Source organism: Sus scrofa, chromosome 1 (genome assembly GCF_054392235.1).
Source record: "Sus scrofa isolate SSC_HxYL_T2T_F1_AM1 chromosome 1, Sscrofa_HxYL_maternal_Yorkshire_Landrace_v2.0, whole genome shotgun sequence".
Lineage (NCBI taxonomy): Eukaryota > Metazoa > Chordata > Mammalia > Artiodactyla > Suidae > Sus > Sus scrofa.
The window spans coordinates 243,462,663-243,534,751 of record NC_139383.1 but is presented as its reverse complement, the minus strand read 5'-3'; positions in this window follow the sequence as shown (position 1 = coordinate 243,534,751).

Sequence of the window (72,089 nt, the reverse complement as noted above, 5' to 3'; positions counted from 1 at the left end):
GAATCCAACTAGGAACCATGAGGTTGTGGATTTGGTTCCTGGCCTCACTCAGTGGGTTAAGGACCCGGCGTTGCTGTGTGCTGTGGCGTAGGTTGCAGACATGGCTCGAACCTGGTGTCCCTGTGGTTGTAGCATAGGCTAGCAGGTGTAGCTCCGATTCGACCCCTAGCCTGGGAACCTCCATATGTCACATGTGCAGCCCTTAAAAGCAAAAAATAAATTAATTAATTAATTAATTAAATTAAAAACTAAAAATTAAAAAAAAAATAAAGTGGTTGCAACAGTGCTCGGTGCCAGACTAATACCTAATAGTGTTGGTTATTATTGCTTTTCCATTAGCAAAATTCATTTACTGGATCAGAAGCAAATTTGCCTTGAGGTCAATGAGTTCTAAGTTTCAAGGAATTTCTTTTTTTTTTTTTTAATTTTAATTTTTTTTTTGTCTTTTTTTTTTTTTTTTTTTTTTTTCGCTATTTCTTGGGCCGCTCCCGTGGCATATGGAAGTTCCCAGGCTAGGGGTCGAATCGGAGCTGTAGCCACCAGCCTACCCCAGAGCCACAGCAACGCAGGATCTGAGCCGCGTCTGCAACCTACACCACAGCTCACGGCAACGCCAGATCGTTAACCCACTGAGCAAGGGCAGGGACCGAAACCGCAACCTCATGGTTCCCAGTCGGATTCGTTAACCACTGCTCCACGACAGGAACTCCCCTCAAGGCATTTCTTATACTCAAACCTGAGAGCGACAAAAGTCACCAGGAGCTGTAGCACATTCTAGGTGGCAGGGGAAGCCAGTCTCTAAGAGGAAGCATTTCTGTGAAGTCATTTCTGGTCAACTGCTTACAAGGACATGAAAAGCCAAGAGCCCTAATTTCTGAGGCACTAAACATGTGTTGCAATTTCTCTTCTAAGTTTAAATAAATAATCACATTCTTACCTATTTTTATCTGGAATTCTGTATCATTTGTCTTAAACACAGTCTACCAAACTGTATAAACTTCAGACCAGGGATTACCCAGGTCACATTTCCCGAACATAATCTGGTCCAGAAATTTGGTTCTTACAAATTATTTCATGAACAGAAAGTTTTGTTGCCAAGGAGTAATGACTTTAAGACCTTATCAGTGTCAGGAGTTCCCATTGTGGTGCAGCGGAAATGAATCCAACTAGTATCCAAGAGGATGCGGGTTCGATCCCTAACCTCACCAGTGGGTCAAGGATCCAGCCTTGCTGTGAACTCTGGCTGCAGCTGCAGCTAGGACCTGGTGTTACTGTGGCTGTGGCTCAGGCCAGCAACTGTAGCTCCAATTGGACCCCTAGCCTGGGAACTTCCATATGCCACAGGTGCAGCTCTAAAAAGAAAAAGAAAAAAAGACTTTATCAGCGTCCAACAAGAAAATTCATATAACTGCAAAAGGAACATGACTCAGAAGGCTTCAGCTTTTCAGAGAACAGTGTTGGTAAGAGGAACACCGACCAAAGCCACAGAGTGGTGTGAGAACTTGTCCTGGAAGAGGCTGTGGGCACCGGCAGGGGCCACCAAGAGAAAGTGAGAATTTATATTGCCAAATACAAATTCCTCTTGTGTTGAAAACCTTAGTTTAAAGGAAGATATAAGCTCTTGTGGGCAACCTGAATATGTCTGGAACAGCATAAGCCTTGTCAGGCTAGTTCCTGAAAATATCTAAATACTCCTACTTGCCTATTTATAATTCACTTTTTCATCACACTCTGATCACGACAGTGCTGACAGTCAATAGCATTTTGCAATTTCTAATTTCACAAGTGAATCAGAGACAAGGAAAGGTAATGTGATGTTATTGAAGAGTTAACAGATACAGTGAAATTTTTAACTCATTTTCCTCCTCTGCTTCACTTCCCACACACATTAAGTAAGTAAAGGCAACCATTCATTTTCAAAAATATTGTAAACCTGTCAAACTTTCAGTTAGTCATTTATTCTGTATGCATGTCCTACCATATTGATTTCTTTGTGTTGCTTTATCCTTAGCTTTTAAAAAATAATAGTGATGAAGAAAACGATGTTATTTATTTCCAAATAAATACTCAAACATATGCATATACTTCAAAAATAATGGACATATGTGTTTAAATTAAAATGAGATGTGGGGAGGGGGGAGTCCATGAAAATACACAGACTAGCAGGCACTGTAAGGTCTATCTCGTTATGTTTGCCAAACTTTGAAGTCTGGGCGAGCTTCCCATTTCTGTGCCCGCTGGAAATTCTGTAAGTAGCTGATTCATGAGACGATGCCAAGTTATCCAAAAATGGAGGAAGGAGATTAGGTTCTGTGTAACACAAATACCATGATCCCATCAATATGATCTAGCTGCAGTCCCTCTGTTTGTATGTCTAGCATATGATTAATACTGTATTTCAAATCTGAAAGAGGAGGAGATAACAGTAACATACACATTTTAAAAAGCTATTAAAAAGAGGAGTAGGAAATCCAAGATTTGCTAATTAATCATCTGGAAAGACAAGACACTGTCTCCTTGCATCTGTGCTAGTCTTCCTATTCAGTTGTGTAGTTTCAAACAATTATCTGTTGATGAGATGAGGTATACGCAGAAGATCCAGAAGGAATCCTCTCTGACGTCTTTAAAGGCATGGCTCCTTTCTTAATTTAGGAGAAGAAACTGTTTCAACTAAACTGCAACTGGAGGTAATATAAATTAAGCATACCCAGCTGTCTTTACTTTTTACAAAGAGAATGCAATTTGAAAAATGATAGACTTGCCTGTCTACATTTTATTTCCAACTTACAGATCTGTAGTGAGCTACTGGTTTAGCATCACACTTTTCTCTCATATTTGTCACTAACAATGGGTAATAAATCTAGTGGTCCAGTATTCTCTTGCAACGTAACAAATCTGGCGACATAAACCAACAACCATTTTATTGTGCTAATGGATCCTGTGTTCTATGAATTGGGCAGGGCACAGTGGAGTAATTTCTCTGTTCTATGATGTTGGGGCCTCATCTGGCAAGATTCAAGCAGCTTCAGGTGACTGAAACAGCTGGGCTAGAATCCTATGCAGGCTTCTTCATTTACAAGTCTGCTGCCTGAAGAGGGATGATTCAAGGCTGGGCATAGATAGGACTGTCCCGTGGAGTGCCTACAGGTGGCCTGTTCATGAGGCCTGGGCCTTTTCACGGCATGGAAGCATCAGGGTAGTTGCTTTTTACCAGGTGGCTCAGGGCCCCAAGAGTAAATGCTTCAGCAAACACAACTTCCCACGACCTAGTCTCAGAAGTCACATAGCATCGTTTCTGTTGTACTCTGCTGGTTGAAGCATTACAAGCCCAGCTAGATTCAAAAAGAGTAGACATGGATGCCACCTCTTGATCTAAGTGTCAAAGAATTTGCAGTCATGTTTTAAAACTGACACATTCATGCAATGTGCTATACCTACTCTAAATGTAGATAGAGTAAGGGAAAAATCATATTTATTAAATATCTGTTACCTGCCACACACTATTAGGAGTTTTAAATTCATATTTACTCTTTATAACAGCTCTATGAAGAAATTATTAATAGCCCCACTTGACGAGTAAGGCAACTAAAACTGAAGAGTTTTATAGCCTTTCTGGGAAAACATAGCATTGTACAATGTCTTGGTCTGTGTAATTTCAAGGTCTGATACTTTCTCCCTATTCTTACTTTTGTTTTTTTAACAATTATTTTCCTAATGAAAAACAACCTTGGTTTTTTTGACATGACACCAAAATCTCAGACACCAAAAACTACATAATTTCAATATACTTAAGATACTTATAAACAAAAAGGCTGTTTGTTTCCTATATTGCTATAACACATTACTACAAATGTAATGGCTCAAAACAATACATTTATTATATTACAGTTTTGGAGGTCAGAAGTCCAAAATAGGAGTCTCTGGGCTAAAATCAAGGTGTTGGCAGACTAAATCCCTTTCAAGGGCTCTGGAGGAATATCTGTTTCCCTGCCTTTTCCAGCTCCTAGAGGCTGTACACATTCCTTGGCTCACGGCCTTTTCCTCCATAGTCAAAACCAACAATGGCATCACTTCAAGCTCTGCTTTTGTTCCTAGGTCTTCTTCTCTGACTCTGACCCTCCTGGCTCCCTCTTTCTTTTATAAATACTCATGATGACATTTGGCCCATATGGATAATCCAAAACATTGTCTCATCTCCATACTCTTAAATTAATCACATGCAAACTCCCTTGTGCCATATAGGTAACATATTCACAGGTTCTAGGGATTAGGATATGAATGTGGGGGTGGGGAGGAGGTATTCTGTCTACCATGAAGACACAAATACAGTGTAAGTACACATTTCACCTATATTCTCCAATGAACAGCTCTATATTCTGTCCTCCCTCCCCTGAATGTGTTGTGTCTTCCAATTATCAGGCTGTTAATTACAACATTTCCTCTCTTACATCCAAATTAACTATCTCATCAAGCTCACTAAAGCCATTCATTCAGCATCCTGGAAGCTGCAGGCAATCTCTCCCAGCTCCACACTTTGAGCACCATCACAAAGAACAGTGCATTTGCTCTGCTGAGTGCAGTATCTCCACTGTCCCTCCCTCTCAGATCTCTGCATGGACAGACACACCTGTATACCCAAGCAAACTTAACAACTCATGACATTCAACTTAGATTTGCAGAGGTGAAGTCACACTTCCTGAGGGGTAAAACATATCTGATTTTGCCCAAGAGTCAGTGAGGAAAGGCGAAAGAAATTTCAGATGGGGTGTCGTGTCTGAACAGGACTGGTAAGTTTGTGCCCTCCTCCACATTCACCACCATCTCTTGTCAGGTTGTTGTTTTCACTCCTACCCCCAGCTCTAATAAGGATTAAAAACATGGTGAGAAGTCATAAGGGTGAATCGTCAAGTCCCAATTTTCAAGCCAACATTCTCATTTGTTCAAGCTTAGCATTTAACTGCAGGCCATGACTGGAATTTATTAACTTACTAAAACTGATGTTCTGAGGTCTTCAGCCATTGTATGGTGACTGTTTGCTTAATTATCCATGTCTAAAGAGTGGCTTTGGCTGATTTGTGATTCTTTCAGCTTTCTAGGCCTGTGCAGCCCTCTGTTCAGCAAAAGCACAGGTCATTGAGTACTTACTGAGAAGTGTCCTCCAGAAAAACCTGAAGGACTCACCAGCACAAGCCTGGTACATCCTACTCTCACAAAATGTGTGGCTGCTGGGGCAAAACCAAGAATTCACTCTGTGAGGGCAGTGAAGGGCTCAGAAACCCCGGCAAACATAAGAGAGAAACAGGGTAATTTTATTCCAATTATACTCTTAGTGCCATGATGTCACAGCATAAATTTGTACTTTTGCATGCAGCTCATGCTGGTGTGATGACAGCTCTTAAAATATTGAGTGATTGTGGGCCCGTCAGCATAAAATTATTCTAACATGGTGCCTTTATTAGTGCTTCAATAAATGCCATTCTTCTTGTGTTCCGAGGTGGCATTTGCAAATGAGCTAATTTCTCTGCAGTAAAATAATTGTGTTGCATTTATTTTGCGGGGGAAAAAACAGTGCTATTACATAAAGGGGGCTCTTTTTCCATCAAAGCCACATACGCTGTAGTTAGCCAAGTTTAAAAAAGAATGCATTAACTAAATGACTAGGTAATTATTTAAATGAACTTGCTGCTTTAAAAAGCTGTAGATGGGATAAACACCTTAAAAATCCCTTGTTATTTCAAAAAGATATGGCAAATTAGTCAGAGGAGTATCCATGCACCAAGTCCAGAGGAAGGTGTTTGCTGATCACTGACAAGCATCTTGGGGTTGGATATGGGTCACTTGATCTCATGCTACACTGCCTTCATTCTCCAGAAATAGTGGAATGGGGAGAAGAGGGGAAAATAGGTATCAGTTGAATCTGACCCTATGCATCTTGCTGTCTGCATCCTCTGGCCCAGAATCCTAGGATCCTATCATCACACTAGGGAAATGACCCATTCATGTGCATCACTGATGGACGCTGCCCACCCATACTAAGCAAGCAGTGAGCGCTACACTCAGGGAGGTCTCCTGCAAATCAAGCATCAAACCCCTTCCCTTAATTTAGGAGACTGCATCAAAATTAAGAAATAATTCAATACATGTGCTAAGTTCTAATGAACCAACAATAGACACTCTGATGTTACTTTTCTACCAACTAGCAAAATTTTTAAAAAGGGAAAGAAGGAAAGAAAGGTGAGAGATAGAGGAGGGGAATGATCAAGAGCAAGAACAATAAAAATAATAAGAAAAAAAGATAAATAGGAGGTGAAAAAATACAGAAAAATAACCTGAGAAAATTTTCTCAGAGAAATGACTGAGAAATAGGAAGTTGGATTTTGAGCTAAAAACCATGCAAATCCCACTGTAAGGACTAAAACTTACTAAATGAAGTAATGAGGTTTCTCACTTCCACACTACTGTTAAGACCTCTGAAGTTCTTTTCATTCTTTCCTACATTACACCTTGTTCCTCCTTTGGCCGGGCCTGTGAACTAAACAAAAGAATAGGGCATTTGGCTTTCAGAACAATTTATTTTATTTAAAGGAAATCCATAAATCATAAAAATTTTAAATGGGAATTAAATAATGCTAGGTATCTGCCATATAACCAGGCACCAGGTTAGATGATTTGCACTTATCCGTTCATTTACCCATCCTACCACCTTACAAAGTAGTTCTCAATAGCTCTGCTGAGATTTCTATAGCCCTAAAGAACATTTTCTTACAACTTGAATTTGCAACCAGTTAAGAGGTCACACTCAGACCAAAATATCAGCTTTTCAAGTGGCCTGGAAAGCATGGCTCATATGTGAACCTTCAGCACATTTCCTAACTCTTCACCCCAAGTCATACCTGGTCACCAGCAGGATAACCAGAGGCCCCCATGGCAGGGGCAGCTGAGGGCAGAGAAACTGGCAAGGAAGCAGATGTAAAGAGAGAAAGAGCTTGAGGCTGGACACACTCAGTTCCACTACCAAATTGACCAAGCCTCCAAACCTCTTTCTCATCCCTGAGGAGGAAAGAGTGAGGGGTAGGGAAAAGTGAGAAGTACTCGTTTCATAAGCTGACAATTTCCTCTTTCTGAGAAGTAGAGTGGGAATCCCTTTTATAGAAGCATGAGGAGAAGAGAAGGCATTGTCCCATTAAAAAATTCCCATTTTGCAAATATGAAAACTGAGATGTATAAGAATTAATTTTGCCCAAGCTTGTATAGCCAGTAAATAGAGAGATGAAATTAGTCTGAGCCACTTCTGACACTAAAGACTATGCTATTATCCACTACAGTGTGTTATATTTTTAAAAGCAGAAATAATATTTATAGGACAATGGGAATAAGTCAACCTTCTTCACAACTGAGAAAAAAAAAATGCTTCTACTTTCAACATCTCCATTTCAGGCACTCATAGGCTTTAACGGTCTAGAGATACAGTGTCCAAACATCATCAGGGATGACTTCCCGTTCCTAAGAGGCAAAAAGCTGCTTACATAATCACTTCAAGCAGAATTTAACTTTTGTGTCAACCATACTTCTCACGAATTATTTGGCAATGTCTGGAGACAAACCTCCCACAACAAAAAGTTATCTGGCCAAAAAGATTAACAGTTCTGAAGCTGAAAAAACTTGGAAGTAGAGAAAGCAGGTGGACAACTATAAGGCATGATTTGGAGAAGCAGGAGGCATTTAAATCAATCTTCTCCAATGGCTGACCAGTATAAAAATTCCACAATTAGAGAATGTTTGGGTTTGAGCTATGAAATCTTGAAAAATCTTTACTTAAATTCTCTCTAGGAATAAATGCAAGCATATATATTGTTTTTAATGTGAAAGCCAGCTGAGAGAAAATGAGATACCAAAAAGGAGGGAGGAAAGGAGGAAGAAGCTGTGGCAAGCCCAGACAGAAGCTGCTTTGAGTCTTTGGAGAAATAGCACAAGGACCCTACTTCTGGAGGAACAGGAAGAACAAGTGAAAGATGAGAAAAATGTGCCTAACATTATTTTTCTCAGGGCTGATCCTCACTCCAACAACAAAAACAGTAACCCCAACTTCCCACTCACCACAAAAAAATAAATAAAAAATCAATATAAGGGGTTTTCAGAGGACTAAGTTGTATTTACCTATGAGCTGGGAAACAGAATATGATGTTTTGAAACCTGGTTCATCTGATTTTGAATCTTAGTACTGCCATTTTTTTTTTCCTGTTTGATTCTGGGAATGTTATTCAAACTACACAGGCCCTAGTTTTCTTATCTCCATATTTATAGTCTCAATACCACTAAATGAAATTATTGTACAGACTCGACAAGATACTTTGAGTCCCTGGCCCAAAGCAGAGGCTAGCAATTGTTTTTATTCTACTGCTCTGACAAGATAGTCAAATTCTAGAGCAATTAAGATCCCTGCTTAAATCTTCTGTGGAATCACAGAAGGTACAGATAAGGTTAATAGGCCAAGTGAAGCTAACCCTGGGCAAGTGTCAGACTTAAAAACACAAAGACATGTGGATTTTTATCAGCTATTTTCCTCAAAGCCCCCTGAGACAGGAGGGTAGCATTGCAAATAGCCCCAATACGGGGTATAGCTCAGGATTAGACCATTTGACTGCAAATAGCCTCAATTAAAAAAGATTTTTAAGACAGAGTTGAAACTCTACCTAATGATTTGTAAATTGTGTTGCTAAACAGGAAAAAAAAAAATCTCAAAGTAACAGGCAATTGTAACAGATTCTAGACTGACAGGACTGAATCCATGTCTGTAACACATATGGTAATCCTGAGAGCGAGGTTTTCCCTAGTAGTCTGACCAACATAATACTTCTCAGAGTGTTAATTTCAGAGGAGTAGAGGGACTTGAGATGAAACTTACTTTACACTCCAAGTATATCACATAACATATTGAACAGGCTTAAATTAAGTCATCTTTCTTCCTTATGCTTCATTTTACTTTACTGAAAGAAGAATAAAATCTCATGAAGATGTCATATGGATTAATGAGAGTCCCCTTTGAATAATGTGAAAGTTATGTCATTTTTTTATCTGTTTTTTTGACATCTCACTATAGACATAGGGACCTACCATGGCCTCATTGTTCTTATTTGTAAAATGAAGGCACTGGCTTGAAGAATTCCAAAGTATTGTGATCCAGGAATCTGAAGCATCCCCAGGGAGTTTGTAAAAAAGGCAGCAATTCAGGACCCATCCAGAACTACAGAATCAGAATCTTTACCAAGATCCCAGATCAAATCATATGCAATCTCAAGTTTGAGAATGACTATTCTAAGGCCCATTCCAGCCTTGTAATTGTATTAATCCATGAGTTATAAAAATTAAACAAAACAAAAAATTACCAAATATGGGGCCAAACACTGGCCACCATAAAAAAGCTAAAACATATTCCATCTCTCCCTTGACCTCACTTCTAGGATTTCCTTGATGCCTTTTACCTGACACTCCGCTAGGAGTTAAGGATCCTGATGGTGGCTGAGTCAGCAGGGATAAGAAAGTTAAGAAATATTTAAGTTGTTCCTTTTACTCTTCTGTACCCAACATTATACAAATGTGGCTGTAAAATACTCTGTTATATGGGCCCATCATGCCCATGCTGAGAGAGGCAGCACAGCAGAGGAATAAAAAGGGCTGACCACCAGTCCGATGATCTGCTTGAATTCCAGTTCTACCACTGACAAGCTGTGTGACTCAGAGTTATTAGAGCATCTCAGTCTGCTCATCTGAAAAATGGAAATAATAAGGGCCCATTTAATAACTAATGAAATACATCAAATTTTAGAAAATCCTCTACCAGATTCTGGCCCATGTTAAGCACTACATAAATCATCCTTGGTTAAATAAAACCCACCAACGTATAAGAAATGTTTCCATTTTCTTTTCTTCTTTTTGCCTTTTTTTTTTTTTGTTTTAAGGGCCACACCCACAGCATATGAAGGTTCCCAGACTAGGAGTCAAATCAGAGCTCTAGCTGCCGGCCTACACCACAGCCACAGCAATGCAGGATCTGAGCGGCATCTGTGACCTACACAAGCTCACGGCAATGCAAGACCCTTAACCCAGAGTGAGGCCAGGGATCGAACCCACAATCTCACGGTTTCTAGTCAGATTCATTTCTGCTGCACCATGACAGGAACTCCTGTTTCCATTCTGTTGTGTTGCTTTTAACAACAGGGAAACCAAGTTTAGCCAACACTATCTTGTGGTAAACTTCTTGATCAAGGCATAGGTCTGTTCTTAGCATTTTGACAAGAAACTGATGATTTTGCTAATTTTCTCTTCAGATATAACATACAAATAATGGAAATGGCTTACAATAGTATGTGTGCACTTATTTAATAAGCACAACCTTATGAGATAGACAGATATGATTAGCATCCCAATGTTACAGATGAGAAAAATGAATCTGTTACTCACTTAAGGCCACATGTGGAGAGTGGAGAATTTGAAATCAGGCAGTCTGGCTTCAGAATCTGTGTTCTTAGAGACTATTCTATACACTATATATGAAACACTGTACCATGCTGCCTTTTCATCCCTTCTGGTTTTAATATTTACAACAGTGATATCTGTCTTAAATTGATCCTAAATACCATATTCCTTAGGGAAAGAGATGGTTTCCCTACTTTTCTCTGTGTAAAACCAAATGAAACATGGCCATTAGTTAATAGCTTACTAAATTCCTAGTAATAACAATGACATAATATATTACCAAATTCTAATGAAATCACAGAAAAGACAACATTGAAAACATCCCATCCCTCCGAAGTTCTCTTGAATGTGACTGCTGCATTTATGCTACATTTTTTTAATGAAATATTTACATTAGGTGTGCAACATATTTGAAAATCCACTTGGATAAATTATCCCAAAAGCTAGTAAATAACTCTTTTATGCTTCTTTGAAAAGATCAGAGCCAGTGGCCAATCTTTACTGTCCTAGAGAGAAAAGGAAAACAACAAAATGATGCTGAAATGGCACATGGGGGCTCTAAAGTTACAATAGAGATGTTTCTGATCTTGTTATTCATACTATGTCATAGGCAAACGGCTTAAAAACAGGCAAGGGAGCATTCGGGCATCTTGCAAACACAGGTGGATCTAGACTCCATCAAGGATGGCTGCAGATGGGAAACTGGGGAGGAGGAGGGCAGCGGATGTTCAGGGCGCATGCGCCACAGGGCACGCGTCCGAAACCTGGGTGCACCTGGTTGGAGAATTTGTGGTACCTCCCTCATGACTTCAGGCCCTAACTCCCAGTCCTGGATGCCTTCTCTGTGGTATATTACCCCTCTCAACACACTTAGCATTGGGAGCCTGAATTCCCACTTGCTCTAAACACAGTCCAAAGATGCTGTCCATTATCTCCTCTTGTGGGAGGCAATAGAGCCTTTTTTTTTTTTTTCCACTTTTGCTTTTTGGGGCTGAATTTGTAGTATATGGAAGTTCCCAGGCTGGGGGTCATTCGGAGATACAGCTTCCAGTCTAAGCCACAGGCACGGCAACGCCAGATCCGAGTTGCGTCTGCGACCTACACCACAGCTCACAGCAAAGCTGGATCCTTAACCTCCTGAGCAAGGCCAAGGATTGAACCCGAGTCCTCATGGATCCTAGTTGGGTTCATTACTGATGAGCCACGATGGGAACTCCAATAGAGCCTATTTAAAACGCAGCCTGGAGACACATGTTCAGGTTCTAGACCTGCCACTTGCTACCTATATGACAGTGAGAAGCTCCTTGACTTTTTTAAGCCTCTGTTTCCCTATTGGTAGAAGGAAAATAATAGTTTCCAAATCATAGGGTGACTGTGAGGATCATCCCAGCTAATGTGCATAAAGTGCTAAGTGAAGTGCCTGGGGTGTGGTAAGCACTGGGTAAATGTGAATTATTCCTGCCTAATTAGTAGTACATCCCTCCCCTTGTACTTCTTTTTCTCCAACGCAGCCACACAGAGCAGAGCAATTTGCATAACGTAGGTGCTCAGAAAATTTTAGAAAGACACACTGGCACATTTTTTTCAGGCCTTTTTCTCGGACTCATGATTTGCAAATAATTGTCACAGATCCAAGGATCAGCCTCATTCCAATCACTTGGGAAGCTTTTTAAAAATACAGATTCTTACTTACCCTTCTAATTCCCCTCCCCCAAACACAAGATTCTAATATTGAATGTCTGAGGGTAGTCACAGGAAAAAAACCCTTAAAGCAAAACCAACCAACAACCAAGCAAATTCCCCATGTATCTGAACTCTGGGCCCAGATGCTCCTCTCAGCAGAGTTGTATTCTTTCCCATCTTATATAACAAGATGCTAACTTGCAGCCTAACTCTGAGAAGTAGCTGTGAGGGCTGGAAATGTAGGAGGAGGTAGGATAATAAGGGATAAAGAGTTGGGGAAGTGGGGAGAGCAGGAAGGAGAAATCTTCCATCCCACCAGTGTCACCAAAAGCACTTCTCATACCAGAGGTGCCCATGCCCTATCTGAACCCTACGGTGACACTCCTCCTAGTCAGAATTGGTCCTGAGGGCCACACTTGGTGAAGAGTAGAGGTAAGGATTCCATCAGATCTTAAAGAGTGCAGCTTTACCAGACAATAGTAGGGACCCTCCCCCAGAAAAACCCTGAATGAATACAAACATAAAAGAAATTCTGGGTGCAGTTCCCAAGTATAACTGGCTCTGACTTTCTTCTGCAACTCTGGCTCTGGATTCTGCTCTATCCCCATTCCCCACAGGCTGAAGGGTCCTAAACTGGCAAAAATGACACCTGGTACTGTCCTTTACCCTTCATCTAGGCACAAAAATTTCAAGCTATGCTTCATGCTTATGTCTGACAGAATACTTCTCAACTTTCAATCCTTCACAAGCTAAAGCATTCCTTGGCATGAGGGAACTGCTAACCAAAAACAGTATAAAGCATATAAAAAAGTAGTTCAAAAGTAAGGGATCACCATGAGAATTCAGAGCAATGTCTTCCCATAAAATAATAAATTTATTTCGAGTAACAAGAAAGTGCTTTAGAATTTCTATATGTGTTTACAATAGGAGTCAAAAGGACCTGTTTCTAAGAAACTATATCAGACACGGAGGTAAAAACCACAAACAACAAAAGCAACGACAAGTTACTTTTTTCGGAAATTCAAATTTTAGAGTAGTAGGCAAACTCTAGATTCAGGGAAAGCATAAAAAGAGATTTAAATGGTTAGAGAAATATAAGAGATATGGAAGACAGGGAAGAAAGGGGAGTCACTTAAGTTGAAAAGAGCATCTAAGAAGACTAAAATATGGAGACGGCATTGAGGCTTAAAGGAATTGAACCATTAATGGAATAATGGAAGACAACTATTTTACCTAAAAGCACTGCTTTTGAAGATTGAAATGTTTTGCCAAAAAAGAGAAAATTTAATAAGATACCATGCCTAGACATACATCAACATTTTTTTCCACTTAACATATTCCTCATTCAGCCTGTGTGCACACGGATACATGGGAACAGTTACCACACATAAACACACATACATGTAGAAATAAGCAAAAATCAGGCATTTGCTTTCTCTGTAATACTAAAGAAAAAAGATAGCAAAGCAAAGAATATTCAATTTTGAGAGATGGTGACTTCAACTCAAGTTTGTTTGTTTGTTTTTCTTTTCAGGGCCACACCTATGGCATATGGAAGTTTCTAGGCTAGGAGTTGAATTGGAGCTTCAGCAATGCCAAAGCCAAGCCACATCTGTGACCTAGGCCACAGTTTGCAGCAATGACATATCCTGAACCCAGTGAGCGAGGCCAAGGATCGAACCCGCATCTTTATGGACAATGTATCGGGTTCTTAACCCGCTGAGACACAATGGGAACTCCAATACAAGTGTCTTATCAAGTCTAAAGGAAACAAAAAGAAAAGACAAATATGCAAGAGATTAGATAACAGACCACTATACACGGTTAATGAAAGCAGTACTCAAACACATATTCTAGCTTCAATAGATGAATTAAAGTAAGTCTTACAATTTTACTAGAGTAATTCTAGTACTAGCTCCAGATACTTTCAGTTTTTCTGACTATAAAGTTCCCATGAACCTTGATGTCATTTCAGGACTCTCAAATATCTGTATCCTAATAATAACAAAAATACAAATTAAAGTGCTAGACACATTATATTCATTATAGTAAATCTTCACCCAAATGCTGAGGTAGATTCTATTTGCTAACTTGCAGAGGTTTTTGTTTGTTTTTTTTTTTAAATCAATCCTTAAGAAAATTAAATAACTTCCTAGATGTACTCTGTTAATAAGCAAAAGGGCCTGTATTTAATTACAAGTGCTCTTGCTTCCAAAGCCAAGCATTTTCTACTATCCTGTTCTAGCTGGTCCTGCATGTGCAAGCCTGGAAGTTTGGAGTGGGGATGCCTGTGATTCAGCCTTGGGTAGACAGAATGTCTATAACTAGGTGTCGACTACTACAACAAGAATAAGTAGGCTATGTATTATAGGGCTGAATTAACCATACTTCTGGCCTCTGTAAACTTGATGCATTAACATCTTTTGTAGGTTCAGATTCATGAGTTGGATATAACTTTTTCTGGACAACCCAATAATATGCCTAAACCACCCTGCCCTAGCCTCCTGTCTCCTTCCCTATCTCCCTTAGAATGAGTCTTTCCTGGGGTGGGTGGGGGAAGAGGGGGGTATGCTTTTCAAATACAAACCAATCAATCCACAGTCTACTTTCTTGTCTGACTCTCACAGCCTGGGCCACTATATACCTGCTGAAATCACTCTAAGGGCAAGTCCCAGGCAATGAGGGATGGCCCCTATGTCCCAGAGTCCACTGAAATTATTCAAACTAGGCAATCCCAAGTTACCATTTGACTGCATTAATCTTTTACAGTTATATTTTTATAAACTAGAAAAAGTATATGATTCCCACCTGCTAGCTGTATCATGTCCAGGGTATTTAATCAGAAGTAAGGTATTTTCTCTTTGCAGTTTCACATTCACAATTAGATCTATGGCATGAATATTAATGAACCAAATACTGGATGTTACTCTCCCAATTTTACCTTGGTACAATGCACATATAAGAGGCATTAAAGTTAAAACTAGGTCATGAGCAATTCCTCAAAATGATTGGGAAATTATTGCATCGGTATATCAATCTGTGACTGACTGTCCCTTATCCAAGGAACAGTAAAACTAAAGGGAAAATGTGCATGACCCAAACCGGAAAAGATAAAGTGTGTCCCTCTACTGAATCAAACTGGTGGTCTCAGAAACCAGAATGAGAGAGGAAAGGTAAGGAAACTGTGTCTGGGCTGCTTTCTTTTCACACTCCTGGAGCCTTGAGTCTTATTGGTCTCAGCCTGAGTGTTACAAAATGTCCAGGAAAGGAGAGATGCTTTGCGGAACCAGGACTTGGAGCAGTTGATTCCTTTAAGCCTCTGATAGGCCCCAGGAAAGACCATGCACTCGACTAAGTCAAACATTGATCCATAAGCTCTAAGAGCTGTTTCAGTGCAACTTTCGCCACTTTCTTATTCCAGGAGTCTAGACATTTTTGTATTGTGTTGTATGTATTGTATTGTATTGTATTGTATTGTAGTTGAGAGTCTCCTATAAATTTGAGGTATTTTTTAATAAAAAGAAAATATTTGAATACCAACACTGTTGCATCATTCTAGTTCCAGTTAGCAAAACAGAAAAAAAAAATCATTTTAACAAAAAGAACTTAACATAAGAAATTATAAGCAGAAAAAAGTATAAAAGCAACACTAGAATATCATAGAAGTAGTCATTTTTGGAGAGTGAAAATCAGCTCCATATTTCATTAGTTTTGAGACACTGGGTATGTTACTTAGCATCCTAAAAAGGCCTGATAATATACCCAGAATTAGCCAAACTGTGAAGTTTGAAGGGAAAGTCCCTACCACAGCCCTCCCTTCTGACACCAACTAAAAGTTTAGGAGGCTTCCAAAACTACCCTCATTGACTGACCACATGGTTGAACTCTGTCTCTAGGTCAACTGATACCCAGTTACCCAAAGTCTCCACCCTAAATGCATAGTTTGTCTTTCTGATGTGGCCAGCCCCACCCTACAACTCTCAGGTGTGGTCATCTCCATCCTAAGATCCAGTATGGCCAAAATCTGGACTAAGCAAAGACATTCCCATCAGCTATCACACAGATTACATTCTAGAAGTCAAGACAAAGGCCAGACCTGTCTTTAAACAGTCAAATTCTGTACTATACGTAATACCTGGTAGACAGAGTGATTATGTATATTGGTTTCCCCAGGATGGTCCCAGTTTATTCCTAATGTCCTGGAGTCATATCCTTAAAAATGGAAAACTATTTCACTCTTAAAAGTGTTTCAATTTGGACAACAAACTATGAGGCCATCTTACTCAATGGCATAGGTAATATTAAAAATATTTATCAACTTGTACAGTTCGAACATTAACCAAACAGAACAGATACTGGCAGCAAACAAGATGCTATAATAAAATTACACACTGGTGAATATCATAGCTTGCTCATCAGGGTGTTATGAGAATTAAGTAAACATGTGCCCATAAAATTTAAAAACAGTGTAACTAGCAGACCTCTTTTAGAGTGAATAATATTTAATGCCTACCAAGCATCCATTTCCCATTTCCAGTTTCTTAACAAAGCCCTAATTTTAGTTCGAATCCATGACCCTTTTACACTCAGGACTTTTGAGCCAGCAGAAGTTGTCCAATCTCCAGCTCAATGGATAAATTCTAATAAGTATAGGCCCATGCTTTTCAAACCGTCTTGCCATTAAAACCTCCTGAGAGCACTTAAAAAATCCTGATATCCAGGCCCCACACACAGAGATTCTGACTTTTTTGGCCTGAGAAGGGCCCAAGTATTAGTATTTTGAAAAAGCTTCCCTTGTGATACTGAGCCTTGAGGGCTGAGAACCAACAATGTAGCCCAATCAGAGACATTCCATGCCCCTTGCTGGGGGGTGGTATGGGAATGGGCGTGTGACACAGCTGCAGGCCAATAAGACAGGTGTGACAGAGTCTTCCTCCTGCTTCTAGAGGAATTTCCTATAATGTCTGTAGATAGGAATTAGCAGTACTGGGACCTAACTGCTTCTGAGTATCATCCTAAAACCATAAACAAATGCACCCTTAGGATAAAGTTGATGGTTTGGACATACAAGCAGAAAGAAAGAAGCTGGGCCCTAGACGGCATGGTTAAGCCACTAAATCAGTTAATTCAGAATCCCTCCTTCCTTTGACCCACAGTCACAGAAGCCAAAATATTTCCTTGCTGAGTCTGGTTTGCTGATTCAGCTCCCTACTTCTCTTGTGTTTTAATTCATTCATTTGCAATTATTCTCTAATCACTCCAATAACAATATAGGCAGATTAACATGATGTCTACAGAACATACTTTATTCTATTTGATAATAATCCATGCTTTAAGTTTTTTCCAAATTTTATCCAACAGCATAGGGTACACTATTTAGAATTCCTAATGTACTTATAAGGCAGAGACCAGAAATAATTAGTTCATAAGTAACAAGCAATATGGGAAATTACTAATACTTTTGTGTTCATTTAATAAATGAGGAGTTCCCATCATGGCTCAGTGGAAACGAATCTGACTAGGAACCATGACGTTGCGGCCTCGCTCAGTGGGTCAAGGATCCAGCATTGCCATGAGCTGTGATATGGGTCGCAGATGCAGCTCGGATCAGGTGTTGCTGTGGCTGTGGTGTAGGCTGGTGGCTACAGCTCCAATTAGACCCCTACCCTGAGAACCTCCCTATGCCGTGGATGCAGCCCTAAAAAGACAAAAAGACAAAAATTAAAAAAAAGTTTTATCCAGTGCAATAAGCCAAGAAAAGGAAATAAATAGATCAGAAAGAAAGAAAGAAAACTTCCCTTAAGTGCAAATGACTGATTGCCAACATGGAAAAACTCCAAATTCTCTACAAAAAAAAAAAAAACAACGAGGAGATGGAGGCTTACAGCAGGAATTGCCTAGGTCACATAGCTACTGATTTGCAAAACTTGGACTATACCTAAAATCTATTGATGTACTTCTTGGTATATTTCTGCTCGCTCTCTCCATAATTCTCTTTTCAACAGTATGTGTATAACTTTCTTCAGACATTTGATAACAACGTAGTGGTTAAGATTGTGGGTTCACAGAGTTCCCATCATGGCTTGGCGGTAACCAACCCAGCTAGTATCCATAAGGATGCAGGTTCAATCCCTGGCCTTGCTTGTCAGGTTAAGGATCCTTGTGGCATTGCCACAAAGCGTGGCATAGATCGCAGATGCAGCTTAGATGGCATTTCTGTGGTGGAGGCCAGCAGGTGCAGCTCTGATTTCACCCCTAGCCTGGGAACTTCCATATGTTGTAGATGTGGCCCTAAAAAAAGAAAATGTAGGTTCTCATTCAGGGCTTAACTATCCACATATAAATCCTAGTTTCACCACTAACTAGCTGTACATCCTGGAGATGGTCACTTAACCTCTCTGTTTTTAAATTTAAAAACCTTCATCTGGAGTTCCCATTGTGGTTCAGCAGGCTAAGAACCTGACAGTGTCCTGGAGGATGTGAGTTCTACCCCTGGCCTCACTCAGTGGATGAAAGATCCGGTGTTGCCACAAGCTATAGTATAGGTTGCAGATGTAGCTCGGATATGGTGTTGCCATGGCTATGGCATAAGTCAGAGGCTATGGCTCCAATTCTACCCCTAGCCCAGGAACTTCCATATGCCACAGATGTGGCCCTAAAAAGAAAAGTAAGTAAATAGAAGAAAAGAAAAACCTTCACCTGTAAAATGATAAAACATATTTCACAGGCATGCTGAGGGTCAAAAGAATTTATATGAGTCAAGGACCTAGAAAAGTGCTAGTCATATGTGTATTAGCTTTTTATTTTTATTTTTTTTTAAGGTCCACACCCAAGGCTTATGGAGGTTCCCAGGCTAGGGGTAGAATCAGAGTTACAGCTGCTGGGCTATGGCACAGCCACAGCAACGTGGGATCCAAACTGTGTCTGCAAACTATACCACGGGTCATGGCAATGTCGGATCCCCCACCCACTGAACAAGGCCAGGGATTGAGCCTGCAACCTCATGGACACTAGTCAGATTTGTTTCCACTGCACCACAATGGGAACTCCCATATGTGTATTGGCTATGTGTTGTCATTATTTTTACTCTTAATCCAAGGGATGCATTTAACAGAAAATATGTAATTGCAAATATTATAAAGAAGTTTTGTTACCTATCTCCCTCAGCCTTTACTTCTTACCTCAAGAGAGGAATCTTGAAGTCTTGTATCTTCCAGAAAAGCCAGGCATATTACAAGATGTCTTACAGCCATATTCTCCCTTGCCCACATTTTTCAATAAAGAAAAAAAATCAAAGTATAAAATAATAAGAATAGGAAATGTGAACAGGAAAGTGATTTACAGGTATTTGACTCAGAGTGGATACATAGTACATTAATCCCTTGCTACCACCCTGATTCCACTTATATTTTCCTGCATGGTGCTTGGTATGCTTTTCAGAGAACTTTCTCTCTGGTCATTTGATTATTATTGAGCCTGAAGCTACTGAAGCCAGAAGTCAACCTTCCTCATGTGGAAACTCAAAATACGTGAGTTCTGACAATGACGGTAAGGGCTATCCTCCACCAAAGTATCATTCATTTGGGCTAAGACACTGGGTCATGAGGAACCCTAGGAATTTGCAAAACCCCTGTCCGGTCAGCAAATTTAACACTTGTCAACAATTAACACCGTGTATGAATTAGTGTATTTTCCCTACACTAAAACTTTTTCCCTAAGGCTTCTACCTTAGTGTCCTGGGAATGGGACAAAGTATAATGTGAGAGAATACAAAGGATCATAATTCCACTAGAATAAGGGGAAAAAAAAACTATATAACTCTAGAATATGTACAAGGGATGTCTGAGTAAGGCTGGATGCAGGAGGGAAAGCCAGAGGGGAGGGGACAGTGCCTACAAAAACTAAGAGTGGAAAAGGAAACAGCACACATTTCAATGATCTCTCAATATAACTGAGGGAAAAAAGAAAAAAGAAACATCTCTCATTTAAGCAATTTGTCCAGGACCTCAGGGACAGTCCCTAGTCACAGAGGCAGCCAATATCTATCAGTGAGTGAACACACTCCACGAGCAGGTCTCCACGAACTGGGAGAACTCCCACAAATCCTTGTGGAAGGGCTGCTCCAGCTCCTCGGAGTCTCATTTAAGGCTCATGTAATCATTTTTCTAATGCTCCCTGGGTTTTTTCTAGCCCACATTGCTGTCCTTCACTGTAAAAGCTTGGCTCTAGTGCTCATCTTCATGCCGAAGCCTTCATGATTCAGTTATTTTCTTTTCATTGCTCTTTGAGCCTTGTCCCCAGGGAACTATGCCCTGGAATGGACAGGCCTTTCTTACTCATCATCTTGCAACAATCTTATGTATCAGTAAGTAGGCAGGCTGCCCCTTCGCTGAGCTGGGCTGATGATCTAGTGACAAAATTAAAACACACTCCCTGCACTTGATTTCTTTCTTCACAGAGAGTAGTGACATCTGCCAAGAATGCATCTTGCATTTAAAATGGTTTCCTAACTAGTCCTTCCATTCAACTTTGCCCATCGAGAGAAGGCACTAGGTTTGGAGACAGACCTGAGCTCCCTTATGAAATCCAACACTAGCCCTCTCCCCTCAGGAAAGCCACAGACCCTCAGACCCTCCATCTATAAAATGGGTGTAATTGCACCTACACCTCAGTGTCATTGTGAGGATTCGATGAGATCATGTTTATAACACAATTTGGGGGACTCGTTTCCATTTGACACATATACAAAATGAAAACATTTTAGCCAACATGGAGGTCAGTTTTGCACCCACCGAGACCAGCAACTCCCATTGAGTAAACAGCACCATCCCCACCAGCTGGTTGGAGCAGGGATGGTTTCTTTCCAGTTGGGCAAATCATATTATAAATCACATTTTCTCTGCCAGGAATTGGAAAGCAGAACCAATTCATTTAGTTATAGGAAGCTGTGCTAAAAGGTCATAAAAATATGGGCACGGAGGCCACTATCATGGACTAACAGATGAGTGACCAGAAAAAGCAGCAGATAGGCAATCAAAAGAGAAAGAGAGACAAAAGCTGAAGTAAACAATACACATAAAAAAGAAGAGAAAGAAATTGGGGAGCCCACCACCTCTATGACCTAAATCAGTATTAATAAATATATTTTAAGCTTCTTTAAGAACATTTCTATCGCAATCATACAAACTCCAAAACACATTTCCATGCCAGGCAGACTAGTATTAACTTTGCCACAAAAGATAAGACATATCAGTGTTGCCCTATGGGCTAGGGGAGAAGAAATCAAATTGGGTAGTGAAGGAAAGTGGGCTATTTTGGGATTGTACCCCAAAAGCAAAAACAGGAACCACAGCGAAGACCCACAGGCATTACAGTTCAAAAACATCACACATAATTCCCCTCCTCACAGTCACTGCTCTCCAAAGAGCCTTGGGTTCAAAGTCTCAGCTTCTCACACAGACATGGACTAGTTTTGAGGGCCGTGGTGGGGAAAATATCAATCAAGCCATTCTTTGGTAAATGTGAGGGACATTAAGATGTTGGCGAAGCCAGTGGTTTGTTATTACCATCAGTACTAATGTATGCGTCTACAGGATTCCTCAGATTAGGGGAATTTTATAAAAATAACACTATATTATTATATATTATAATGAGAAAGAAAACGTGTGGGGGAAGCAATTTTTAGAAAGTATTCTTATGGGATGTCAAAAGGAACAAAACTGATCAAAAATTGATGAAAGAAGGATAGCCATGAAGTTAGGGTTCTAGGCTCTGCCATTTACTAGCTTGGTGACCACAAGCAAGTTACTTTATTACTCTGTGCCTTGTTTTCCTCATGGGTAAAATGGGGATAATACTAATAAACTACTTACCTCATAGGGTTGTTTAAGCAATTAGATGAGAACTATATAGTAGCTGGCACCTAGCGCGCCCTCACCACCCTCAGTACATTTAGCTGCGATAGCAATCTTTAGCTGGGGTTTCCCTGAAAGTGACAATGAGATGAGGATTTTCACTTATCTGAGAAGTGATCTCAGAAAGTACCAATCAAGGACTGTGGAAGTGAGATAGAAAAAGTAAGGAAGCTAATACAGGGTACATTCATGAGCAGTTAACACTGTGGGCAACTGTGGTTCAATCATAGAAATAGGTAAACTGCCCCTCCACCACAGCACTTCAGACAAAGGGAAGGAGAAGATACTTAGGGGACATTGGAGCCATCTTATTATCCAAGAAATGTCACTATAGGGCATAGTCCAACCTTCCTTTGATTAATTCTGGCCAGCATTCGTGTTGGGAGAAAGAAATATTGAAAACTATAGCTTTGGGGTTAGAAAACATAACTAATAAAAATTCCAAGCAACCCAGTTGTTTCAACAAAGCATGTCCAATCCAATGGGAAATAAATCACTAAATGAATTTCCAGAGGGAAATTATTATCCCTTAACTTTCTAAACACATTCAAGTAAGGCCTCCTCAATGTAACTTGGTTTTTACCCAGGCTTTGACAACAATGGGGTCATCCTAATATTTAATGACCTTTATTTCACTGGTCTTTCATCTCTCCTTTCAAAGTTTTGTCCTGTTTTTCCATCCCTTTATTTCTGGGTGGGAGGTCTCGTACTTGTTTCTGAATCTGTCAGTTGACAACTCATACCTGCTGCAGAGCACCTCCCTGATGATCTCCTGGCCCTTTTCCACGGGAAAAACAGTGATATCTCTCCCAAAGTGTCTCTGGATATCTCCAAAAGTCCTTATCTCTAGGCTCCAGTGCAGATGAGAACTACATTCCCCAGAATCCCCTTTTCTGTGCACTTCTTCATTAACATTTGCCAAGGAGAGGAATTTGAGCAAGATTTCAAAGCAGAATCAACTATTCTTGGGAAGTTGTGAGAGTCAAACTGGGCAACTTTCACAGACCCACTTAGTTCTACTCTGAGAGCTAATCTTGTGCTAGTTCTTGAATTTTGCTTTGAACTCTGGCTTTTCCAGGTAAAAAATCAGTGACTGTTTCTCCAATTCCCAGCCTGAAGCTTTCCAGACCCTAACTCTCCAACTCTGCCCACATTCACTTAACTCCCTATTCCTGCAATACTTGTTTGCCAGTTTTCCTGCTGGGGAAAGCAAGGAATATGCCACCTATCAGAAGTAGTCCCCAGTCATTCTCTCTGTCTCACCTAATTTCTCCTCAGCATGTCTCACTGGCATTTCCCTTGTTCATGGATTTGTTTGCTTTTGCCCATGGATGCCCCACCCCTTCACCACAAGAACACAAATGGGAACTTTTGGCTGTTTTTCTCACTGTTATACCTCCATTGCATGGCTTATAAGTCCTACCTGTGAGTAGAAGTTCTAATAACATTGTAACTGTAAAACTGGTAAGATATATAAGAATAGGAAGGATACTGCTACCTGAAAATCCCACTAAATATATTCACATATAGAACAAAAACCAGTATGATTTTTACTTCCTTTGCAAAGGAAGTATATGTGTTTTCTGAGCATTTGCTACAGACATACCAGGAACTGTGCTAGCCACTTTTACAGAAATTGCCTCTTTTGTTTTTGCCTATAAAATAAAGTTTCTGCATCATGTGTGCCTAGTTTAATGGAACAGTCAATTCCATTCAGCAAATTCAGACCAGATATCCTATCTTGAATTTCAAGGTCTTTTTTATTTTATTTTATTGGTTGCCGTACCCGCGGCATATGGAGATTCCCAGGCTAGGGATCCAATCAGAGCTGCTGGTCTACACCACAGCCACAGCAATGCCAGATCCAAGCCACATCTGTGACCTACACCACAGCTCATGGCAACGCCAGATTCTTAACCCACTGAGCAAGGCCAGGGATCAAACCCGCAACCTCATGGTTCCTAGTTGGATCCACTTCCCCAGCTCCACAATGGGAACTCAAGGTTTTATTTGGCCTTGGCCCTGTTATCTGTAGCCAGGACACAACTGCAGACTCATAGAAGGAAAAACGGACTATCAGAATCTCCTGGTGGAAGTAGAGGATCACAGTTTAACATTCTCAGAGTTGAAACTCAGAAGCTTGGAGTTGAATACTTATAGTTAGCATCTGTGTCTATCCTGATGATCTTAAAACCCAGAATTTTTGGTTGGCTACTAACCACAACAAGAATGAAATAATACTAAAACACTATTGTGACAAAGTACCTGAGGTAAGCAATAAAGGTTCACCTAATTTGTAAGTGACCTCCTTTTGATGAGCTCCTTTGCATATTTCATTACTGATTTCCAAAGAACTGTGGTTAGTTAAAGAGTGCAATGTTTACCTATTCGTGGCTTCTCTGCTTCTCCCTAGACACCTAGGACTACATTTTCCTGGATTCTTGAAGGTAAATGCAGTCACATGACTGGTTGATGAATGAGAATGACTTATACCCCTTCTGGTCAAGGCACTTAAAAGCAGGTGTGCTTTTCTCTGTCCCTCCCTCAGGGAGATCCTGGAAGGAAACCATGTTTTTGAAATGGCAGCAACAGAAGACGGTCAAGCTCCTTCATCTTATTTTATTTATTTATTTTCCTTTTTTAGCCACACCCCTGGCATACAGAAGTCTCCAGGCCAGGATTAAATCTGAGCCACAACTGCGACCTACACCTGGGGCAATGCTGGATCCTTAAATTGTTGCGCCAGGCCAAGGATCGAACCAGCAATGCCACAGAGACAAGCCAGATCATTAATCCACTGCACCTGTGCAGGAACTCTGACAAAGCTCCTTCAGCCTGGATCTGAGTAGGAGTTCAGAGCAAAGCCTTCCACTGTAGATGCATGTAGGATATCCATGTAGGATATATGGAATGAATGAAAATTAAATCCATTTTTAATTTTTAAATATTTAAATAACTTAATATTATTTAATTAATAAGCAACTAAGCTGTAGAGACTAATCTGTTATTATAGCATAACCTAACTTGTCCTGACTAACATCTACCCCAAAATGCTCTTTCCTCACGACAATTTCTACTGACAAGGGGATAATGCTTAGTGAAATTCCAGGTAATGATTTGGAAGGATAATGCACTTTTCTCTCAGGTGTTCCAAAGCACTTCATATGGATTGTCTCTTTTATGCATATGGCATTTCTGTGATAAAAGCTGGAATGATCATTTCCACATGAAAACTAAGGTAAAAAGAAGTGAATTGATTAACCATGGATAACCACAATTCTTTGGAAAGAGCTAAAAAGAAAAATCCATATGGACTTATTCCCAACGTCAGGACTTTTTCATTCACAAAACAATCTCTTGGGCTTTTCTTCTGGGCTAGCATCCATTTATTGCCTCTCATAAAGCCCCTTACCAGAATACCACAGTGCTAAAAGAATGGGGGAAAAAGTATAATAGCTTTTTGGATATAAAACCTGAAGTAATCATATTGTATGGCATGTCTGTGGCCTTAATGTAAATTATTTTTTTCTTTTGATTCCTTCCCCTTCTGCTAATAGCATGCCCTCCAGAGTAATCAAGTTACCCAGCCAACTAAGCTCTTGCATTACTAAAAAGTATTACTCAAAAACAGCATGCAACCACTAAAGCTTTTTCCCCCTTCCTGTGAAAAATGTAACACTGGCTCAAAAGGAAAGCCATTCTTGGAACCAGTTTGGAGTTTGTTGAGTTTTTCCTTCCCCTCAGCTCATACTAACAATTTAAAGGTTGAATAAGAGTCAAGAATTATACTCAATTCATTGTCAATACTCACTATTCAACTTCTTATGACCCTTTAGAAAAAAACATATATATGAATTATGAACATATGTCTATATTCAGATATAAACTCAGATGTATATATATGCTTTTCTTTAAATTTTCCAATAGAAGCCTATTTTAAAAAATAAAATCACATCAATTTTTTAAAGTTTTATGCTTTTCTTTAAATTTTCCAATAGAAGCCTATTTTAAAAAATAAAATCACATCAATTTTTTAAAGTTTGAATAAAAGTAAATAATAGGCTCTTACATGGAGCTGTTAACTTGAGTTCTAGCCAGTGGAGCATGGGTCAATCCTGGATGGAGTGGCCAGATACAGAGATCTGGTGAACTTCAAGAACCTGGAGGATGGTGAAGCCTTTATGCTGGAAGCAGCCTGAGTTCCTGAGCTGCCACGTGGAAAAAAAGCTACCTGTCAGATCCATCTAAGCACAGATATCTGTGTTGGGCTGTTTCAGTTATTAAAACACTAATGCTGGGTTAAACAGAACCAGAACTCACAGAACCTTCCAGAGTCTGTGGAACAATCCCTGAATAAAACAGAGCAACAACACACAGAACCTTCTGGAGTCCACAGAGCATACACTGAGTAAAAAGGAACCAGAATTCACAGAACCTTCCATAGTCCACAGAGCAAACTCTGAATTAAACAGAACCAGAACACACAGAACCTTCCCAAGTCTGCTGCACAAAGTCTAAATTTAACAAAGGCAGAACCTTTGTTCTGAGTCCATGGAACAAATTCTGAATTAAATGCAACCAAATGCAGAGAACCTTACAAGACCAATGAACAAACTGAATTAAATGGAACCAGAATGCACAAAACCTTCCAGTGTCCATGAAACAAACTCTAAATTAAATGGAACCAGAACTCACAGAACATTCAGGAGTCTGTGGAACAAACTCTAAATTAAACAGAACCAAAACACACAGAACCTCTAGGAGTCCACTAAACAAACTCTGAATTATATAGAACCAGAACTCACCAGAAGGCTGTGGGCTCATAGAACCTTTAGGAGTCCGCCATGAATGTTTGGAGCTCATGGCTGGTCACCGCCGCTGTGATGGGCTGTCCTTGCCTGTCCTCACAGCCCAGCTGCTCTGAGCCCCTGACAGTGCTAAGGCTGCTGACCAAATGCCTCCACTGTTTTGTGTTACTGCCTCTCACTGTAGAGGAGGGGTGGAGCCAAATCCTCCTCCTCCTCCTCATGGACCACCTGAGACCCACTGGCATCACCTGGATCTTGTTAAGTGCAAAATCCTAGGTCTCAGAGAGTGAACTGTTAGAGAATCTGCATTTGACAAGGTTCCTCAATTATCCAAAGCTAACATAAAAATTACTCCAAAACATAGATGCTAAAAAAAATAAACATTTATGATCTTGCACCATTTCTGAGGGTCAGGGAGCAGCTCTGGGGATGGTTCCAGATCAGTCCTTCCTAAGGCTGCAGTAAGATTTAGCCAAGGCTTGCCTGGGGATGGAGGGGCCCACTCACACCCTGGCCAGTTAACTGGTGTAGCCTGAGGCAATAGTACAGCATGGGGCCTCGCTACCCACAGGACAATTCAAGTATCCCTACAGTGTGGCAGCTGGGGCCCCACAGTAAGTGCCCCAAAAGAAGCAAGAAGTCCCAGTGCCTCCAAAGTCACCTGTGTCATTACCTAAGTTGGCCCCACTCAAACTGGGAGGGAAGATCAGGGCCATGACTGCCAGGGGAAGGCTGTAGACTATACCCATTACAGTTGGAGGAGGACTAGCTTCTCCCCCAAGCTCACATCCCTGACACATGGGGGATGGGGAGATTTTTGAGATGTGCTGGTGGCATGGTGCCTCCTTCAGGGCCATGGGCTGCTCACACTGGCAAGTTCCTGGAAGGCCTCACTCATCCCCCACTGCAGAAGACACTTAGGTAAACAGACCCCAACTCACAGACCCACAGACACCAGAGGTCTTTGAACAGCGTGGTGGCCAGTGAGCAGCACTGTCTTCCAAGGGAGTTGAGACAACTTGGCCTCCCACCCATGTCTCCCATTCCTCCATAACCCATCAACACTTGGTTTTGTCCAATTTCTATTTTTACCCATTTGGTAGGTGTAAAATGGATCTCATTTTTTCATGTGAATTTCCAAGATTACTAATAAGGCTTATTAGCCATTTAGATTTCCTTATGTGAAATGCCCCTTTTTCTACTACATTGTTTCTTTCTTAACCACCAGCATCCTTCATATATTTTGAATATTAATCCTTTGCAGTTACATGTGTTACAAATTTTTAAAAATGCTAATGCTGGGTAAAACCACCCGATGCTAAGGGAGAAGCAAATTGCTGATTAACTCTCCCCCCATGAGCATTCAAGTCCTGAATAATGATTACTTGGCCTCACTCAATAGCTATAGTCTTGGAACAGACTTTTCTTTATGAAAAATTAGTATGAGAATGAGGTGCCACTTCTACTGTATAGCCAAGAACAGCCCCTTCAGGGATACTAATTCATGGTAGAAAAGGATTTAAAAGATCTGCTAAGCTGCGAAAATTTAAGGCAAATAGGCAATCCTGGCCAGTGAAAGTTTGTGTGCAGGTTGTACATATGAAAATGGGTATGTTTGTTGCTTAATTACATCTGCCTTTCCTCTCTATGTGCAACGAGGAGACCCTTGTTGAGATGTGCCAAGGTGGTCCTATGCAGGGGAGCAAACCAGGCTCCCTGGGGAAGAATTATTCCTGCACCTCAGGAGGTTGAGCTGGGCTTTTCTCCAGTGTGGCCCACTGACACTGTGCTAAGCATGATGGGGAAAAGGCTTGTGCATGTGAGTGTGATCTAAAAGAGCAGTGTCCTCAGAGCTCAGGGGAACACTCTGGGGTGATGGGAAGAAAAGAGCTAAATCAAGAGTATCATAGCAACCACAAATAAATGTCCTGCCATCACAACGTGCAGGGCCAGCTGTAACCTCACGTGGCAGAGACCCAAGCCACGGCATTAGTGGACTGGTCACATTTCCTGGTTTTCTCTCACTTCCTGGCTTTGTCTAGCAGGACTAATCTTCTTCGAACTAAGTTTCCTAATATTCCTGCCCAAGTAGGGTGTTTGTAGGAGGCTTTGGGAAACAACATGACTTACTGTCACTGAGGGTAGGTGAGTGCTTGAGCAATAAACTGAATAAATAAAAGTGAGGTGATTGTGTTTCTATTTCAAGCTAGTAACATAGACCATTCCAGATACATTATTGTCATTGATTTCTATCGAATGGGTCATTTGTCTTATTGTCTTTCTCCAAATGGTTTAAATGTATTCCCACAACACCTGCAGGTTAAGCCCGAGATTTCTGGGAATATAGGAAGCAAAGCACACTGCCTATCTCTGATAAAAATGGACCAAGAAAATAATAATGAGAGCTCGGAGAGCAAGAAATCTGCATGTGCTAGTCTAGTTCTTTATGCTTCTTACTTATATCCCAGCATGCTGCCTGTTTGAAGCCCTCTCACAGGACATTTGCAGGATCCACTACATTGGTTGTTCCACAAAAGCGAGAGTTCTGCATTGCTTAATGATCTAAAAGAGTTCAGTAAATATTTACTGAACAAACAAATGAATCTAGTGAGCAAATGGACATGAAGATATCTAAACACTACTATAGGGTTAAAGATTGATGAGGATTAATTTCTGTCCATTGAAAACACTACTGGGGAAGGAGAAGTTTCCTCAGAGAGGACTGGTGAAAGGAAGGAACACATTCATACAAATACAGGGGGGAAAAAGTTTGTGTGATGGAGGGCTTCAGTATAGGTCCCTATGAGCTAAATTCCAGCAGATTAAAGACACCAAGGAGACAACACCTTAAGACCTACTCCAGATTGTATATTTCCCCCCCTTTGTGGGTTATCCAGCATTGAGTAACACGTGTCCAGGAAGTAACACAGATCATGGGGAAAGATGTTTTCTGCTATTTTCTCCATAAGTTTAGGAGTCACACTGTCAATGAGGCTTGAGGTCTAAGTTTTATTATGACGTCTAGAGTATGTGAGAAGAAATACAGCTATTCCAGTGATGTAACTTATCCAAGGATGCTTGTAGCTGAACTTGTAATAATGGTTTAATTTCTTCCAGAGTGACTGAAAGGTCAGGGTAGGCTCTACTTACTAGGAAAGAGGAATATTTTATCTTTGATGTTTTTTTTATTTTTTGCCCTATCATTGAAGTTTTCAGGACTTTATCATTTTTTATGCTAATGTTGAGAATGATCTAGTAAATCATCTATGTCTTGCTACTCGTAGTATGGGAAGAGTTTTGAAAATTTTTCAATTTTTGAAAGAATTTTGAAAAGGCACAGGGTTTCTCTGGTCTGAAAAGTTTATAACTAATTCAGACAAAAAAATGGGAATGCTTTCTACAAAAGTGACAATTTCAAAGGACAGGCGTTTGAAAAACTGAAAGAGCTACAGGCTCCAGAAATCTTGAGTGGGAAAACAAACACATTTAGAAGATTCACCCGGCAGGGCTAGATTCTCACTACTGTAAAAGTAGAGGTAAAAGTTAGTAGGCAACAAAGTTTTACAATTTTTATGCATTTCCTTGTTAGCCAAACACCATTTAAATGTGTGAAAAGCAATCTTGCCAAAGAATAAACTGGTAGTGATATTATTTTCCACAATTAGCATTACTGATATTAAGAAAACTAAGTAGAATAAAGTCAACTATATTATTTTTAAAGAAAATAATAATTGAAAGATTAAATCACATAACAAATTTTATTTTTTTTAATAATAGTCCTACTCCATCCACGAATTTTGTTTTGTTTTTTTGGCCTTTCTCACAGCATGCAGAAGTTCCCAGACCAGGCATCGAACCTGTGCCACAGCAGTAACAAGACCAGATCCTTAACACACTGAACCACCAAAGAATTCCATCCAAAGCTTTTTTGACTCATATGGAATGGATTTATCCAAACAATAATAAATAGGACTGACATTTTAAGAAATTATTAACTATTATTTCCTCTTAGTATTTGTCCACTCTAACCAATCCAACTCAAGAAGCAGAGTAGGCAAGAGAGAAGCCCCCATGAAAGGTTAGGTGGAATTCCTATACCTTATCAAAGTATGAAGCATACAGCTGGACCTCAGTAAAATGAGCCATTTGATGCCATGACTGTCATTTCTGTAATTAGTATGGACTTTCATCTCACAGATGATTCTGTTCCCTTCTGTCTGTCTCAATTTTACATTTTCCCATCTTCTGACTTGGGTTTCATCTCCACTTTCTGAACTCAAGTTTGGTTTGTAACTCGATGACTGTGGTTGGCATATTTTGTTTCTTTCTTTTGCTTCCAGTTTTTGTTTGCTCTCAGCTCATATCCATTTGCTTTCCATCCCCTGCTATGTTCCCTTTCCAAGTTTCCTTGACAAATGACTTTTGCCAAGGCCCAGCAAGGTAGACTTTGGTTGGAGATTAAAGATGGGATAGAGGAGAAGCCAGGTAGTCTCAATGTCTCTTTCTGTCTCTCTCTGTCTCTGTCTCTCTCTGCCCTACTTTGGACAATTTCTAAAAGGGGCTTCATCTCTTTGGTGAGTCCAGTTCCTACAGTTCCCATATTATTTCCTAGAACTTTTATTATTTTAGCTTTCCTATTTAGACCTATCATTGGATAGGTCTAAAAAACATTTTTTTTTCCCTGCAGGAAAAATACCTATAGAACGAGATTCTATATCTTAATATATATATTTTATTGACTCAGTACCATTTATTGAAAGGACCACTGAAAGGTCCAAAAAGTGACCTTATATAGGTAGGTCACTTTTTGGACTCTATTCGGGTTCATTAATCAGTCTATCTTTATATCATTATCACACTATCTTAGTTATAACAGGTTTGTGATAAATCTTAATCTGTGCTTATTTAGTCCTAAAATTTTGCTCTACTTCTTTGAGATCAATTGCTCTTCTTACCCCTTTGCATTTTCATATACATTTTAGAATCAGCATGACATTTTCTGTGATGGGTGGGAAAGATAGATAATAGATTAACAAACAAATCTGAAATTACATTGAATCCATAAATCCATATGGGGAGGACTAAGGTCTTTTTAATATTGAGACTTACATATATGAACATGCTTTATCCTTTTATTATTTTTGGTCTTCTTCAGTGTCTTTCAATAAAGTTAGTTTTCAGTGTAGAGGATTCCCACATCTTCCAATAGATTTATTATAATTATTTGATATAATATTTTTATCTCCTAATTTTTTTGCTAACATATAGAAAAATAACTGATATATTTGTGACATTTTACCCAGTATTTTGCTAAATTCACTTTTTAAAAACTTTCTGTCAGGAGTTCCCATCGTGGTGCAGTGGAAACGAATCTGACTAGGAACCATGAGGCTGTGGGTTTGACCCCTAGCCTTCCTCAGTGGGTTAAGGATCCGGCATTGCCATGAGCTGTGGTTCAGGTTGCAGATGTGGCTTGGATCTGGCATTGCTGTGGCTGTGGCATAGGTCCCTAGCCTGGGAACCTCCATATGCCACATAGGCAGCCCTAAAAAAACCAAAGACGAAAAATAAATAAATAAATTTCAATTATTTCCAAATGTTAAGTTAATGTTGTATTTTTGGAATAAACAACTTAGTGATGTATTAGCTTTTCCATAGGTCACTGAACTTATGAAATGTTTCTGCTTAGGGTTTCTGCATTTATGATTTATAATTTTTATGTTTTGTTTTCTTTTGTCCAATTAGGTATCGATATTGTATGCTGGCCGCATGAAAACTATAGGGAAGTTTTCTCTTTTCAATTTTTGGACAAGTTTGTCTAAAACTGATGTTATTACCTTCTTAAATATTTGAAAGGATTTGGAAGTGAAGCCATCTAGACCTGGAGACTTATTTGTGAAAATGTTTGACTGTGGATTCAATTATTTTTTAGGTGGATTCAATTTTTTTAATTGGCATAAAACTTTTCAAATATTCTATCTTTTCTTAAATCAGTTTTGGGAAGTTGCAGATTCCTACAAATTTATCTATTTAACTTGAATTTTTGTATACACTGGGATAACCTGTCATAATACCCTATTAAGCGTTTTAATGACTTTATGATCAGTCACGATGTACACTTTTTGACTCCTAACATTGGTAATTCATGTTGCTCTCTTTTTTCTTTATCAAGTCTTGCCACAGGATTATGATTTTTTTGTTTTCTTTAAAGAGCCAAATTTGATTTTGTTGACCTTTTATTATACATAAGTTGTTTATTTTATTAATTTCCTCTATCACTTTTTTACTTCCTCCTTTAAACCATCTTTGGTTTTAATGCACAGACTGAAAGCTATAATTTCCTTCCTAAATATGGCTTTAGCTGCATCCCTCAAGTTTCAATATGTGATGCTTTTCTTAATAATTAGTTCAAAATATTTTCTAATTTTATTGTGATTATTTTTCTAACCTTTTGGGGATTTCAAAAGAGAACTGATTAATTTCCAAATATTTGGATATTTTTAAGGTATCTTTTTATTATTCATTTCTAGCTTCATTCTACTGTGATCAGAGAACATACTCTTAATTTCAACCCTTTGATAGTTTTTGAGACTTACTTTATGGCCCAGGATATAGTCAATTAGGATACTGTTCCATATGTACCTCTTTCTAAATATATTAATATCAGTATCTGGATCACCTGGCAATTTTTCTTGAATACCAGACATAACATATTTTTTTTAAAAAGGTAGAAAGGAAGAAGTCTGAAATGATTCCTTCAGAGATAGTTTACTTTTTACTTTTTTCCAGTCAGGCAACTGGGTGAGGGGGTAGATCATCTTATTCCAATCAGGGATTTAGATGATTTGAGATTTGGTGTCTGTTTTTAAAAGATCAAGTCTATTTTGAGTATATCCTTACACCCAAGGTTTAGCCCTTTTGGAGACATAATTTAAAACCCGGGGCACTTATCAGAAGTCCTCATGTAGAAGAGCTATGAACTTAAATTCTTGTCTTCTGAGCACCATGAAGATGTCAAAAGCTCAATGCCTCTTCTTGAATGTATAGTTTATCCATACCTTCAGAAAGAATTTGTGTTTGTTTGTATTCTGGCATGAGCCTGGCAACACTTACAAATTGGAATTTCTCTAACTGATGAGTTTTTCTGGTCATATTAGTGATTGTGCTTTTTTTTTTTTTTTTTTTTTGGATTTGGTGGGGGTTTTTTTCCAAACACTGAAAAGACTCAGGTTTCTTTTCTTTTTGATTTTTCTTGCCAAAGATAAAACAAGCATGTTTCCCTATGAAGGACAGATTTTTTTCTTAAGTTAGCAAATGAAGGTGCTAACTTCAGCTTTACATAGAAGATGATCACCTGCGATCCAATTCTTCTTAAGTCACAAGTGTGGTCTCCTATTTCCACATATGGACCTTTAAAACCTAGGGTCTAGCTTACAGGATTCAGCAGATGCCCTCAAGGCAAAAACCATCTCCAGTTCTTCCCTACCTCCATTCCTTTTCATTGACTCTGAGTTCCAGTTATTTCCTATACTTTAACCTCAACTCAGTTTGTTTTGTTTTGTTTTGTTTTTTGCTTCTTAGGGCTGCACTTATGGCATACGGAAGTTCCCAAGCTAGGAGTCGGTCTGAGCTGCAGCTGCCAGCCTATAGCACAGCCACAGCAATGCCAGATATGAGCCACACCAATGACTTACACCACAGCTCATGGCAATGCCGGATCCTTAACCCACTAAGCACGGCCAAGGATCAACTAGTTGGGTTTGTTTCCACTTAGCCGCAACAGGAACTCCCAGTAAATCTTTCCCTAAAAAAAAATTTTTTTTAGAGTTCCCACTGTGGCTCAGCAGTAACAAGCCAGACTAGTATCAATGAGGATGCAGGTTCAATCCCTGGCCTCAGTAGGTTGGGGATCTGGCATTGCTGTGGGTCACAGATGTGGCTCAGATCCTGGTTGCTGTGGCTGTGGCATATGCTGACAGCTGCAGCTCCAATTAGACCCATAGCTGGGGAACTTCCATATGCCATGAGTGCAGCCCTAAAAAGAAAAAATTTTAAAAAGATATAAATAAAATAACAATTAATAAATAAATAAGGATTTTGTAAAAGCACATAGTATTTTTTGCATTCTCTACTATGGAATAGAATTACACCCATCAGCTATTCATAACGGTTATGGGAAAGGGAAGAGAAGGAGAGTAGAGAAAAAAATTACTGAGTATTTATGTTACTTGGTATTTTTCATATACATTTTATAAATTTGGGAGAGAGGAAAAGGATCAAGATGGCAGAGGAGTAAGACGTTGTGCTCACCTTCTCCCACAAACACATAAAAAAAAAACCACATCTACATGTAAAACGATTTGGACAGAACATCTACTAAACACTGGCAGAAGAAACTAAACCTCCAAAAAGGGCAAGAAACTCTCAACTTTCTTGGGTAGAACAAAAGAAAAATAGAAAAAGAGAGAGAAAAGGAATCAGGATGGGACTAGCATTCCTGAGAGGGAGCTGTCAAAGAGAAAAGGAGCCCACCTCCTGGGAAGCCACCTAACCAACGTGGATATCAGCCAAGACAGAGGGACCTCAAAGTCGCCAAAAAAAGCACAGCAGCTGGCCTGAGGAGGGCAAGGTAAAGAGAGAGCTGCACAGATCATCTGCACCACCACCCATGGACACCACAGCCTGAGTAGCTTGGGCAGGGGCTGGGCACTGAGACTGAGGCTCCAGAGGTCAGTTCCAGGGACATACTAAGGGGCTAAGGAGTGATGTGCCACAGGTGGGGGAGAAGTGTGCTATGGGCTGGGGAGTGGAATGCCACTGCAGATGGAATCCGGGAGGAGGTCTACGCCCACAGGAGAATCAAGGTGCCACTACTGGGGAGGGTGAGAGGATGAGAAGTGGACTGCCATAGCAATCTCCCTACGCACACACAGGCTCTCAGAGGGCGGGGTGCCTCTGGCACAGGCTACGGGTGGCAAAAAGCCACTTGCTCGGGCTATGTGAAACCAGGTGCTTCTTGTGCATGCTATGGGTGGCCAGGCACCTCTTGTGAAGGCTAAGGGCAGCTGGGGGCTAAGAGTGATGTTGTGCCTCTTGCGTGATCTACAGGCAGTAGAGATGGACCGTGGGGCTTGTCTTGGAGGCCAGACAGAGGCATGGCCTACCACCACTGGGGGCCTATGAGTGGGTTCCACCTGTGGCCCCAGTCTACTCAGGGGTCTTCAGAAAAAACAGGACAGTGCAACTGAGCACCACCCATTGTTCCTCTCACTCCCTTGGGAACATACCCGCCCTGCTGCTGCCACTGCCAAATGATCTGGGAAATACCCAGACACTCAATCACCATCAGTTCCCAAGACCCTGTGACTAGGAGCAGCCTGTGCAGGACCTCCAGCATGGGCTAAGCAAGACAGGGTGTTTCTTGCATGGTCTATTGGTAAGGGGTGCAAACTACTGCAGTTATCTCTTACTCCAGAGGTGGGCATGGCCCACCACCACTAGGGGTCCCTGAACAGACACCACTTGAGGCCCCAATCACCTCAGAGGAGACCACAGAAGCATGCATTGTGATCGAACATCACCTACTGTTGCTCTCACTCTCCTGGGAGTATACCCGCCCTGCTGCTGCCACTGCCAAATGCTTTGGGCAGTGCCCACATGCTTGATCACTGTCCCTTCCCAGGATCCTAGGAGCAGCCTATGCAGCACTTCATGTGTGGGTTAAGAGGAACGGGGTGCTTCTTGAGTGGTCTACGGATGGTGGGAGCAAACAACCACAGTTAGCACTGACTCCAGAGGTGGGCAGGGCCCATTACCACTAGGGGTCCCTGAACAGGCACCACTTGTAGCCCCAGTCACCTCAGAGGAGGGCACTGTGATTGAATACTACCTGTTGTTGCTCTCACTCCCCTGAGAACTCATGCACCCTGACGCTGCTACTGCCAAATGCTGTGGGCACCTCGTAAGTCTTCCTAAGGCTCATTACCACTTCCCAGGGCCCTGCAACTGGGAGTAGTCTACACCACCTTCCTGCATGTCCTTGCTGATGTTAAGAATCCAGCAACCAGGCACTGACTACTGACTACTAGCCCTACCCATTGCCTCCTTCTCTCTGTAAACACACTCAGCACCCTGGGGATAACAGCGTGCTCACACCAAAGAAAGAGAAAGCAAATATCCAAACTCTCATGCCAAAAATAAATAAATTGTAACCCCCTCCCATAAAATACAAAGGGATGCTCTTGTATAGAAGTAGCCTTACAAGACTACAGTTTGGCTTCCCTAAACTCACAGAAAAAGAAAAACATAAGCAAGATGAAGAAGCTCAGGAACCATTCCCAGTTCAAAGAACAGAAGAATTCACCTGAAGCAGCAAACAATGAAACAGATTGCAGTCTGACAGACACTGAGTTCACAAGGGAGACAGGGAAATACTGAAGGAATTAAGGCTGAGTATCAAGGAATTAAGAGTGGATATGAACAGTAACACAGATTTCTTTAGAAAAGAACTAGAAAACACAAGGAGGAACATAGAAAAACTAAAAAATTCATTTGCAGAGACGCAAACTAAGCTAAAGGCACTAAAGAGTAGAATTAATAATGCAGAGGAATGAATTAGTGACTTGGAAGATAGAATAATGGAAATCAATCAGGACAGCAGACAGAAAACCAAAAGAAAAAACACAAAAGCAATATAAGAGATCCATGGGATAATATAAAGGAGGCCAATCTATGCATAATAGGAATTCCAAAAGGAGAGGAAAAAGGAAAGGGGATTGAAAATGTATTTGAGGAAATTGTGTCTGAAAACTTTCCAAATCTAAAGGAAACTGATATCAAGACACAGGAAGCACAGAGGGCCCCAAAACAAATTGAACCCAAATAGGCCCACACCAAGACATATTATAATAAAAAAGGCAAAAGTTAAGGATAAAGAGAGGATTCTAAAGGCAGCAAGAGAAAAATAAAACATTAATTATAAGGGAACCCTCATAAGGTTATTAGCTGATTTCTCTATAGAAACACCAAAAGAGAATGATGAGATATATTCAAAGTTCTGAAAGGAAAACATTTGCAGCCTGGAATACTCTATCTAGCAAGGATATCATTTAAAATAGAAGAGAAAATAAATAATTTATCCAACAAACAAAAGCTAAAAGCAATACTAAACCCATTCTAAAAGAAATACTGAAAGGGCTTCTCTAAATTAAAAAAAGAAATAAGAAGAAATAGGATCAAGGAAACCACAGTTGGAGAGTAATCACTTAGATAAGGCAGTATACAGACCTAAAAGGAAAAAAAAAAGTACTGTAAGAGTGAACATAAATACAAGGAACAGCAAAAGGACAAATGTGAAGATGTTAAAAAAAGACTTCAAAATCAAAGAATATAGGGAAGAAAAGTGAGAAAATCTAGACTCTTTTTTTATAAAGTGTTTGAGCCTATATGACTATCAGGCTAAAGCAAACAGATGTAGGAAGGGGGTTAACATACTTAACAGAAAGGGCAACCACAAATAAAAACCAAACATTATATTCACAAAAACTAAAAAGAAAAGTACTCAAGCATAAAATAAATGGAAGTCATCCAACCAAAAAAGAAATGAAGAAATGACAAACATAGAATTCACTGAAAAACAAGGTTTAAAATGGCAAGAAATACATATATATCAATAATTACCTTAAATATCAATGGACTGAATGCTGTAATCAATAGACACAGAGTGGCAGATTGGATAAAAAGGGAAAAACCTACAATCTGCTATCTAGAAGAGACTCACCTTAAGGCAAAGTAGACATGTAGATTGAAAGTGAAGGGATGGGAAAAGATATTTCATGTCAATGGAAAAGACAGGAAAGGAAGAGTTGAAATACTCGTATCAGACAAAACACTTTAAAATGAAGTCCATAAAGAAAAAGAAGGACACTATTTAATGGCTAAAGGATCCATTCAAGAAGAGGATATTACAATTATCAATATACATGCCCCTAATAAAGGAGCACCCAGATACATACAACAAATACTAACAAAAATAAAGGGATAAATTGATGAGAATACAATAATAGTAGGAGACTTTAACACCCCACTCACATCAATGGACAGATCCTGTAGACAGAAAATCAATAAGGCTAAGACAAAAAAAATCCTAAATGACACAGTAGAAAAGTTAGACTTAAATGACATTTTCAGGACATTATATCCAAAAAAATCAGAATACACATTCTTCTCAAGTGCACATAGAACATTCTCAAGGATCAATCACATACTGGGGCAAAAGCTAACATCAACAAATTTAAGACTACAGAAATTATTTCAAGTATCTTCTCTGACCACAAGGGCATAAAACTGGGAATGAACAACAGGAAAAGAAATGAGAAAAAACTAACTACATGAAGACTAAACATCATGCTACTAAAAACCAATGGGTAAATGAGGAAATTAAGAAGTAAATTAAAAATACTTTGAGAAAATGATAATGACTACACAACCATTCAAAATCTATGGGATGCTACAAAAGCAGTGCCTAGAGGGAAATTCATAGCGATACAGGCCTTACTCAAAAAAGAAGAAAAATCTGCAATGAACAACTTAACCCACCACCTCAATGCATTAGAAAAAGAAGAACAAACAAACCCTAAAGTCAGCAAAAGGAAGGAAATCATAAAGATCAGAGAGGAAATCAATAAAAGAGAGATTCCAAAAAATGGTAGAAAAAAATGAATAAAACCAAGAGCCGCTTCTTTGAAAAGGTAAGCAAAATTGACTCACCAAGGAGAGGAAAAACCCAAAGAAACAAAACAAGAAATGAAAAAGAAGAAATCACAATAGATACTGAAGAAATACAAAAGACCATAAGAGAATACTATGAACAACTATATGCCAACAAACTTGACAACCTAGAAGAAATGGACAAGTTTCTAGGGACTTGCAGCCTGCCAAAGCTGAATCAAGATGAAATAGAGCAACTGAACAGACGGATCACTAGAAGTGAAATTGAATGTGTAATAAAAACACTCCCTACAAATAAAAGTCCAGGACCAGATGGCTTCACAGGAGAATTCTTCCAAATATATGAAGAGGAACTCAGCGTTTCTGTCATGGCATAGTGGAAACGAATCTAAAAAAAAAGACAAAAGATAAAAATAAAAATAAAAACAAAGAGGAACTTACACCCTCCTCCTTAAACTTTTCCAAAAGATTGAAGAATAAGGATCACCCTCAAAGACATTCCATGAAACCAACATCACCCTAATACCAAAACCAGACAAAGACACCACCAAAAAAGAAAACTATAGACCAATATCTTTGATGAATATAGATGTAAAAATTCTCAACAAAGTTTTAGCTAACCAAATTCAACAACATATAAAAAGATCATACACCATGACCAAGTGGAATTCATCCCAGGTTCACAGGCATGCTTCAACATATACAAATCAATCAATGTCATACACCACATTAACAAAAGAAAAGTCAAAAACCACATGATCATCTCAATAGATGCAGAAAAACATTTGACAAAGTTGAACATCCATTCATGATAAAAACTCTCACCAAAGTGGGTATAGAGGGATTACACATTAACATAATCAAAGCGATTTATGAAAAACCCACAGCAAATACAATACTCAGTGGAGAAAAGCTGAAAGCCTTCCCACTAAAATATGGAATAAGACAAGGATGCCCACTCTCACCACTTTTATCCAACATAGGATTTGAAGTCCTAGACACAGCAAACAAACGAAATAAATTAAAGGTGTCCAAATTGGAAGAGAAGAGATAAAATTGTCACCGTATGCAGATGACATGATGCTATATATAGAAAACCCTAAGGACTCAACCCAAAAACTACTTGAACTGATCAAAAAATTCAGCAAAGCAGCAGGATATAAGATTAACATTCAGAAATCAGTCACATTTCTGTATACTAACAAGGAAATATTAGAAAAAGAATAAGAAAATACAATACCTTTTAAAATTGCACCCCAAAAAATCAAATACCTGGGAATAAACCTGACCAAGGTGGAGAAAGACTTATATGCTGAGAAATATAAAACATTAATCAAGAAAATTAAAGAGAAGTCAAAGAAATGGAGATATTCCATGCTCCTGGTTTGGAAAAATTAATATTGTAAAAATGGCCATACTACCAAAAGCAATCTGCAGATTCAGTGCAATCCCTATCAATTACCTATGACATTTTTCACTGAACTAGAACAAACAATCCAAAAATTTATACAGAACCAAAGACCCAGAACTACCAAAGCAATCCTGAGGAATAAAAACCAAGCCGGAGATATCACTCCCCCAGACTTCAGGCAATATTACAAAGGCATAGTAACCAGTGTGGTACTGGTACCAAAGCAGACATATAGACCAATGGAACAGAAGAGAGAACCCCAGAAATAAACCCAGACACCTACGGTCAACTAATCTTTGACAAAGGAGGCAAGAACATAAAATGAGAAAAAGACAGTCTTTTCAACCACTGGTGCTGGGAAAATTGGACAGCCACATGTAAATCAATGAAACTGGAACACACCTTCACGCCATACACAAAAATAAACTCAAAATGGCTTAAAGACTTAAACATAAGACAAGACACCATCAAACTCCTGGAAAAGAACACAGGCAAAACATTCTCTGACATCAACCCTACAAAAGTTTTCTCAGGTCAGTCTCCCAAGGCAACAGAAATAAAAGCAAATAAACTAATGGGATCTAATCAAACTGACAAGCTTTTGCACAGCAAAGGAAACCATAAAAAAAAAAGACAACTTATGGAATGGGAGAATATAGTTTCAAATGAGGCAACTGCCAAGAGCTTAATCTCTAAAATATACAAACAACTTATTCAACTCAACAGCAAAAAAGCCAACAACCCAATTGAAAAATAGTCAAAAGACCTGAATAGACATTTCTCCAAAGAAGATATACATATGGCCAAAAAGCACATGAAAAAATGCTCAACATCAATGATTATCAGAGAAATGCAAATCAAAACTACCAGTGAGACACCACTTCACACCAGTCAGAATGGCCATTATTAATACGTCCACAAATAACAAATGCTGGAGAGGGAGTGGAGAAGAAAGGAACCCTCCTGCACAGTTGGTAGGAATGTAAATTGGTACAACCACTATGAAAAACAGTAGGGCGGTACCTTAGAGAAGTATATATAGAACTACCATATGACCTAGCAATCCCACTCTGGGCATATATCCGGACAAAACTTTCTTTAAAAAAGACACATCCACCCACATTTTCACTGCAGCACTATTCACAATAGCCAAGACATGGAAACAACCTAAATGTCCATCGACAGATGAATGGACTAAAGAAGACCGTGGTATATATACACAAGGGAATACTACTCAGCCATAAAAAAGAACAAAATAATGCCACTTGCAGCAACAAGGACGGAACTAAAGACTTTCATACTAAGTGAATTAAGTGAGAAAGAGAAAGACAAATACCATATGATTTCACTTACATCTGGAATCTAACATACGGCACAAATGAACCTTTACACACAAAAGATACTCATGGACTTGGAGGACAGACTTGTGGTTGCCAAGCGGGAGGGGGAGAGGAGTAGGATGGACTGGGAATTTGGGGTTAATAGATGCAAACTACTGCCTTTGGAATGGATAAGCAATGAGATCCTGCTGTATAGCACTGGAAACTATATCTATTCACCTATGATGGAGCATGATAATGTGAGAAAAAAGAATGTATGTAAGTATGTGTGACTGTGTCACCTTGCTGTACAGTAGAAAATTGACAGAACACTGTAAACCAGCTATAATTGAAAAGATAAAATCATTTTTAAAAATTTAAAAATGTAAAAAAAAATAAATTTGGCAGAGAAAGTTAATGAGACTTTTGCAAAATAACTGTAATATAGACAGAACGTCTTCAAAAATAGTTATGCAATCTATAAACTTCTGGAGGTACTTGCACCTTAAAGTGAGCTAAATTGCCATAAAGTTATATAATTTGCACACATTATAGTTATTCTTAAGAAAATAATGTTTAGGGAATTCCCATTGTGGCGCAGTGGTTAACGAATCTGACTAGGAACCATGAGGTTGAGGGTTTGGTCCCTGCCCCTGCTCAGTGAGTTAACGATCCAGCATTGCCATGAGCTGCGTGAGCTGCAGTGTAGGTTGCAGACGCGGCTGGGATCCCGCGTTGCTGTGGCTCTGGTGTAGGCCGGTGGCTACAGCTCCGATTCAACCCCTGGCCTGGGAACCTCCATATGCTGAGGGAGCGGCCCAAGAAATAGCCAAAAAAAAGAAAATAATGTTTACCTTCATTTTTTATCAAATGTCATCAAATAGACAAGCCATATGAAATTTAGTGTTTTATAAGTTACAAAAGTGTGACTGAGGTCAGTGTTTATTATATCACTCACTGCCTTCAAGAAATTTTATAATGGCCCTGAGCCAAATTGACAAGCCAGCTATGACAACAAGGTTTGAGCCTTATGTTGTGTATAATTATGCACTCCTTTTATTTGATCAGGATAGTTTATTTTTTTTGTCAATTTCACTTTGGTTTGCTGTGTTATAAGCTGCCTCAAATCCTCAAAGGAAAATAAAAGCAAACAGATTACTTTTAAAATGTGCATTGGACATAGCAGAATTCTGGAATTCAAAGTAAAAATTTTCTAAAATGTTATCAAGCTGAGAAATAATTACTGAACCATTTGTCTTATGGATCTTTCTGGGTCATATATAGTAGCCAGAAAATCCAAGAAAAAAGTGCCATAGTAATTACATTTGGTTGGGAACCATGTTATAATTAATATTCCCTTCTATAATAAAGTAAATATATCCTTAGAAACAAATGAAAATCACCTGTACCATGGTATCTGTCTCATTATATCATTCAACTTTGCATTAAGGTTTTTATTTTTGAAATATAATATTAAAATCAAATAACAAAAATAAAAATTTGTATAGACTATATTAACTGAATTTCTTGAAATTTTCTCTTTCTCTTAATAAATGTTGAAGTTGAGCCTCAATGAAAGTCAAAAATCTCAAACACTTTGAGCCATTATTTTCTCTTTTATGATAATTTTATATTTAATATAAGCAATCATGCAGCAAAATTGATATATTAAATAACATGAATCCATGTTGCAACTCCTGGGTTTTGAAAAGCAGCTTCACCATCCATTATAAGGGTCATTTTTTTGCTATTTACTTAACCTTCCCATTCCTCTGTTTTTTTAACTATGAAATGAAGATAGTGATAGTATTAATATCATGGGACAGCTCCAAGAATTAAAAATTTTAGTATTTGTATACACTGAGCAAAACTTTTGACACTTAGTGAGCCCCAAACAGTTATTAGCTATTATAATTATTAAGCATTTTTTTCTATTAAAAAGTATATAAATCATTAAACATCTACCAATAATCTTTGGAATTCTCTCTTAAATTAACCTACAACCTTTAGCATAATGACAAATTTTCGTTGACATAATTAGAAGTGAAGTATTTTTCATTTAATTTGGACTTCCTTATAAGGTGGTACAAAAACTTAGTATGTACTCATGGAAATAGTATAGAAGAGAAATCCTGTAGACTCAGCTTCCAATTCTGAATTAGACACAAATTTGGGCAGATTATGTAACTTCATTGTGTCTGGATTTCTTCATTTGCAAAATGAAAGTTATTGACATCTGCTTCTTCTTCCTCAAAAGATGACAGTAAAGGAATACACATACACACACACACACACACACACACACACACACACACCTTTTGAAAAGAAAGACTGTTCTGATTCAAATGTAAGGGAGAGGAAATAACATTTCCTTCTAATTCCACTAGATATTTCATCTACATCATTTTATTTAATCCATACTGCAACCATATGAGGTAAATACTATCATTCCAAACTCGAAAGAAAAAAGCAGAGGCTCAAAACTTCTAGGCAGTTTGTCCAAATGTATGTAGTTATTAATCAGCAGTGCGAGTTTTCAAACTACATCTATCCCAGATGACAAATATATTAATTGTAGCTAATGAAGTTCACCACAGAGGAGAGGTGCTCAGGATATGTTTTGGGCTTTAGTACTTAATAGGGAAACCAGTGCCCTAGGTTGATTAATCAATTATTTTTTAGTTTCTACTCTATGATTTACAAATCTTCTTGAGACTTAAACCTTTATTAGCAGTTCATGAGACTAAGATTTTAGTGAGAAAGGACTTTAATTAAGGTGATAGTTTTTGGTTGTTGCCATAACTGCAGTTTAAGGGAAACGGAAACAAACTCATTGCTAACAAGGGTAGAGGTTGAGTTATTTCTCTAACTATCCCTAATATAAACCAATTAGTAACACTGCAATTTAATAAGTCAAACAAGGGTTTTTAACACTGAAGCACAACCATAGTTTCATGTTTAGAAGCTGGCTTGTGAGAAGCAACATAAAACCTCATGTCAAAATAACCATTCCCCCAGTCTGAGGAGACTCCCCTGCCCAATCCACATACCTCCATTGTAGTTTTCAAAGGGCAGGTGTGATAATAAAAACTCTGAGTGGAAAAATATAAAAAAGAAAAAAAAAAAGAATTGCATCATTGACAAGGGAAAAATATCAGCCATAAGCTGGGGAGACAACAGCCTTGGATCCCCTTCTGAAGCAAACCCAGGTGAGAAAAGCAATTGGTACCAGCCACAGAGCCTGCTGAGTCCCTTTCTCTTGAGTCTTGTAGGAGAGCTCTTTGCTAAATCTTTTAATAATATCAAGCCTGAATTTTGTATTCTTCTTATACAAGAGCTTGAAATCAGTTTATTGTCTGACAACAGTGGTTGTATTTATCCCTTATTTCTCTGGGAAAATGGTTAATACCTAACGACGTTGATAGCTTCTAATTTTAAAGGGAAGGTTTGATAAAGACCACTATATGTTGGTGGAGGAAGGAGGATGATGAATTTTGAGGCAGGCCAGCCCTGTCAGAAGCAGCATCAGTTTTTCTAATCCTGCCAAAGCAGACAACATGATTGTATATCCTCATTAATGCTGTAATTGGTAACAGGAATCTGTTTAAAAAATGCCGATTTACTTTGTAACAGAGGATTATGGCTGAATATGGAGTTTTTTATGGTCTGCAGATGCTTGTGAAATTCAAATATAAAAACTGTCAGTTAAACATCTCATGAAAAGCTGTACCTTATACTAATCCAAAGAAACACGAACAAGTGCTTGAGGGCAGGAAAATTCACAATACATTTCCGGAGCGAACCACTTACAGAAACATTAACATTCCTGGACAGGGTTGCTCACTGAGTTTCTAAAGTAACTTAGGAGCTATCAGGATTCAGTTCTTAACAGACTTCAACACAGTAGGGGGAAAATTGTCAGTCACCAGCCTCCAGTATTTATGAATTATTAATGTTGGCTTTCTGGGTATTTTTTTTCAAGTTTTGCTTTTGTGTGCATGTTCAGCTGAGTAATTCAATAGACTGATGGAGACATGAATAGATATGCTAACTAGCACCAGGGTTAACCTTTAAAGTTCGTTAAAGCTGTCAGCTTTCAATGAAATATTTTCACGTTCCTTTTTTCCCTGTGAACTGGAATATAAATATTATTTGTACACTGGGATCAGAGGTGCTTGGAAGAAAAGAAGACTCCACCCTGGCATCATTTATTTAAAATCAAGACAACACAAATGGATTCATCAAGAAAGGCATCTTTAAACAAAATTTCTCATTTACAAACCATGCCACCAAAATAGACTCATGGCCTACCTTTACTACAGTATTTTCGACAACAACAACAAAAAAGTGATGACATGTCCCTATTACTTCGGAAGTACTCAGGAAAAAAAAAAGGATTGGGAGAGGAAAAGAATAAGATTTTTGGAGAGGGAAATGGAGATTAGGGTAGAACACCATAGATGTGTGTGGGTTGCAAAAGAAATAAAATCACATCTTACATTCATGGTAAAGATGGAATTTAAGGCTGGTAACAACCTCTTGTCAAAACAAGGATTCTTTTTGGAAAAACAGGGAAATGAGGGGGCCTGCAATTAAACCAACCATAGTTTTGAAAATCTTCAAAGATTTTATGTCAATACATGCTTGCTAAAGAAGCCTAAATAATAAAGCCCCATAATGAAGTCATCCTTGTCTGAAATCTTTCCTATTACTTGTTAACTATAAATTGATCTACTTTGTCTTTCTGAGATTCAGCTAGCATATGGAATCATCTGTCACCTGTTATCACATGCCAGCACACTCCTAATGACTGTGCATTTATTTCTAAGTCCTTCTTTTACTTCAATCCTGATCAAAACAAGAAGAGAATGGGAAATGAAATAGAAAAGCATGCTCCTTTTCAAAGTCTTTGAGTGGCCATCCACTTGCAAGGATTCCATTATTAAGGATACAGAATTAGAAGGTTACCCATTCTTAATGCATAATAATAAATGTTGTAATAAATTTACTATCTCAGCCTAAGTGGCTCTCGATTCTTCTTCAGTTTTTTCCTCACCACATTCCTTTGAGTTCATCAAGAAAGATATGTGGATGGTTTTATCAGACTTTGTAAAAATGAAGAAAAAAAACTTGAAGCAAAGAAATGTGGATTACTTAAATTACTAATACTCAACTCTTGAATCCCTCACCAAATCAAAGACAATCAGCTCATAGCATAAACCACCTCTAATTTTCAAAGTAATTTATGTCTGCCAAGAGATGTCCCAAATTAGGGGCAGCCAAAGTATGGCCCAGATACCAACTATTTTTTCTCAGCATCTATGCCCTTAGGACCAAAGAAACCAGTTTTGAGTGCTTGGAGTTTACTGTTTACTTTTCCTTTTCTCCTTAAAGGCAAATTTTTTCTTTATTTTCTGAAATCTTTTATTACCATTTATAATATAGCAGTACATATCATCATTTATAATATAGCAGTACATATTGGAGACAATGTTTAAATTCTTAATGTCCTTTATTTGTTTTGCATTTCCAAGAACATGTCCTAAAGCATCCATCTACTTGGGGAAATGTGTTGAGGAGAGAAAAACAAAAATAAAGACTGATGTAATATTCAACATCTGACACACAAAATAGGATTTAGCAGAAAGTCAATAAGCTTAGAGCCATGCATTTTTTAAAAAAGAAAGGATTTCCCAAACTCTCTTATTTCCTCCTTTAGTATATCAACCAATCCTGGAGGACCCAGGCCTATTGAGTTCTGCTTAGTGTTGAGAAATTTCCATTTACACCTGTGAATGCAATGGCATGAAATCTCTTGCTCAAGTGTAGAAAGAAATCAAAATGTAGGTCGAAATAAAACAAAAAATTCCCCATTTCCAGCTTGGGGAATTAAATGAGATTCAAGTTTTCAGTCTTATGTCTCCTAATGTTCCCCCTCTTAGATTTTTGCCCAGGGAGGGTGATTTGTGCCATATTAGGGAAGAAATCTCAAAAAGAAGGGATCTTAGCTCTTTTTTCTTCATTTGAGAGTCAAGGAAGAGAAGATAGTACAGAGGAACCCACATCAACATAACATATGGCCACTCAGCCTAATAAGAAAAGCAGGCAGTGTTGTTGGAAAGCTAATGATCTGGGTGAATGCTTTTGATTCTCCTTCAAGACCCATGATGTGTGGACATTTGAGCTGAAAGCCAGGCAGACTGATGTAGGGCCTGCTGTTCTAGGTGGAGCAAAGTGACACCACAGTATAAGGTAGAACCAGTGACCTGGTCAGAAAGCTATATGCGAGACAAAGTAGAGAACAAGGGTCCAAAGCCAGAGAACACTCAAGAAACAGAAAAGGGCAGTGACATCTCAACCCATCACCACGGAGACACCTGAGCCTCTTCATAAGCCCAGGTACCATTCTAGTAAGGAAAATAAAGGGAGATAGGACCAAGGTAATTTTACCTAACAGGAGTTGAATACTTTGTTTAAAAGAATAGCTGAAAAATTTTTAATCAGACCAAACTTTATTCTAAATTTGATATTTTGTCACATTTCCCAAACTCATTCTCAAGTTTTCACCTGCTCTGGAACATAGCACAAAATGGTGATTTTAAAGGGCCAGGACCAGACCTACCTGAGGGATTATGAGGGTCTCCTGGGGAAGCATGCTGTGAGGGCAAGGAAACTGGTGGTAGAGGTCCCAGAAATAAACATCAGTAAGAACTCTCCCAAAGGTCACCATTTTGGCACTGAGACCCAGCCTCACTTGACACCTGCAACTCCCAGTGCTAGGAGGCTGCAGGCCAAACAAACAACATGATAGGAAACCAGCCCCATGCATTAACAGATAGGATGCCTAAAGACATCCTGATCCCACAGCTGCTTCTAAATACGCCTCTTGACACAGCCCTGCCCACAAGAGGTCCAAGATCCAGCTCAACCCACAAGTGGGCAGACACCATTCCCTCTCATCAGAAAGCCTGCATGAGCCCGTGGACAAACCTCACCCACAGGGGACAGAAACAAAAGGAACTACAATCCTGCTGCCTCCGGAATGGAGACCACAGACATAGAAAGTTAAACAAAACAAGATGGGAGAAAATAGGTTCCAGAAGAAGCACCAAGATAAAAGCCCAAAGAAGAACTAAGTGAAGCAGAGATAGGCAACTTTACCTGAAAAAAGAATTCAAAATAAATGATAGTAAAGATGATCTAAGATCTCAGAAAAAGAATGGAAGAACAGACCAAGAAGGCACAAGAAATGTTTAACAAAGAGCTAAAAGATTTAAAGAATAAACAGAGATGAACAATATAATAATTGAAATGAAAAATACACCAGAAGAAATCAAAAACAGAATAAATGAGAAAGAAAAACAAATACCTGAGCTGGAAGACAGATCAGTGGAAATCATGCAACACAGGATAGAATTAAAAAAAAATAAAAGAATGAAAAGAAATGAGTATACTCTAAGAGAACTCTGGGAAGACATTAAATATGCCAACGTTTGCATTATAGGCATCCCAGAAGGAGAAAAGAGAAAGAAAGGGCCTGAGAAAATATTTGAAGAGATAATAGTGAAACACTTCTCTACTATGGGAAAGGAAATACTCACTCAAGTCCAGGAAGCAAAGAGAGTCTCATACAGGATAAACCCATAGAGGAAAATGCCAAGACACATATTAATCAAACTGAAAAAAAAATTAAAGACAAAGAGAAAATATTAAAAGCAACAGAGACCATTCACCTACAGTCAACTGATGTATGACAAAGGAGGCAAGAATATACAATGAAGAAAAGACAGTCCCTTCAATAAGTGGTGCTGGGAAAACTGGACTGCCACATGTAAAAAAATGCAAGTGGAATACTTCTTAACACCATACACAAAAATAAACTCACAATGGATTAAAGACCTAGATATAAGACAAGATACTATAAAGCTCTTAGAGGAAAACATAGGCCAAACACTCCCCAACATAAACCACAGCAATATCTTCTCAGATGCACCTCCTAGAGTAATGACAATAAAAACAAAAATAAACAAATAGGACTTAATTAAACTTAAAAGTTTCTGCACAACAAAGGAAACCCTAAACAACACAAAAAGGCAACCCATGGAATAAGACAGGTTGGGGTGGGGGAATGCGCTGGGGATTTGGGATGGAAATGCTATTAAACTGGGTTGTGATGACCATTGTACAGCTATAAATGTAATAAAATTCATTGAGTAATAAAAAAGTAGATGCAAACTATTATATTTAGAATAGACAAGCAAAGAGATCCTACTGTAGCATAGGGAGCTACATCCAATCTCTTGGGACAAAGCATGATGGAAGATGATAAGTGAAAAAGAATGAATATATAGACATATGACTGGGTCACTTTGCTGTACAGCAAAAATTGGCACAACACTGTAAATCAACTATACTCTAAATAAAAAGGGTTTGAGGTAAAAAAAATAATAATAATAAAAGCAATAGGGAAAGGCAAAAAAATAACATGTAAGGGAACCCCTATAAAGTTATTAGCTGATTTTTTTTTAGCAAAAATTCTGCAAGCCCGAAGGGAATGGCACAATATATTTACAAAGATGAAAGGTAGAAACCTACAACCAAGAATACTCTGCCCAGCAAGGCTCCTGTTCAGACATGATGGAGAAATAAAATGATTTACAGACAAACAAAAGCTAAGTGAATTCAAAATTACCAAACCAGCTTTACAACAAATGCTAAAGAAACTTCTCCAGGTGAAAATTAAAAGGCCACAATTAGAAAAAAAGAAAATTACAAACATGAAAGCTTGCTAGTAAAGGCAAGCATACAGTAAAAATAGGAAAACATCCACACATAACTATAAAACCAGCAACCAGAAGGAGAGCACGAGTATAGAACATGACAAATGCATTTGAAATTAAGAGACCAGCAACTGAAAATAATCTTGTGTGTGTATATATATAGACTGCTACATCCAAACCTCATAGGAACCACAAACCAAAAATCTATGATAGATAAACACACACATACACACAAAAAGGCAGTCTAAATACAACACTGAAGATAGTCCATAAATCTTAAGAGAAGAAAAGGGGAAGAGAAGAAAAATGACCTAAAATAACAAATCTAAAACAATTAACAAAATGGCAATAAGAACATATATATCAATAATTACCTTAAACGTTTTTATTTTGTTTTGTTTTTGCTTTTTAGGGCCACACCTGTGGCATATGGAGGTTCCCAGGCTAGAGGTCAAATCCCAGCTACAGCTGCCAGCCTATGCCACAGCCACAGCAACACCAGATCCAAGCTGCATCTGCAACCTACACTACAGCTCAGGGCAATGCCAGATCCTTAACCCACTGATCAAGGCCAGGGATTGAACCCGCAACCTCATGATTCCTAGTCAGATTTGTTTCCGCAGCACCATGATGGGAACTCCAATAATTACCTTATATGTAAATGAATTAAATGCTCTAACCAAAAGATACAGATGGGCTGAATGGCTACAAAAACAAGACCTATATGTATGTTTCTTCTAAGAGATCCATTTCAGATCTAGGGACACATACAGACTGAAAGTGAGAGGAATGGAAATCAGAAGAAAGCTGGAGTAGCAATACTCATGTCAGAGAAAAAACAGAATTTAAAATAAAAAAGGTTACGAAAGACAAAGAAGGACATTACATAATGATCAAGGGATCAATCCAAGAAGAAGATATAATAATTATAAATATATAGGCACCCAACATATGAGCACCTCAATATATAAGACAAATGTTAACAGCTATAAAAGGAGAAATTGACAGTAACACAATAATAGTGAGGAACTTTAAAACTGCACTTACATCAATGGACAGATAATCCAGACAGAAAATCAATAAGGAAACACAGGCCTCAAATGACACATTAGACCAAATGGATTTAACTGATATTTATAGAACATTCAATCAGAAAGCAACAGAATATGCACTCTTCTCAAGTGCACATAGAACATTCTCCAGGATTGATCACATGCTGGACCATAAATCAAGCCTTGGTAAATTTAAGAAAATTGAAATCATATCAAGCATCTTTTCTAATGACAACACTATGAGATTTTCAACCACAAGGGAAAAAAAAACTGTAAAAAAACACAAATAAGTGGAGGCTAAACAATATGCTACTAAACACTCAACTGATCACTAAAGAAATCAAAGGGGAAATCAAAAAACACCTAGAGTCGAATGAAAATGAAAATACAACAATCCAAAACCTATGATGCAGTAAAAACCATTTTAAGAGGAAAGTTAATAGTAATATAAGCATACCTCAGGAAACAAGAAAAATCTCAAACAGCCTACCTTAAGACCTAATGCAACTAGTGAAAGAATGAACAAAATCCAAAGTTAATAGAAGGAAAGAAATCATAAAGATCAGAGCAGAAATAAATGAAGTAAAGAAAACAACACAAAAGATCAATGAAACTAACAGCTGGTTCTTTGAAAAGAGCAACAATATTGATAAACCTCTAGCCAGACTCATCTAAAAAAAAAAAAAAAAGGAGAGGACTCAAATCGATAAAATCAGAAGTGAAAAAGGAAAAGTTAAAACTCACACCATGGAAATATAAAAGATCCTAAGAGACTACTACAAGGAACTATATGCCAATAAAAATGGCATATAATCTAATGACAACTAGAAGAAAAGCAAATTCTTAGAGAATTACAATATTCCAAGACTGAAACAGGAGTAGAAAATATGAACAGGGGAGTTCCCATCATGACTCAGTGATTAATGAATCCGACTAAGAACCATAAGGTTGTGGGTTCAATCCCTGGCCTTGCTCAGTGGTTTAAGGATCCGGTGTTTCCGTGAGCTGTGGTGTAGGCTGCAGATGCGGCTTGGAATCCAAGTTGCTATAGCTCTGGTGTAAGCTGGTGGTTACAGCTCCAATTAGACACCTAGCCTGGGAATCTCCATATGCCACAGGAATGGCCCTAGAAAAGGAAAAAAAAGACAAAAAAAAATATGAACAGGGGTTCCCATTGTGGCTCAGCAGAGACAAACCCAACTAGCATCCATGAGGCCGCACATTCCATCCCTGGCGTGGCTCAGTGGGTTAAACAATCTGGCACTGCCCTGAGCTGTGGTGTAGGTCACAGATATGGCCAGGATAGTGCATTGCTGTGGCTGGCAGCTACAGCTTCAATTTGACCCCTAGCCCAGGAATTTCCATATGTCACAAGTGTGGCCCTAAAAAGAAAAATAATAATGATAATAATAAAATATGAACAGACCAATCACAAATACTGAAATTGAAAACGTCATTAAAAAAATTCCAGCAAACCACAAGCCAAATCCAAACATTGCATTTGCAAAAAATGAAAAAAAAAAAAAACCCACTCAAACAGAAAATAATCAGAGACCATCCAACCAAAAAAAGAAAGGAAGAATGGAGAACCATAGAATCAACTGGAACACGAGGTTTAAAATGGCAATAAATAATCATCGATCAATTATCACCCTAAATGTCAATGGACTGAATGCTCCAATCAAAAGACAAAGAGTGGCTGAATGGATAAAAAGGCAAAAGCCTTCAATATGCTGCCTACAAGAAACTCACCTTAGGACAAAGGATACATATAGACTGAAAGTGAAAGGGTAGGAAAAAATATTTCATGCCAATAGACATGACAGAAAAGCAGGAGTTGCAATACTCATATCAGACAAAATAGACTTTAAAACAAAAGACATAAAGAAAGACAAAGAAGGACGGACACTATTTAATGATTAAGGGATCCATCCAAGGAGAGGATGTTACTATAGTCAACATATATGCCCCAAATACAGAAGCACCCAGATACATAAAACAAATACTAACAGACATAAAGGGAGATATTGATGAGAATACAATCATAGTAGGAGACTTTAATACCCCACTCACACCAATGGACAGATCCTCTAGACAGAAAACCAATAAAGCAACAGAGATCCTAAAGGAAACAATAGAAAAGTTAGACTTAATTGATATCTTCAGGACACTACATCCAAAAAAATCAGAATACACATTCTTCTCAAGTGCACATGGAACATTCTCAAGAATCGACCACATATTGGGACACAAAGCTAACCTCAACAAATTTAGGAGCATAGAAATTATTTCAGATGTCTTCTCTGACCACAATGCCATGAAACTAGAAATCAACTACGGGAAAAGAAATGAGAAAAAACCTACTACATGGAGACTAAACAACACGCTACTAAAAAACCAATGGGTCAATGAGGAAATCAAGAAGGAAATTAAAAACTACCTTGAAACAAATGATAATGAAGACACAACCTCTCAAAATCTATGGGATGCTGCGAAAGCAGTGCTCAGAGGGAAATTTATAGCAATCCAGGCCTTTCTCAAAAAAGAAGAAAGATCCCAAATTGACAACTTAACCCTCCACCTAAACGAATTAGAAAAAGAACAAAAAAGACCTAAAGTCAGCAGTAGGAAGGAAATTGTAAAGACCAAAGAGGAAATCAATAAAATAGAGATTCAAAAAACAATAGAGAAAATTAATAAAACCAAGAGCTGGTTCTTTGAAAAGGTAAACAAAATTGACAAACCCCTGGCCAGACTCACTAAGAAGAGGAGAGAAAAAACTCAAATAAACAAAATTAGAAATGAAAAAGGAGAAATCACAACAGATATTGCAGAAATACAAAAAACCATAAGCGAATACTATGAACAACTATACGGCAACAAGTTTGACAATCTGGAAGAAATGGACAATTTTCTAGAATCTTACAGCCTGCCAAAACTGAATCAAGAAGAAACAGACCAACTGAACAGACCGATCACTAGAAATGAAATTGAAGAGGTCATAAAAACACTCCCTACAAATAAAAGTCCAGGACCAGATGGCTTCACGGGTGAATTCTATCAAACATATAAAGAGGATCTGGTGCCCATCCTCCTTAAACTCTTTCAAAAGTTTGAAGAAGAAGGAATACTCCCAAAGACATTCTATGATGCCACCATCACCCTAATTCAAAAACCAGACAAAGATACCACCAAAAAAGAAAACTATCACCCAATATCATTGATGAATATAGATACAAAAATTCTCAACAAAATTTTAGCCAACCAAATACAAAAAAATATAAAAAAGATCATACAGCATGACCAGGTAGGGTTCATCCCAGGTTCACAAGGATGGCTCATTATATGCAAATCAATCAACATCATACACCACATTAACAAAAGAAAAGTCAAAAATCATATGATCATCTCAATAGATGCAGAAAAAGCATTTGACAAAGTCCAACATCCATTCATGATCAAGACACTCGCCAAAGTGGGTATAGAGGGAACATTCCTGAATATAATCAAAGCCATTTATGACAAAACCCACAGCAAATATAATACTCAATGGAAAAGAACTGAAATCCTTCTCACTCAAATCTGGAACAAGACAGGGATGCCCACTCTCACCACTGCTCTTCAACATACTTTTGGAAGTCCTAGCCACAGCAATTAGACAAACAAAAGAAATAAAATCATCCAAATAGGAAGAGAAGAGATAAAACTGTCACTGTATGCAGACAACATGACACTATACATAGAAAACCCTAAGGACTTAACCCAAAAACTCCTTGAACTGATTAATAAATTCAGCAAAGTAGCAGGATATAAGATTAACATTCAGAAGTCAGTTGCATTTCTGTATACCAGCAATGAAATATTAGAAAAGGAATACAAAAATACAATACCTTTTAAAATTGCACTTCACAAAATCAAATTCCTCGGAATACACCTGACCAAGGAGGTAAAGGACTTATACGCCGAGAACTATAAGACTTTAATCAAAGAAATTAAAGAAGATGTAAAGAAATGGAAAGATATTCCATGTTCATGGATTGGAAAAGTCAACATTGTAAAAATGGCCATACTACCCAAAGCAATCTACAGATTCAATGCAATCCCTATCAAAATACCCATGACATTTTTCACAGAACTAAAACAAACAATCCAAAAATTTATATGGAACAACAAAAGACCCAGAGTTGCCAAAGCAATCCTGAGAAACAAAAACCAAGCAGGAGGCATAACTGTCCCAGACTTAAAAAATATTACAAAGCCACAGTTGTCAAAACAGCATGGTACTGGTATCAAAACAGACAGACAGACCAATGGAACAGAATAGAGAACCCGGAAATAAACCCTGACACCTATGGTCAATTAGTCTTTGACAAGGGAGGCAAAAACATAAAATGGGAAAAAGAAAGTCTATTCAGCAAGCATTGCTGGGAAACCTGGACAGCTGCATGCAAAGCAATGAAACGAGAACACACCCTCACACCATGCACAAAAATAAACTCCAAATGGCTGAAAGACTTAAATATAAGACAAGACAGCATCAAACTCCTAGAAGAGAACATAGGCAAAACATTCTCTGACATCAACATCATGAATATTTTCTCAGGTCAGCCTCCCAAAGCAATAGAAATAAGAGCAAAAATAAACCAATGGGACCTAATCAAACTGAAAAGCTTTTGCACAGCAAAGGAAACCAAAAAGAAAACAAAAAGACAACTTTCAGAATGGGAGAAAATAGTTTCAAATGATGCTTAATCTCTAGAATATATAAACAACTTATACAACCCAACAGCAAAAAAGCCAACAACCCAATTGAAAAATGAGCAAAACACCTGAATAGACTGTTCTCCAAGGAAGATATACAGATGGCCAGCAAACACATGAAAAAATGCTCAACATCACTGATTATAAGAGAAATGCAAATCAAAACTACCATGAGATACCACCTCACACCAGTCAGAATGGCCATCATTAATAAATCCACAAATAACAAATGTTGGAGGGGTTGTGGAGAAAAAGGAACCTTCCTGCACTGTTGGTGAGAATGTAAACTGGAGAACAGTTTGGAGATACCTTAGAAATCTATACATAGAACTTCCATATGACCCTGCAATCCCACTCTTGGGCATCTATCCGGACAAAACTCTCCTTAAAAGAGACACATGCACCCGCATGTTCATTGCAGCACTATTCACAATAGCCAGGACATGGAAACAACCCAAATGTCCATCGACAGATGATTGGATTCGGAAGAGGTGGTATACATACACAACAGAATACTACTCAGCCATAAAAAAGAATGACATAATGCCATTTGCAGCAACATTGATGGATCTAGAAACTCTTGTACTGAGTGAAATGTCAGAAAGACAAAGACAAATACCATATGATATCACTCATAACTGTAATCTAATATCCAGCACAAATGAACATCTCCACAGAAAAGAAAATCATGGACTTGGAGAATAGACTTCTGGCTACCCAACAGGAGAAGGAGAGAGTGGGAGGGATCGGGAGCTTGGGGTTATCAGATACAACTCAGAATAGATTTACAAGGAGATCCTGCTGAGTAGCATTGAGAACTATGTCTAGATACTCATATTGCAGCAGAACAAAGGGTGGGGGAAAAATGTATACATGTAAGAATAACTTGATCCCCATGCTGTACAGCAGGAAAAAATAAATAAATAAATAAATAAATAAATAAATAAATAAATAAATAAAAACTTCCAACAAACAAAAGTCCAGGATTGGATGGCTTCACAGGTGAATGTTATCAAACATTTAGAGAAGAGTTAACACCTACTCTTCTGAAACTATTCCAAAAAAATTGCAAAGGAAGGAATACTCCTGCTATGAGACTGCCATCATCCTGATACCAAAACCAAAGATACCACAAAAAAACCCAAAATTCTAGGCTAATATCACTGATGAATATAGACACAAAAATCCTCAACAAAATACTAGCAAACTAAATGCAACATTACATTAAAAGAATCACGCACCACGATCAAGTGGGACTTATCCCAGAAATGTAAGGATTCTTCAATATCCTCAAATCAGTCAGTGTGATATACCACATTAACAGATTGAAGAATAAAAACCATATGATCATCTCAATAGATGCAGAAAGATTTTTTTGACAAAAATCCAAAACCTGGGAGTTCCCGTTGTGGCTGGGTGGTTAACGAATCCGACTAGAAACCATGAGGTTGTGGGATCAATCCCTGGCCTTGCTCAGTGGGTTAAGGATCCAGCATTGCTGTGAGCTGTGGTGTAGGTCACAGACGTGACTTGGATGCCATGTTGCTGTGGCTCCGGCGTAGGCTGGCAGCTATAGCTCTGATTCAACCCCTAGCCTGGGAATCTCCATATGCTGCAGGAGCGGTCCAAGAAATGGCAAAAAGAAAAAAAAAAATCCAAAACCTTTTTTCATTAAAAAAAAAACCCTTCAGAAAGTGGGCACAGAGGAAACCTACCACAACATAATAAAGGCTATATATGATAAACACACAACATTAGTCTCAATGGTGAAAAGCCAAAATCATTTCCTCTAAGATCAGGAACAAAACAAAGATATACACTCTCACCACTTTCATTCAATGCAGTTTTGGAAGTCATAGCCGTGGTAGTCAGAAAAGAAAAAGAAATAAAAGGAATCCAAATAGGAAAAGAAGTAAACTGTCCATGTTTGCAGATGACATGATACCATACATAGAAAATCCTAAAGATGCTACCAGAAAACTACTAGATCGGGAGTTCCCATCGTGGCGCAGTGGTTAACGAATCCGACTAGGAACCATGAGGTTGCGGGTTCGGTCCCTGCCCTTGCTCAGTGGGTTAACGATCCGGCGTTGCTGTGAGCTGTGGTGTAGGTCACAGACGCGGCTCGGATCCCGCGTTGCTGTGGCCCTGGCATAGGCCGGCGGCTACAGCTCTGATTCAACCCCTAGCCTGGGAACCTCCATATGCCGCAGGAGCGGCCCCAGAAATAGCAAAAAGACAAAAAAAAAAAAAAAAAAAAGAGAAAACTACTAGATCACATCAATGAATTTGGTAAAGTTGCAGGATATAAAATTAATACATATAGCTCTTTCATTTCTATACACTACCAATGAAAGATCAGAAAGAGAAAATAAGGAAACAAACTCATTTAACACTGCATCAAAAAGAATAGAATACCTAGGAATAAAGCTACCTAAAGAGGACAAAGATCTACATTCTGAAAACTATGAGATGCTGACAAAAGACATCAAAAATGACACAAACAGATGGAAATATATATGATGTTCTTTGATTAGAAAAATCATTATTGGAGTTCCCATCGTGGCTCAGTAGTTAACGAATCCAACTAAGAACGATGAGGTTGTGGGTTCAATCCCTGGCCTTGCTCAGTGGGCTGAGGATCCAGCATTGCTATGAGCTATGGTGTAGGTCACAGACGTGGTTGGGACCCCATGTTGCTGTGTCTCTGGCATAGGCCAGCGGCTACAGCTCCAGTTAGACCCCTAGCCTGGGAACCTCCATATGCCACAAGGATGGTCCTAAAAGGACAAAAGACAAAAAAAATCATTATTGTCAAAATGACTATACTTCTCAGGGCAATCTACAGATTCAGTGGAATCGCTATAAAATTACCAATGGCATTTTTCACAGAACTAGAACAAAAAAAAATTTAAATGTGTATGGAAACACAAAAGACTCTGAATAGCCAAAGCAATCCTGAGAAAGAAAAACAGAGCTAGCAAAATTAGGCTCCCTAACTTCAGACTCTACTATAAAGCTACAGTAATTGAAACAGTATGGTACTGGCACAAACACAGAAATATAGATAAGCGGAACAAGATAGTCCAGAAATAAACCCATATACCTGTGGTCAACTAATCGATGACAAAGGAGGCAAGAATATACGATGGGGGAAAAAAATCTCTTCAATAAATGCTGCTGGGAGTAAGGATGGCAACATGTAAAAGAATGAAATTAGAACACCCTCTAACACCATGCACAAAAATAAACTCAAAATGGATTAAAAACCTTTTAAATATAAGACTGGACACTAAAAAACTCTTAAGAGAAAAAATGTACCCCAAACACTCTCTGACATAAACCACATCAGTATCTCCTCAGATCCATCTCCTAGAGTAATGAAAATAGAAACAAAAATAAACCAATGGGACCCTAATTAGACTTAAAAGTTTTTCCACATCAAAGGAAATCATAAACAAAACAAAAAGACAACCCACAGAATTGGAAAAAAAATTTGCAAATGAAGCAACTAACAAGAGATTAATCTCCAAAATACACAAACAACACATGCAGCTCAATATCAAAAAATCAAACAACCCAATCGAAAATCAAACCAATCAAAAACGCACTGTGACTCAGCAGAAACAAACCTGACTAGTATCCATGGGGTTGTGGGTTCAATCCCTGGCCCATCTCTGTGGGTTAAGGATGTGGCATTGATGTGAGCTGTGGTGTAGATGGCAGACAGCTCAGATCTGGCATTGCTGTGGCTGTGGTGTAAGCCAGCAGTTGAAACTCTGATTTGATCCCTAGTCTGGGAACCTCCATATGCTGTAGCTGTGGCCCTAAATTAAAGGGGGAGGCAGTAGATCAAAATAGACATTTCTCCAAAGATGACATACAGATGGCCAAAAAACACATGAAAAGATACTCAACATTACTCATTATTAGAGAAATGCAAATCAAAAGTATTATGAGGTACCACCTTACACCAGTCAGAATGGCCATCATCAAAAAGTCTACACACAATGAATACTGAAGCAGGTATGGAGAAAAAGGCCCTTACACTATTGGTGGGAATGTAAATTGGTACAATCACTATGGAAAACAGTAAGTAGGGTCCTCAAAAAACTAAAATTGGATCCACCATATGATCCAGCAATCCCACTCCTGGATATCTCTCTGGAAAAACACCATAATTCAAAAAGACACATGCAACCCAATGTTCATTGCAGCACTATCTACAATAGATAAGACATGGAAGCAACCTAAAAGCCCACCAAAAGAGAACTAGATAAAGAAATTTTATGGTATGTATAGAGAATGGAATATTACTCAGCCATAAAAAGAATAAATAATTCCATTTGCAGCAACATGGGTGGACCTAGAGATTATCATACTAAGTGAAGCAAACCAACGACAAATATATATCACTTATATGTGAAATCTTTTTTTAAAATGGTACAAATGAACTTATTTACAAAACAGAAACAGATTCACAGACTTCAAAAACAAACCTACGGTTACCAAAGGGGAAGGTAGATAGGAGGGGTAAATTAGGAGTTTGGGTTAACACACAGTACTCTGTAATATTCACCCTCACCCCATACTTCTACACGCCTTATTGATAATCAACAAGGACCTCCTACTGTATCACTCAGGGACCTAAAGCATAGGACCCATAGCTCAGGGAAATCTACTCAATATTCTACAAATAACTTATATGGGAAAAAAAATCTGAAAAAGAAAGCGTATTATGTATAACTGAATCACTTTGCTGTACACCTAAAACACAATATTGTTGTGTACATCAACTGTACTCGACTATAAAATAATAATTAAATTTAAAAAGAAAATAGGGAGGTAGATGTGTAACAAAGAAAAGGAAAAAGAGAATTTTTAGTTTGAAAAAGCAAAGAGAGTCATTTCTTAGCCTAAATGTGTCATACTTTGTACACTTGACACAGTTTACACAATGGCATCACATGGATTATTACCTAAACATGCAGTCTTTCCCCAAGATCTATAGGGCCCAAGTCCCTCTGACTCACAAGACTCTGGACCTATCCATTTGGGCCTTCCACAGGTTTCATCCTAGTAAAAGCTTCAGGAACCTTAAGAGGTTAATCTAATCTGTTTGTGTTGCTATGTTGGTGGTGGCTTCTCATTCAATGTAAATATCTAATTATAGAGGATTGGTTAAACACATTTTGACTCATCTATGTAATGGAGAACTATTCTGCTTTTACAACTGATATTGTAGAGCAGCATATTTAATTACTCAGTACTATGTTAATTATAAGAAAGTTACATAAGGAGATAGTCTTATTTTTGTAATCTGTAGCACATATGTGTGACAGAACTGTCCACATGCAGATTCGCTGACTCGAGGTGCTTGGCTGGAGTATTTGTCACTGACAGCCAGGAGTCATATGAAGCAGACACACTAAGTGTATGATACGAACTAACTTAAGAACTTGGTTTGTCTTTTATCCTTTCACTCTCTTTGGCTTTAGAAACTTCAAAAGCTGCAAGACACGTAAAGTTTATCTGGATTATCTTGTCATTTGGAGCACTCAAGTGTCTGCTTCAATATGCCTTAGAATCACAACTGCCAAATGAGAGCGATACTTTGTGCTTCTCACATAGCTCCTTACCAAGGATCCCAAAGCACCAGAGAAGTGTTATTTCTGCCTTCCTTCACTTCTCTGAAGAAACTCAGGATAAATTCCTGGACAATTTGACTCATGAAATGTACCAATTAATCCAAAGCTAAATTTTGGATTCTTCTAAACAAGGTCATTCTTCTACAAATATATACATTTTTGTTCCTAGGTCATGCTTTCAAAAGATATAAAACCCACAGAACTATAAGAGGTATACAGAAATAAATAAAAATATGGTTTATCTTTAGTCTAAAGATCACATATCTATATACAAGAATAAGTATTTGTATTTGAAAAAAATACCAAACTTCTTGGCCTCTTACAGAGTACAATGAACATTTTTTTCTTCTTGCATCTTTGTTCTAGCCTTTCAACTCTTAAAAGCAGATGACAGTTCCTTACTATTTAAATTCGTAACAGAAATGTAAACCAGAGATAAATGATTTCCTTAAATATAAGTCTATAGCTGTGTGAGGCTCATTTAAATCAGTTTCAGTGATTTCTGGGTAGAAGTCATTCATTTTAGCCTCCATCTTCCACTTACCAGCATGAGGCATTCACATGGTATACATCTTGCCAAGCTCACTCTGTAATCAGCGGCAATAATGAAAAGACCTTGATCTCCTCACCCTCGCCCCATACTGCTACATACCATGCTATTTTTCTTCATTATTTTAATTCTCAAATTATGATTTGGTCACACAAGTTTCATAAATGTAAATTCGTTTTATGTTGAAATCCAGGATATTTTGAAAAGAGTGAATCATCTTCATTTACAGTCAATACTTTAAGGCATTTATTTGGTAATTGCAGCAATGTATCTTTTTTTGGTTCGTTTTTGCTTCTCTGCAAAATTTACATTAGATATTTATTTATTCATATGCATAATTTTAAGAGCCTAGAAGACCAAAAAAGCCAAGAATCACTATTATTTGGACATGTTTAAGAGACCTAGTCACTAATTTAATGAAATAAATTACAATAGGTTTTATACATATTTGAATACAGGTTATATTGTAAAAACTGGGATTTCTCCCCAGCATCTGGCACTTTTTTGGTTATGTTTTTATTCTACACATTTAACTCTGAAATAAATAGGTTGCTACATACCACAGTAATTGTGGATGGACAGGGGTCAGCAGGAAACAATAAAACTGTCAACACAAACTAATGACAACTGAGCATGAGGTAGCAAATAGGACATGAGTGTTTTATGAGAAAAGGTCAGGAGGTTCGAGTCACGGGGAAGAAAGATGGGTTTTGCCATCCAAACTGAACACGCATTACAAGTTAATTAGGCTTCTAGAACTTGTTCCAGATGGTCGGAAAAATCACGTGGGAGACACATATATGCCAGCGACAGAGGAGTCAGGGATGAAACCCAAAACAAAGTCTGCTCTTGAGGAGATCAGAGAACAAGTAGAAGGTTAGGGAGATGAGAAAAGAGAGAGGTGGAACCTGAAGCATTAAGAGGAGATGAGGGCAACATAAAGCCAAGAGGTGAGGGCGAGAGCTGGCACAGAGGACTGGGAACTGGGTGAGGCACAGAGGTTTCCAGCCACTCCAGGTCTCCACTGGACATACACATTAGCTCTTCTTTACCTGCTCTGTGTGGCCACCCAGTGCAGATGGAGACAATCCCTAAACCCTAGAGCCAGATGTGGCACAGCACAGCAGACTCCCCAGCCACGTGAAGAGGTGTTGAGTCAAAAAGGTATGTATTCTGTGTGTGTCTCAGTCTGCTGACTCAAAGTTATACTTACATTACACTTCTTAAGAATTCCATGAGGTCAAACTAATTGTGTATAGCCAACAAATTACAAAAAGATACATATTATGAAAAATGTTTATAAAAAGAGTACACATTCTATGTAAACTAAATTATTCAAAAATGATGCACTGTCGGAGTTCCTGTCGTGGCACAGAGGAAACGGATCTGGCTAGGAGCCATGAGGTTACCAGTTCGATTTCTGGCCTCACTCAGTGGGTTAAGGATCCAGCGTTGCCTTGAGCCATGGTGTAGGTCACAGACATGGCTCAGATCTGGTATTGCTGTGGCTCTGGCATAGGCCAGCAGCAACAGCTCTTAACAGACCACTAGCCTAGGAACCTCCATATGCCATGGCTGCAGCCCTAAAGAGACAAAAGACGAAAAATAAAAATAAAAAAAATGATGCACTGCAAATATTTCTTCATACAGTGTTGTGACTTATCACTACATTGGAGGCAGGACTGGGACTAAGATGAGGAAAATTAGGTGCTGGCTTTGGGTACAAACTTTAAGCCCCACTCCCTGCCCCCAATCTTAGTGATCAAGAGAAATTACATTTTAAAGTAGTACTTTTTCAAATATAAAAAATAATCTATCTATGATGAACAAAGCCTCAAAATGTCCATGATGAAGAAAATGCCAAAATTTTAAATAAAGATTCCATGCAGGACTCACTTCCCTCCCTCATCCTAATCCTGGTCCTGTCAAATCCTGATTACCCAGGGATTTTTTTCTGGCACTGCCATAAAGACCAAGACCAAGCATCTCACCCACTTCACCCTAGTTCCGGCCCTAGCATGAGGTCTTTTAGAAATGAATATGCCACTCTTAACCATCCTCTGTCCTCTTGTCTCCCTCCCTGTCATGTCCATAGCACTTCTGCAAAGCTATGACAGCTAAAGGGGCAGCTTTTAGACATCCTCAGGGGCCAGAGTCCCTTCGAAACTCCAGTTCCTGGCTGCTCTGTGCCCCAGAGAACTGGTGTCCTCACTCCAGAGATAGAAAGGATACAATAAGACTCTGCTGATTTAATATTACCTGAGGCCTGTGTTCTCTCACCAGCCCATCAGCTCCAGAGGGATTTGGCCCTCTGTGTTTACTCTCATTATATCACCAGCTTCCACCACAGTTCCCAGAGCCTGGCATGCATCCAAAAAACACTTGTTGGATAAACAAGGAGCTCCTCTGGATCACATGCAGAGGTGAATAAAAGCAAAACCCAAAATAAAAGAAAAAGTTAAAGGCAGTTAGAGAAATGAATTAGTAGTGTTGCATAAACTGTAATGTAAAAGAATCTGGATTTAGAAAATCCAAATAGCTTAAAAAACAAATCAGCAAACATGGGTTTGGGACATCCATCTAAACCAGGAGCCCTTTGAGTAGGGATCCAGTAGGGAAATGGGCTTTGAAACCACAGAACCCTCAAAAGATCACCAACTGTATATGCATTTTTCAAAGTCTTCTTCAGATTTGGTTAACAAGCACCGTTCTAAAAACAAATGGCAGAGCTCATCTCAGAATGGACTCAATAAGACATTTTCCAGAAAATAAAATATCACTAATTACAATGCATCCCACTTCAACCTGGGGGGCTTTAAATCAATCTAGGGGATTTTCTGGTGGTACCAATGATATTGCTCTTTAAACTCTCTTACTATTCTCAAGCCAAGTATACCTCTGCCCATTAGTGTTCTAAAGTCAATTATTCAGCTCGTGTGTGACAACCTGGAGCCCTGCCAGAGATGGATAGCAAAATCACATCAACTACCAAATGGTAAAGCACTTTACAAGCAGCCATTGCCTCTGGCCATCTACCAACTTCACAGCCCTTGGAGGACAAATGTCCGCCTGTGACCTCTGACAATGTTTTCTTTACTTGACTGTTAGTACATTTTCCCCTCACCCGCTCTCCACTTTGCCGCCAGAGTTCCTGCACACTCAGACCTACAAGAATTTCCAAGTATATAAGATTTAATGATTGTAGGTACTGGCAGGAGTCTGGTCATCTAACCCAAAGGTTTCCACACTGAACCAGTAGATCAGCTGAATGTCAAATGGGTCGGATGGATTTTACTTCCAGCCCCTGCCACTGCTTCCACATCACATCAGAGAAATACCAGTGTTCTGTGTAATTATTGATTTAGGGAAAAAAAACTGTTTCCATTAGAAGAATGCACTCATTTTGCAGAGGAAGACAACGCATTAAGCCATTATATTACTCATGTTTCTTAGTAGCATGATAGAAATGCAAGTCAGGCTGCTTAAGGTGGAAGAAAGAGTTAAGGGACTTATTAATAAAATTGGCTTATTAATAAAATCGCAGGATCTGGGGGCTTACTGACTTCAGGTAAGGCTGGATCAAGGATCTTCAGTACTGGTTCTATCTCTGTCATAAGGATTGGCTCTCTACATATTACGGTACTTCTCAGCCTGGTTCTCACTGTGGCTGTCAGAGCTACCACAAGCCCCAGGCACTCGCCCCCAACACCTCAGAAGCTTCAACAGCTTAATTGCTCAATATCCCCAAATTAAATCCTGAAATTGAATCTCATTGTCCAGGTCTCTGTTCTATGTCCATATTGTGGGCAGAAGGCAGGGAGCATACTGATTGGCCAAACCTGAGTAACATGCCCACACCTAGAGCTAAAGCATTAGACCAGCCTTACAAGCTGTAGGAACTGAGAGCAAAGGGCAAGTATTTTCTCAGAGGAAACTCAGGGCACTCTTAACAGAAGAAAAGGGTGTAAAATAACGAACAGACTGAAATAAACAAACATACAGAAACTAGACGCCAGGAGTTCCCGTCATGGCTCAGTGGTTAACAAATTCAACTAGGAACCATGAGGTTGCGGGTTCAATCCCCGGCATTGCCAGGGGGTTAAGGATCCAGAGTTGCCGTGAGTTGTGGTGTAGGTCACAGACGCGGCTCGGATCCTGCGTTGCTGTGGCTGTGGCAAGGCCGGCGGCTGCAACTCCAATTAGACCCCTAGCCTGGGAACCTCCATATGCCACAGATGTGGCCTTAGAAAAGACAAAAAAAAAACAAAAAAACTAGACCCCCATTATAAATGGGAAGATTAAATGATATGCTCAAGCTCAAAGTCAAATACAACTCAGGAGTAACAGAGACAGGATAAAAACTTGAATTTTCTTTCTTTTTTTTTTTAATGGAATGTATTTGACCTGTATTTCCTCACCTCCAAGTTAGATGAATATATTCATTTTCTAGGGCTGTCATAAAAAAATACCACCCACTGGGTGGCTTAAACAATTGTGAGAAACCTATTTTTTCACAATTCTAGAGGCTAGAGGTCTGAAATCAAAATGTCAGCAGGGCTGGTTTCTTCTGATGCCTTTCTTCTGAGGCCTCTCTCCTTAGCTTGCAGATGGCCATCTTCTCCCTTTGCCTTCCCATGGCCTTCCTTCTGTGCATGTCTGTGTCCTAATCTCCTCCTCTTACAGGGACACCAGTCATACAGGATACAGTCCCACCCCAATGACCTCATTTTAAGTTACTTACTTACTGAAGGAACCCAGTCTCCAAATACAGTCACATTCTGAGGCACTGAGGGTTAGGACTTGAACATTTAAATGTGGAAGAAGGGCACACAATTGCATCCAAATTGTGGGTTCATAACCAAGCACACTGTATGTATTTTACATAAATGAATGACAGTAAATGCCCAAGAAGTGCTCTCACACAGATATGGGTAAGGATGCACCCCTGCCCTGGCAATATGGGCCCAGGGGACATACATCTGCCTCTGGGCACTTTAGTGACTATATATGTACCAAGACGACCTAAATGGGTCAAGAAACTTTGTCGATCACAGATTTCACCAATTAAAGATTATATAAACTACACTTGCAGCAATTCTAACATTTTCTCCCAAGTAAACCACTGTAAAAAGTAGCAAGTTGCCCTGAAATTTTTATCAAATAAGATAAATCTTTTACACCATTTATACAAATGTCAGTTTCAACATTATCTTTTTCACACTCCTTATGCATAAAGCAATAAGGAATGGAAAGTACAGAGATTAATTTAGGTAACAATTACCATAATTCACAATTGCATTAGCACCTATTAAGGTTCATTGTTCTGTGGAAATTTTAATGATACATTCCTGAGTGAATAAAAGCAGAAGATGATTGGAAATAAAATTGTTTCTATGTATGCTGACAGGACTGCTGAGTGTAATTATACATTTCCGAGGCGACCTGTTTGGAGTTTACTCCATAATTTTATGTAAATGTTAAATAACTTCATGTGTTCTTCCTCCCGGGTTAAATGCTAATTTGTGTTATTCCAACAAGGGGTGTGCTGCAGGGTTATTAACGGACTTGATCTGCCAATGAAGCTGGCTTCTGAAAAATAGCTCTACACACTTCAAAACAATAGAGGTGTCTTTGGTTTTTTCTTCATTTTACATCTTATTGGTGGGCTGCCAAACGTTTAGTTCTGAAAACAGCTCTTTATTCTCAAAATCTGCAGCAAAAACCCAAGAAGTGAGAAATTATTCTCTTAAATATAATCAAGTTCATTCATAGTGTCGGTTTGCATCAACTTCCTCAGTCCCAAAAGAAAACAGGTAAAGAGAAAACCTTAAAAGACTCCTAGGTATAATCATATAATATGTAGATATACATGGCTCTCTATGTGCAGATTTCTCCCAATTCCTAGATAGAAACGAAAGCAGAGCCAGCACATAGTAGGTGCCTAAGTATGTGCTGACTGTTGGAAAACTCCCAAACTTTATAAATACTCATGAAACAAATGAGATAAAGTCTGATCAAGCACAGTAGACCTGTTTTTGCCTCAGCAGAAATGCTTGCCCTTATTGCCCCAAACTAACAGAAAATCAGAAATGACACAGATGGAAAGGGGGAAAGATATAAAAAGCGGCACATTCATTTCAAAGAGATGAAAAATAATAGCACTTTTTCCTCCAATTTCATTCTCAGATCCCAATGTGAAACAATCAAAATGTTCTGCTTTAACACTGTAAGATACATTGGAGAGGAGGTTGCAAAATATTCGAATCATTTGCTTTGGCCTCTGAGTGCCACCAGGGAGGAATTGTGCGCTGTGAGTTTTGAAGGATCCCGTGCCGTCATCTGGTAAGCAAACACACACAGTGATTTCTCTCAAAGACAGACAAGGCAGAAACTAGTTCTGGTCACCCATACTGCCCAACTCCCAGGCTCGTATCCTCTCTTCCACACACAGTCCAACCCCGGGGTGACCAGGCTGTAATATCATCCTTGTTTTTCCAGGGATCAGTGTTGTGAGGTAAAAAGAACAGCAGTTAGGGGTTCAGAGGAGTTAGTGTGAGTCTCAGCTCTCTTGTCTGAACTGTACCAGACCTTTAGCAAGGACACGGAAACGATCAAAACAGAGTTTGTTATTATGAAATAGCGGCAAGGATCTGGTGATCTGGAATGGACTGAAAACACAGGGCAAAAAAAAAAAAATCCTATCTTTATCTGCCGAGGCTCTCCTGGAATTGGTTCAAATTTTGGTCACAGAAGAAACTGGGAATGGGAATTTGTAAGATGAGATATAATTAAAAGGCTTAACATTGATTTGAATTCTTAGAAACAATTATTAACAAAGCATTACGGAACTGCTCTGATAGCTATCCAACATTATGTGTATGTATATCTATATTGTCCAAAATTGGCATAACGTGTATTATGATTTGCTTTATTTGTTTGCACAATTTTTAGTTCCACCAAACTCTGGAGACTGATACACTATGCTTCACAATTACTCAGTCATATCAATGATTTCTCTTCCTCATATGTCAATATCTAAAGTGTCATAGCATCCATCTCTCTATCAGTACAAATGTTTGTCAAGTCCCATTCCTCAAACACAATGTCATCATGAGCATTGTCATCAAAATCACCATCAATAAACATTAACTGATTTTCCTCTACTAGGCAAAGGCTTTATTTCTAAAGGAGATTTTGTATCTATTTGCTGCAGACCAAAAATGACAATAAAGGTCTACAGTTGTGTGAACTCCAAAGATTGTTGCCTGAATGGCATTTAGGTTCCCAACTTGTATTTGACTTTCCTTTGTGAGATCCTATTTCTCCAAAATCTCTTTGCCTCTCTCCATTCCCAACGTGCTTATGCCTCCTGTTCTACTAACGCAAAAACATGTTTTATAGAGAGTTTCCTCCATCTCAAGTTTTGCCAACTTTATCCCAGTTTCACAAACACATATACAGAGATGTCACATGTAGTGATAACATGGCCTAGAGTAAGATAAAACATAAGCCAATAGTGGATAAATTTTAAAACAAGGCACTATTTTGGTGATTCAGATAGCAGATGTCAACTCAGAATACATAGTGACACATATCAGGAGGCAACTGCTGTTGAGAATTTAGGAACTACAAATAACTATTGAATCATTTCCCAAACAACTCACCATGCTAAAGAAAAAGTCAAAAATAGAAGTACATCCAGTACTTCAGTGTGCCTCCAAAGTTAGGGGCACTGATTATACTTATTTTTACTCTTAAACACTCTTTTCCTAATATAAGCTAATGTCTGTGTTTATTGCCACTAGACCTAAAAGTGTTCCTTCCTGTCAATATCTCTCTCTTTACCCACTTCATTTTCCAACAAAGTACTTAAATTCTTAAAAACTTAATAAAAATGTATTTTTAATCAGTCTGTCTTTCCCATTAGAACCAAGATGAATGAGTACAGGGATAATCTCTGCCTTGGTTATAACTGTACTTCCTGGACAAGAAGAGGCTCTGGCATGTAGCATATGCTTGATAATATTTTTGAAAGAATTAGCTGAAGGATGCATACTACAGAGTGACAAAAGAATTACCTATATTATCACCTGAGGATATTTGGAATCAACTACCTATGAAAGACAGGGCTTGGGTGACCAAGCAGTCCCGGCCATAAGACATTTTAGTGGAAATAAGGGACATAATGGGACAGCTTAGTTGGTTCTAAGTAAACTAGAGAACTTAGGGGGGAAATGGTGAATTCAAGGCTGTGAACTTTCAGCATAAGATGTGGATAAGAGATCAGAATGCTTCTGTGACATCCCTACAAATACTCTTTTCTTTCTATAGACAAGGGCCAAAAATTCTTAAAAACAAATAGACAATCAAATCTTCCTAAATTACAAGACAAATTGAATTCACCACCCTAATGGGTTTCTTATGTTAAAGTTGGGACATAACTAAGAAAAGTAGGATCTGAAAAATTGACATTGGACACATGGATAAATTCTAGTGAAACTGAAGACCAAGAGTGGCCCCCGCCCCCCAGTTCTGCTGAGGCTCCTGTGCAGGCAGAAGCCCTTCCTCCCTCACTGAGGTCAGGATCCCCTTGCCCAAAGACTCTACAATAACTTCTGTTGAGCTATTCACCTTGCAAGGGGCTGCTGATCCTTCTGGAGACCCTCATTCCAGACCCGTAACCACACTCAAGTCTCACCAGGCTCCAGAGCTATAAACTGTGAACCATGAGAAAACGAGAGTCACATCAAAATATTACCGGACTTCATCAGTTTACATAGAAAGAAATCTGAGAAGCATGTATGGAAATGGGCTCAATGGGTATTGAATGAGGATAAAAGGATAATGATGTTGGACAAAACTGAAATCATTGATAGGGAGCTCAAAGCCAAGATCTTGGATACAATGCACCAGCTTGAACAGCTCTAAGAATCTGCTTGATTAATTAACTGAAATCTG